This window comes from Lytechinus variegatus, chromosome 2 (assembly GCF_018143015.1).
Source record: "Lytechinus variegatus isolate NC3 chromosome 2, Lvar_3.0, whole genome shotgun sequence".
Classification (NCBI taxonomy): Eukaryota; Metazoa; Echinodermata; class Echinoidea; order Temnopleuroida; family Toxopneustidae; genus Lytechinus; species Lytechinus variegatus.
The window spans coordinates 20,752,092-20,820,322 of NC_054741.1; the positions used below are offsets into that span (position 1 = coordinate 20,752,092).

The 68,231-nt window shown below is 36.0% G+C and overlaps 2 protein-coding genes across 2 annotated transcripts; both read left to right on the top strand.

Annotated features, from left to right (window-relative positions):
• The first annotated feature begins 16,447 nt into the window (after positions 1–16,447).
• LOC121409684 (monocarboxylate transporter 12-B-like) lies at positions 16,448–19,838 on the top strand. Its single transcript, XM_041601593.1, has 3 exons — positions 16,448–16,606; positions 17,856–18,851; positions 19,768–19,838. The coding sequence occupies exons 1-3, from the start codon at positions 16,513–16,515 to the stop codon at positions 19,836–19,838; spliced, it is 1,161 nt and encodes a 386-aa protein (XP_041457527.1). The 5' UTR covers positions 16,448–16,512.
• Positions 19,839–28,178: 8,340 nt separating this feature from the next.
• Positions 28,179–60,699, top strand: LOC121407542 (E3 ubiquitin-protein ligase znrf2-like). The gene is made up of 5 exons (XM_041598674.1): positions 28,179–28,846; positions 50,648–50,743; positions 54,502–54,607; positions 56,817–56,905; positions 59,267–60,699. The coding sequence occupies exons 1-4, from the start codon at positions 28,390–28,392 to the stop codon at positions 56,872–56,874; spliced, it is 717 nt and encodes a 238-aa protein (XP_041454608.1). The 5' UTR covers positions 28,179–28,389; the 3' UTR covers positions 56,875–56,905; positions 59,267–60,699.
• Positions 60,700–68,231: the final 7,532 nt, after the last annotated feature.

A 68,231-nucleotide genomic window follows, 5' to 3' on the forward strand; every position in this document is an offset into this window, starting at 1 on the left:
GAATTAAATAAAATGATAGGAAGTAAAAAGGAAAAGTTGGTTGAAAATTTTGATGACTAAGAATTAGTATAATGTAAAGCTCTAGCAAGAGTCCGTTCCTGATGTGAAGTCCTTTACCTGTCGAAGTTGGAATATCCTCGCTCCTTATTCCTTTCTCAGAACTTTGGAAAGGACATCTTGAGATATATACGTGTTGAACCGTGAGTCATGCTTATTTTCCTTCATGGCAGCATGTAGAGTAGAATTCATTTGAAATCAATTTATTTTCGTGAAAGCTTTGGTCAGCTACCCAATAATTGTCGTCTTGTCAAAAGTTATATATTCGATAATTGATCCGTTTCTTAATCCTTTTAATTCTAATCCTTTAATTGTTCATTGTTCCTGATATACCGGAATCACATGCTTCATTAAAGGTCTATTCAGCATTTCAGAAGACGATGATGATAGCGACATCGAGGCCATCAAATCGATCTGTTTGAGCAATATGATAGCAGAAAGACAGAATGTTAGTGAAATTGTTGTGAAGACAACGATCAACAAAGAACTAAAAAAAAACACTCTGAAAATTGATGGTATCATGGTACAATATAAAAGTCTGGTAAGATGTCCAAGACTTCTTCAAATAACAATGTTAGAACAAAGAACTGACATCAAATCAATGAAATAGGGAAGCGTCATCATGGTATACAGTTAATTCAATTTCAAAGCGATTTTCTGTTATTTCTTACTTCTAGTAGTTTAAATTGTTGAAAAATGTTCGATCAGTTGTTTAAAATGTTGAGATATTGTGAAGCAAGGGTGAATGTACGTAAGTGTGTATATTTTGGTGTTAAAGTGCTGTCACAAAATTTATTGAAAAAAAATCATGATGTTTGCCAAAAGGTTTTTGGCATTGTGCGATGATAATTCTGCTCGAGATAACACTATGTTTATGTTCACTCAAAATTCCTCGTTCAGATCACATCAGATCCTGACAGCAAATCTGGTACCATCTTAAGAATTCCTCAAGATGATTACACACTTTTGACAAAATATAGCCCTTATCTACATTCCAAACTTCTTGTACGGATTAATGGTCAAACTAAACATACCATGCATGTAATAAAGTTTATAAATTTTGTAAACTTCATGACAGTTTAAACATCTTGAAACGAAGGAGAAAGCCCATCAGAGTACATGGTCTGTTGGCTATAGCTGTATAAGCAACTTGCTATAATTAACCATGCCGCTTTAATCCTCAGTACAATTTCGACCCACTTCTTCAAAAAACAAACTTAAGATTCCAAAACCCTCTGGATGATGTGGGCACATGGGAAGATGGACTTTGGTGTCGCCATGTTCTGTTGGTTTACTTACGCGCGAGTCCTCCAATGTTTATGTCTCATGTGCCACAGTCACACCCACGAAACCGAATCCCTGTCGACCGATAGCAGGTCATGGGAAATCACACAAAGAGACCTTGGTCGGTCTGGAGTCGGTCTCGGTGGTGCGACTGTTGCATTGGGATGCATGCTGGACCGACCGTTATCTGACGTAGATGTAAACATCGCGCGGAGAGGACAGGAAGTAGGACTATCTCTTGGCTATTGCATGTCTGAGATAGGAGGCCCACCTAAGAAGGTTGAAGACATTGTTTTGTACACAAGGTTTTACCCTGATGGAGGGAAGGGTATAGGTGCGCGTGTGTGGGTGTGTGTGTGCGTGTGTAAGAGAGAGAGAAGGAGAGAGGGAGTGACAGGTTGGATATATGTGTGAAAACAGGTTTTTACATGAAAATATGCATATCCTAATGTTATGGTTCGTACTGTGAGTACTAAAGTGGAAAGTACATGAGCAGATGAGGTTATTGGCAGCAAAAATACTAGAGAAGGATTAAATTACAAAGTGAAAGGTCACGTCATGTCTAAAAACGTACCCGTAGAAATTGTGTTTCCTTATATCTTCACCACAAGAACGTGGAGAAAGAAAAATATATATTTGGCTACGTTTGAGGTCAATAATCAAGCTGACCGAAATAATTTTGCTTGATTTTAAAATTAAAGAAAATAGAGCACGCATGTAAAGAGTTGAAATGCATATTGTTTGCTGATTTACCATCATTTAAAAAAAATAAGTGGCTTGCTTCATCAGCCTCGTTCGGCCCCATGAAGACTGATGGGGATATTCAAACCCGGGAGGTCGCCCCTTTCATGGTATCATGTCTCATCTGATGTTGTTTATGCCTGAGTAGTTCGTGTATCGGATTCTGTGTACTTGAGTGAAGACGGATGAGGCGACCAGACTCCTTTCAAGGTAGCTCATCCACCATGTCTACAAACTTGTAAGGTCTCTTTACATATTCATGGGATATTGTCACATTCATGGGATATTGTCACATTCACACGTAGAGGGGGAAAGGAACATTTCAGGGTGTGGCGGGATGTCTCATCCCAAGCAGACAGTCCTGGGAGGCTTAGCGGTAGGGAGGCGAGTCTCGTGATCGGACGACCCTGGTCCGAAACCAGATACGAAGGCCATGATAAACACAATGAAGGGTGTTTGGTTTAAAGCATTAACCCTCATTAGGCACATAATAGAGGGGCTCCAGTTGACATGCAGTACCCTTGATTTGAATTATTATTCATCGATATCATGCTGTCATTACGGTCAAGTAAATCAGTCATCAAGTATCAAAGTTTGACAGGTCTGAACTCCTTCTTGTCACTTACCAGGCCTCATTGATAATGTTGAATATTAAAACTTAAAATCAAAACTTTGTTTTTAATATTCAAGTCTTAATTAATTTTCAAGATTCATAGAAATAGCAAGCAATAACAAATTATTCAAACAAGTGAAAACAAATCAAATCTTCTTAAGTAACAACATGAACATCATGCTGATTTTGTAGTTCGGTTGATTCGAACTCTAAGGGCTGTCGGAATGACGCAATTATTTAATATTTGGCGTTTCGTGCACATCCTGGATCCCGTCTTACATACAGTTACGATTGATCCAATCAATCTTAATTTTGTGGAAATCCATCCTTACCATTATTTTTTCTACAAGAAATTTGCACAATCTCCTTAGTAAACAAAAAGAATCACACTTAATCTTCAAGAGAACGATGGATGTGTGAATATACATCATAGGCCTATATAGAAAACTATTTTGAACAAATTTGCATTATAGATGTTGGCTTTCCATAGTTGTGGTTGATCGGATCGATCGCAACTCTTTGTGAAACGGGGCCCCGGAAACCTTTGCCGTTAAAGGGTTCTCCGGGGGATTGTATACGTGATCCTTTCAAGAAACCGACCATTTGAACATGTTGAATTCTGTGATGCGGTTGGTAACTAAATGTGGCAAATTCGAAGTAGCCCCAATGTACCGCCCTTTTTTCTTAAAATTCGCCAAATTGATGTTGAAAAGTACCTTCTCAATTAAAAATGTCTAATGATTGTTGCAGTATCGGGCCTCAACTTGATTAAGTTCGTTGCTGTGGGTGTGATCCGTTTTGGTTTTATGAGGCATTCCTTGCTTCTGGGGCTATTGTATTACCCTTATGACAAGTTCATGTGAGATACAGTGACATGTTAAAGAAAATGAGTCAAAATCATCATCAGATCATTGAGGTCTGTCTTGTCTGTGGAGAGCTCAGAAACAACGTCTAAATTGACTTCAAAGTGTCATGACCACTTTGAGGTTAACAGTCATTTTCTTTTGAATGAATGATAATACAATCGAATTTCAGCAGCCAAACTTTGTTAATAGCGCATCCGAATTTTGTACTACCTGATAACTCGTAACCTTGTTCCGGGCTTGTAGCAATTCCTAAATCAATGCAGACAATGAAACACAAGGATATGTGATATGGAACATTATTTTAGTCTATAACAAAATTAATAGGCAATTCCTTATCGTCACAATGTCACAGAATTGCCGGCAAGCTCTAATGAATGATAAAGCTAACCAAATGAATAAGATATGTCATAGATGTTTATTTAGTTTTTGATATATATATGACAAATCAATTCAAGGTGAATGCCACAACAATGGAGACGGTCGGAAGACATGAAAATAACAAATTTCGGTAACTTTCATGATTTCATCGATAAGAGAAACCACAGATTTGAGTCATGTCTCCTGTATTAACATCTGAATTCTTTTATTTTTCACTTTACTTCCCGGGACACATAAAAGTTTAATCTCAAAAGTTGCTTCCTCTCCCGATAGGAAAATAAATCCATAACTTCCATCAGTACTTTATTTATAATTTACGTGTGTCATCTTCCTCGTTTTCATACTCATTCCATAATGTTCAAATCATTATTGTCCCAAATTAATGGTCCTCTTTGCCACTATTCTTTGATATGACAATCTCTGCTCATTTTGAAGATTTACGCAATGGCCTCCAACTCATCTTGCCTCACGCGTGAACAGAAATTGTATTTGATTCCAATGTTAACAAAAATTGAAATATAGGACAGTTAATAATATTGAACAGTGCTGTGAAATAGATGGTATGGAAAATAAAAACGAATAAATACGGGGTAAATATTGTCGCCATTTTAAATTCGTATCAGATTTTGATTCTTAGCTGTACACCGTCTTTATCTATTAAGTGATATAAATCAAATGAAGCAATATATTATATTCTGACCTGTCTGATACGATAAAAGTTTGTAAATACCCCCCCCCCTAATGTAATGATATAGACCCCCTATCAAGCTTGCAAATTTAGCTGTCGATAGAGCATTATGATAATTTTATCTGTTAATGTTGATTTGAGGAAACGTCAGTCATAGTCTGACCTTTCATATTTCAATTTGATATATCACAATGAAATTATATTTGTTATAATCCATGCTATAAATTATATTTGTGGTTAGGACGGGCGCCTAAATCGATTAATTGCAGCAATGCCTCGGTTGCACAGCCTCCAAACATGCTGGTTCTGACACCTCTGTCATACCAATTTTCAACTCCTTTGTTTTAATACTTCTGTATACATTCACATCGGATATAACTGCAGTTGTTGAATCGCGTTTGTCCATATACATGTATTAAACGTGTATTGTGTGAACAGTTCACCGTGTTCACATGTCAGTGGGAACGAAATAGGTTGGAAGTACAACCGAACACAAAACTTGTCTCAAATTTTCAGTAACAGGTGCTAATTAAACACCTCCAAACAGAGTTCTATGTTTATCTGTTCGATTTACAATTTGTTTAACCTTTATCTAAACCCTTTACGTATATCCTTTTCGCCTTTTGAAGGTCGTCTTTTTTTTCTTCCTTTTCAGTTGTGGAAATCATCAAAAGTGTGGAGATATATACGCGGTTGTTTAGTTAAAAGGAGATACGCCTAACATTTGAATTTATATTTGTCGGGATTCCCTCTTATTAGTTGTCTCTTCTGAATGAGCAATGCTTCATGCCACAGAATATATCATTAAGATTATGACGGAAAATATCAGAAGTAAATTGAAATATGGATGTAAATATTATTTTGATCATTTCGATTTCACAGCAAAACATTCACCAAAGTATCTGATATAGCAATCTGATATGCCTTTTGTGTGACCAAAAGCTCTCCATGTTCCAAGCCTGCGTTGATTATTTTACAATCGTCATTTATCGAATTGGGGACTACATTGAATATACAAACAGTTTAATGTTCTTTGTCTGAAAGGGATTTCAGAATTAGATGTCGGATATCAAACTTAAATGATTCATATTTTCTTTCTTGAAGCGTTTGGGCGGTGCGCACATAGGCGTGCAACGTTTGTTCGGATATGAAAAATAACGCCTCCAATTTATTTATCCGGCTTGGCTAAATTGGTTTCGAGACACAAGTATCCAATAAACATCACTACTTCGATAAATGCACTGATTTAAAACATATGATACATTCGGGATGCGGATAGAATTTAATTCCAGCATAATACTTCATGAACGTCCGTCTGATTCAAGTTCCTCGAACGTTTAAAATACGTTACCATGGAGATATAAGTTTCGTAGATTGAGGTGAGGTAAATAGAAGGAGGGGTCAGGGCAATATGAGTGTGCATTTTTTTTTTCACTTTAACAATTTCTTGCTTATTCCGCCTGGAGTCGTCCTATAATTTTAATTTTCGAACGCCCAAAGATGTGAAATAGATTAGGCTATGCATGCATACATGCTGGAGGCCTACACCTTTCGATTTTTTTCTCTCGCTACCCCTGAATTTCTTGTCTTATTTTGTTACCATCGTCTCCCTTTTACATTTGAGCGAATTAAACTTCGCGCCGATGTGAGTCTTAACACGCGAATTGAACATTACACAAAATTAATGTTATCATGTGCTTCATTTCACTAACGGTCAACACGAGCGCATACCCGCCAAATTTTGAGATGTACTGAAAACACATGCGCAGTGTCTTCCCTTGTTTGTCAAATTTAGATAAATTTATTCTGTCGTGTGATTGCGACACAAGGGACTAGGAGCAACACTTGAAATGATAAAAAAGGCTCCTTCCATCACATTTAACTGGACGAGATCTGAATTACAGGTGCCACTCTTTCTGTCTCAAATTTGGGCGGCAGCACAGAGTCAAACAGCTAAGTGCTCTTAAGAACCGACAAATTTTGCTGCTCAAACGGCCCCCATGTTTCCCTCCCATTTCACGTCCGCCCGCCTTTGTTCCACTTTAACAATCCAATAATATTTCCACTATCCCAGCACTTTAGTTAGGATCCACGGTATACATTTCAATAAAGGCCTCGTCTCCATTGCTCTACACGAAGAAAGTAATCAGATATATTACATGCCGGAATAGAACAACGGCGGAAAACAAAAATAGAGAGTTCATTTGCAAGCATCCCATCAGAGCCTTCTCCTCAGCTCAGCTCGGCTCATTTTCAACCTCGCTATGACCTCCATGTACTAATGAAAAGATATGTACCGAGCCTTTCCTCATCTCACGCTGAAAAATATGAGAATGAAGAATTGGCCCAAACCGCTATCATGGCTATATAGAAGCATCTATCTGCATTGTGCTGCAATAACCAATGACAAATGCGGCTTCCGCTGCCATTTCATATTTTAGATGGGGGACATTTTTGAAAATTACGGACGACCACAATATTCAAAGATGTGTTTGAGAAGCATGGATATAGGGCGGATTAGATGATTTGAGAACAAAAGTCTGAACAAAACCCCCTTCACCGTGTAAAATAATTGGATATTTAAAATTGAATTGAAAGGAGGATGAAATCGGATTTTAAAGTGATTGGTTAACATTGGTTTGACTTTTAACAAATCTGAGCTAGAAGGTCACACTTGTCACCTGTGTCTGTGATATGTTACAAAAATGAAGCCCAGAAAAAAGTGCATTCAAAAATAATTATTTAGTGCTTCAAAAATTGAAATATAAAGTGACCTGAAACACCATCTTAATTTCATCCATACACTTATGTGTACTATTTAGGCGTCTATAAGACGCCTATTTACAAAATCGGGGTTTGCCTTGCAGTTTTAGCTTTTCATTCTCAATAATGGTTGTTTTCAGGGTTTATTAGTTCTAATACATGCACTTGTACACATGTTTCATCCTGGTTTGAGAATTTTTTAAATCGGCTGCTCACAAAGTTAAACAATACCTTTAAGTATTCATACCAACCGTTTACTTCCATTTTCAATACCATTCGTATTTACTCCTTTCTAAGCCATTTCAGAGATATTAACATTAGATCAAGTTCGTTTTAAAACCACCTGGATACATTTCATTTTTTGGTCGAACTTTCATATCAACATGATCAAGGTTCAAAACAGAGTTGTTTCTGTCTTCAAGTCGTGAAAATAATTCCTTCAAAGTATAACCTTTTGATCCATTATCTTAGTTCTTCATGCCTATAAAATATCAGAACCCATCACTTTGAAAGTAGTCTTTAAAGGGAGTTTTGTATAAGTAATAAAAATCATAATCGCATTCACATTTTAAGAATTGGGGCGATTAGATTAAATTTCATCAGAAATTGGACAAGACATTCTAAGCTTTATAGTCCTTGATATTTTCCGATTTCAGACAATTTTATAAGAACTTGATACCGATTGTTTCCTTTTTATATTTCAACCTGTTGTGAACTTTAAAAAAAATCATAAATTGGAGACACTTTGTAATCCGAACCCTCTGGTCATATTATCAAACGACAATGCGTCATACGATATGACGGAATTCGGCCCATAATTCATATCATACCGTCACTTATAAAAGTCGTCACTACCCCTTCCTTATAATAGGATAATAAAACCCTTGACTTGCTTTTGAACAAAGCCGAGACGTTATACCTTGTGTATAATTATAGAACTGACATCGCCCTCTTTAAGATAAAAGTGGGGGGGACTTTTATTTTGGGATTTATTTTGCTTTGATTGGTTTCAAAAGCATATTTTGCTGTTTATACAGATGCTTGCAGAAATGAAATATGGCACATGCATTGAGGTTCTTGAAAATTTCATTTGAAAAAATAGTAACATTGTGTGTGGTATTGGTATTTCCATCGTTGGTATATATACGCTCGATTTGGGTAATTACCATTTTCTTTCATGCATCACTTCATTTTTTTGTAATTTCTAATAAATTTGTTTATTCAACGATTGAAAAATATTCATGTAATACTGATATAACAATATCATCAGAAGGGAAACGAAATAATACAACAGATAACCAAATTAACCATCACTGAAAAAAAAGTTACCTATATAAAATTCTAGGTGTATATCTTGAAATAACTATGACAACGAGAATTCTGTACTAAAAGAAATTGCACATAGTACACTATAGGAACGCTTTAAAAAGATAAGCACGTTGTTGAAGGCCGTCTCTCTCGCAAATATTGTTTAAACTTTTAAACAAGTTGTTTAAAAATCAAACAAGTTAATAATTTAAACAAATGTATAAGAATTTTAACTATTTTAATTGATTTAAAGTGAGTGACGGGTATAAACAACGTGCTTGAAATTTTAAGCATTGTTTTGTAGTACTATAGTAATACACGTTACATAATTACAAAATTGTAAAAGAAAACATACAAATAAAAAGAAGGGAAATTTGCACTTTAGAAATAATTTTTTAAACAATTGTTAAAAAATATTCTTGAATGATTGTAACGATGTTCCTTTTTTTGAAGTGTATTTTAGTTACATTGTTTTCATAAACCGGGATGGACGATATTAGATGTATTATTGTTGGTTTGTACAATTAAGCCTTGATTTGCTAGACCAAGAGCGGAATGTATTCATGAATGTATAGTTTGAAAACACCTAAAGATGATATACTTAATAGGCCTTGTTTCAGGCATTTCGTGACAAGTTAAGTCAAATTATATTACATTATTACCTTTAATCACCAGTAATGAGGAACAATCCAATGAAGGGACCTCTGACACACTGTTCTTAATTACGTCCAGGGTGTAGGCCATTCGGAAACCACCGTGTTCCACTCGGAACTCTTCGTATAATGTAATTAATATTCATCCCGAGGTGAAACGGGGGTGACACACCTAGGGGCACTTTCCCCAACTAATACTCTCGACCTTCAATGAACCTGTAAGCATGGTCAAGTCTGATTCAATCGAAGGAGAGTCAGAAAGAGAAGGGATTTGAAATGGAAATTCAATTTCAATCCCCATTTTCTGCACGTGGGTGTCGTCAGAATGAGGCTAGAACGTTGTAAATTCAACCTGGCGACGGGGCCTAATTTGTGCTGATTAGATTTACTCTCTCTCAATGACGGTGACTTGTGGGTTTTCTTGATTATATGACTTGTCAATGGCTGGCAAAAGTCAAGAATTTATCACATCAAGATGTAAAAGTGTAATAAACCGTTCTTAATGGAATTCTATTAAATTCACTTTGTTTATAAGGCTCTTTATTAGTAGTATAATCAGTGACGCATTAAATGGGACTGAACGTCTTAATTCGTGCAGACAATCCATTATTACTGGTTATTATATCATAAGAAGCTGCCTCTCAGACATAATTGTACATTAGTTGTTTAATGACAGTGTTTCTCTACATTTGCTAAAAAATGTTTTTACGTGTTATGATTTATCTTGATTACACTCTCTTTGTGTTCATTCCTAAAACATTCCTATTCCTGCTCTTCAACTCCTACCCCACGTCCTGTCCCGTTTGATTCATCATGTTCATGTAAGTTGTTGACTTGAAGTTTGTCCTCGTAGTCCTAGTTATTCAATGACACGTTCTTAATGAAAAACTTGACTACTAGTATGTGACCGAATCCCACCAGCTATCTTCTTGAGATGGGTATACACTCGACAGGTATGTGGCCCGCAAAGTGTGATGAATGTCTTTTTCGGTAGTTTCCGCAGGGGAAGTTCTAAACATGCTGAAGGGGGGCTTTTAGTTTGCTGAGGGAGATGAATTTAAGTTTACCTTCGCTGTAAAAGCTATCGCCCGGAGGATAAATGTTACTCCGAGGAATTTTGCAGAGTGTTGGCGTGGCATCGTCATCTTATACCGGTCCGCCCTGTGCGTGTGTCTGTGTGAGGGTGTGTGTGTGTCTGTGTGTGAGGGTGTGGGGGAAGATGCAAACGAGATCCATGTACGATTCAGTGACGAAAACATTCTTGTTTTTTATCATTTCTAGATTCTTTTATTGATGGGAGGGTTTTACTTGGTATGCTTGCATGCGGAAGGGATGATGTGTGTATGTGTCTACCAGAGGCCCTCTGATGGCGCCACGATGTTACATATCGATTTTGATTTGAGAACACAATATAGTCATCTTTTGCGATACCTTCTCCACGTTTTCTCCATTCGTGTTTCCACCCCTTCGCCATGTTCATGTTTTGATGGATTGAGGTAACACCTCCTTAGCACATTAAATTGATGTTGAACTAAGTCTTCTCCCTCGTTGCTTTGGCTCTCTTCAAGTTATATTTTATCTGAAAGGTCATATTCTTGCAACACTGTCGTCTAGCTCTTTTAAGGGTGCTTGAAATGTCAACGACTTCTGCCTGGCACTGAAAGGCGAGCATAATGCGTTCAACGAATATTTTTTTTATCACATCTCAGATTCATCATTTAAATGATCTAACATTTTGACTCACATCTGTAGATGCATGCAACGATTTTATGTCGTTCATTTTGTTTTACATTTGCAGAACTCTTCAAGATCATTAAAGCAATAAGTAAGAAAAAATGACGCAGCAGAACTGTCTTGTTTTTCAAGCAGAGCCTTGGTTAATTCAATAGTGAGCATTGATGGCAAACGACATTAACTGATGTGAAAATCGTGATGTTAAATACATTTTACATGCATGAAAGTTGATGCTGCCAGAATGATATCCACAGATTCCATTAACTGCTCAAATTATTAGAAAAACATGGCTGCGGCAGGTGAAGCAATGACTGATAAAGATTGTGGAGAACAGTATTTTAATCTTAACACGTTTCAGAGGCAGTAAATACAAGCTCATGAATCTTGGAACGCAATGGAATATTTTTCAAGAATTTAGATAGCATTTGAAATTCGGAGTGAAATGGAAGGGGGGGGGTTCAAATTGTGTTCTATCAAATAATTATAATGGATTTATTATTTCAAAATTGGCATCTTATTTCTGCAAGTGTCAACAACTAAAACATTAATTTTGCAATACGCAATTCGCTATAAAGTCGCACGATGATAACCGGCATAAAGACAGTGACACATCATGTCTGATAATGTTTTATGATACAAGCATGAATTCAGCCTTGATCTGGTTATAAACAAAATTTTAAAAGAATCGTCATTTGCATATATTGTTTTCCACATACAGCTAGAAATCACCACCTTTTGTTTATTTCACCTCAAACTATCTCTGCCCGACGTATCAACTCTTTTGTCTCCAGGTTATTGGCCATTTTACTGGATCATTTCTGTTGAAAGAGTTTACTCATGAATAAAGATGATCGACCAAAGTTTTACAAAAGAAAATACATCGCAAAACACCCACAAACTCGCACCCCTCATCCAACACACACACACACACACAAGAAAAAAGGAAAATCCTATAAATGAAATCAACACGTCTTAATTCAATGACCAATCTGAATAACTGATGATGGGTCCCAAGAGAACAAGATGGCCGACTTTCTCATCCATCACACTAGCCAGGCATCAAGCTGACCAAACGATGGATGCATTGGACAGAGCCCGGAGCTCTAAATTACTTCTCAACCCTGATACCCTGAGGCAGCCAGGATGCACCCTAAAGACAACACGAACTGTTTAACATTAGAGGCATATACCTTGTCGTATTCGAGATGCTGAACAAGAGGAAGGAGGGGGTCTGCTTACCGATGGGACCGTGGGAGGGGGAAGCAGAATGTTCTGGGAAGAAGAACGTGACTATTCCTTGTGTTAAATATTCCTCCTGTATATACCTCTAGATTTAAAAATAATAAGTTTATGTGTCATATTAGGAGGAACGTTATTTTCTTAATTGTAGCCAAGTTCTGGCAAAACGTGATAATTGTTCAAAAGTATAAATTCGTATTTATACATGTACATAATTTGGTCATTTTTTTTCTCAGTACTTTACTAGGCACACTCCTACAGTAAAGTTAGGCAAAGGTCGAACTATTTATTATCAACAATAATCGTTCAATACTAAGGGCTGTATATACGTTATTCTCTTGTTTTCATTCAGAATAGATTGGCCATGGGAAATATATTTATAAAGAAAATCTCTAGTAAAGTAGTAATTGATTTTGGTTGACCTCCAACATTCTGGATTTGTGCTGTGGGCTCAGGTTAATTATATTTCCTTTTGTAGGGGGAAACTTTCTCCATCATTTCCGTACACTTCGCCCGATGGCCTAAAGAAAGAAGAGAATTGATTCCAGCGGCCCAGAAGATAGAAAAGTATCTGGCGATGACACGCCAAGTGATGAAAAACCCGCGCAATTGGATATGGGTCATGTTTGGGGTCCTATTAGGCCGTGTCATTTGCACTGGAGCGAAGCTCGCCATCGGTCCCATGCATAGCCAAATGCGTAACCTTTCCGTTCCATTTTGCCATACCCCTAAGGAAACCCCTCCCAAATACCTTGTGTGGTGTATTGATAGATATACAATAGGAAACATTACTCTTATTCCTGATGAGTATCGTGTTTAGATATCATTAATTATGGGGATCTTGGGATGGAGGTGGGGCGCTTTGGACGTGGAAACACAAGAATGTCAACTGATATTGTCTATTTGCTAATTCTTATTTGACAAAGGATAATAGATTAATGAGAATTCAAGATGATTCATTTGGAAAGATTGACCTACCTTATATAGACTTGTAAGTGCCCAAGATGAAAAAGGGACATGGAAATTGATGCAAGCAAGCAAAAAAATTATTTAAAAAAAAGAGAACCACACCGTCAGGCTTAATGTGATATCCTCATCAAAACATTGCTTGTCGAATATAACACTCGAACGGGAGCTTTAGTTACATCCTGAATAACATATTCGGTTAAATTGGGAAAACATTCGGAAAGAGTTGGACGGGTTGGGTATACCAGTAAGAAATATGAGACAAGGGGATGATTCTGTTTGCAGGAAGGCCTAGTATGGATGCTCGATGAAGAAGATCTCTAACAGAAAGATATACATATATCTCCTTACATTCTTCTAAATATTTTAGCCTGGTTTCGCAATTAAACGCATTCTCGCGGTTCTAGAAATTGATGGATTGACGTTCATAATCTTCATATAATTCACTCGAGCGATGTATCGACTTTCCTGTTATTCAAATTTAAACGAAATACAAAACTATATTTTTATAGCAATTTGCTTATTATCGGTATGTAAGCATGGTAAGGGATGCTTGAAAAGAATTCACTACTACAATGGCAGCATGACTGCGAAGATAAACCTTTCATAATAATAGCCATCATCTATTATTTCTACATCGGCCTAAAAATCGCTTCCATTGCAATTACATAAGTGCAAAATATTTTCATTTATGAACTTGATGAAGATATTATATTGACACGGGAAATGTATTGCTTTTTTAGATATCAAAACCACCACCAACAACGCCAAGTTAACATCAAATTCTAAAACAATTTCCAATGTCATTATTCTTATAGGACTTGGAAATTGTAGTGATCGTTACTTTATCATTACTAGAATTATTATTTTATATGTTTTATTATGATAAAATCGTGAAATATACAAACAATTAAATAAGTAGTAAAGTCAAATAAAAATGAAGAGATAAATCACGCACTATACATATCTATTTGCATATAATATAGACATAATGGCCCGTATTCTGAACTAAGATTTAAATTAAACCCTGGTTTAAAGTTGTGGTTTAACTATGGAGGCCAATTGGAGCACAAATCCCTTACAGTATACGCATTCAATTTATGAACTCTTATGACACCCAAATTGTTCATAATTGTTTGGAAATGATAAGTGATATATTTTTCTTCATTATGAAAGCAAAAGGAAACATAGTAAACATAAAAAATATACCATATATAAACATGTTTTTTTAACTTTTGGCTCCCTATGTATGATTTTAGCACAGAGTTAGACCTTGGTCTAAATTAAACCTGACTTCAGAATACGGGCCAATACATCCACATAAAAATAAACTACTTGTAATGTGTACAGCCTGCTCACAATCAACTGCCTGCTCTGACCATGCTGACGTATAGTCATCATTACTTAGAATGCTTCGTCTGTATTTCAGAACTGAACGACCAAAATATATACGATGACCTTGCTCATTATGCAGCAATTTGTAAGACCAAAAGACAAGAATATATTAATTTAGCCTATTCTCTCTTCCTCTCTTTCTTTCTCTGTCCCGCCTTCCTTTTTGACTCTTGGTATCATTCGATTATTCGAGCAGCGGATTTGATTTTCTCGAATAGAAAAGCCATTGCCATATATCAATCGACATCTCGAATTATGATCAACACCACTGCTACCATCGGGGATGAATAACAACAGATATCATAATACCGTCACTCTAATAATAGCTATGATGAAGGATGTTTGATCCACAATGATAATGAAATATCTATATTTTACAACCCTCTCAACGTCATAGTCATTAACAAAAACCATACATGCATGACAAGTGCGAATGAATGAGGCTTTCTAACCTTCAAAAACACTCTATGAATGAAGCAACCAACAAATTAATCTCGTTGACGAATCCATTAATTTCGTCCATGAATTTTTTTTCCGTCGCTATTCTTCGTCGCTGGAAATTTCCCAAACATTCCCCATGCAGCCTCATCAAAAATAGACGTGTTTTCTCCATGAACCCCTTTTTATGATGTAATTTTCCCCCATCTTGCTTGATGGTTGCTCTTCGGTTCTCTGTTTATTGAATTGCTCCATTTAAAATCTTCATTAAGTCTGTGCGAAGAGTGAACAGATGAATTCAAGAGATGTAAATGTATCCCCGATGACACATGGAAAACACATTCATCCATCTTCGTCTGTGCATACTTCTCATCTTATATTCTGAACTTGAATTATCTCCCGCCTTCTCTTCGTTTCTTTATCCTTTTCACCCTTCCCTTTCTCGGATAACATTATCCCTCTTTCGCTCGCTGTATTGTGTTTCATCTTTTTACCCCTCTGGCCCTCTTAACGTGCTTAACCACCTTTCCTTCACCGCCCCCCCCCCCCCTCTCTCTCTGTCCTCTTCCTTCATCATCTCCCCGTCCTTCTATATCCCTTTCTTTCATTCCTTCCCCCTTCGGATCTTACCTCCCTTCCTTTTATTCCATCTTTCCACTTATTTTCTACACGGTCTCTTGTTTTTTTTTCTATCTCGTTTAGCACAGAGTGAAAAAAAATGACCTCAAATGCACCCTCCCCCCGAAAAAACAAACAAACAAACACATGGTCGAAATATATACTTATAAGATATTTTTCAACCTGGATCTTGAAATGCATGGAAGAGTCAATGACTCATCCCAGAAATCAATAACTACGTGATATGCTAGCATTTAAAAAAGAAATCCCCATCTCCTTTTGCTTATCGATTTACATTTACAATTTTTTTTCATCGCTTCCTCCTGAAGATTGTAACAAGAGATGGCGCTATACAAAAATGATTTGTAAGCCAGGAGGAGAAACATCATTCACTGATAGCAAATTCATAATACCCGAGACCAAAGTTCTTATTATGCAACAAAGAATCTAAATTTCATTCAGGATTATTTCTCTTTAAATATACAATATCTTTGTGTAATATTAATATTCCGATTTTAAATAGCCATTGTAGTACATCGAAACAACTCCTCTAAGCACTTTACAAATTATTCCTCCTAGATAACTAACTGGAAAAAATAAGTTTATGATGAAAAGAGCTCACACTTGAAAGCAATTTGTACAATTTTCTGTACTAGATTTTTCGATAATAAACGATGTTGTTATTATTATAAGATTGTTTCTCTTTTCTGTTTTACTATAGGTCCTCTTGCATCGTTCTTAGCCAAACGATATGGATCACGGGTGGTTGTGATGTCTGGAGGATTTCTGACTGGTGCAGGGGTGATGATGACTGCGTGGGCTAATGGTGTCGCGATGGTAGGAGTCGGAGTCGTCTGTTTAACAGGTAGCTATCATTTCCTTGGATTTGATAATATTCTTATGACTTATTATGCTGATGATTACAGACACAGTGTCATTGTTGTCAGGACATAATTGTGCTCTGACGATATATGCAACGGGTAACGACTTCACCGGCGTGTCGCCCCTCTTAGTTCTTGCTGCCACCATTCCACAGAACGGAGACCATTGAAAGACCGCTGAAAGACTTAAAATTGGTGAGGTCTTATAGCGGTCTTCGAGATCACTTAAATTTGTCATCTCTGTGGAATGGCTCAGAAAGACCCCTCACAGAACTCTGAATGACTGATGGACTGGTCTTAGATTATTCCTATCGAGATCTTTCAATGGTCTTTCAGAGATCTTTTATGAAACGAGTGATCTTTCAGTAGTCTTTCCATGGACTTTGCCTGGTCTTTCAATGATCTTTCAATGATCTCTCATGAATCTTACAGTGATCTCCGCAAAAATCTTGAGAGACTGCCGAAAGATCATTGAAAGACTATGAAGACCTTTGAAAGTTCATCGAAAGACCGTTGAAAGACTGCTGAAGACCACTGAAAGATCATTTTCCTGCAAGACCGTTGTAAGACTGTTTTGAACCGTTTCAAAAAGTTTTGGAGCCCATAAAGACCACGAAGACCACTGAAAGATTGATCAGGACTCATGTAAAGCCTCAAAGACCATTATAGGTTCATTGAGAGACCTCTGAAAGATCAACCAGAATTCATGATCTTTCAAAGGTCTTTCAGCGGTCTTGTTCTCTGGAATGGGGGTTAATGAAGCAATATCATTGTTCGATATTTTTCATCGATGCATAAGCTGCATTGCGAATTTTCCGTTTAGCTTAGTAGTGTTACATCAAGGAGTAACTCCTTTGTTTTTATTGAGCAAGACATTATTGTATACAGTTGGCGATTCTATTTTTACGAATTTTTACTTCCCTTCTTGATTTTTTCCTTCATTTAATCTATGTTTTGAAATGAATGTGTGTGATGTTATACACTGCTCGTGATTTGGCAGATTTGCTAAAAGAAACCATTGACAGGATAGCCATCTTAATAAACATCGTAAAGTAAGATACAAACGATGACATATCGACGACGGAATGACTTTGCCAGCTTTGTCGATGCGTTTTCGACCCAAGTTACCGTATTAACTTTCTTCAAATAGTAATCATCTGTAGTCGACCTTATTAAAAAAAAAAGTTTAAAAGAGAACTGATATTTACAAACATTTCATTTTTTCCTTTCTAGGTATCGGGTCAGCACTGGTTTACATCGCAACTTTGATCTTCATTCGGCACAACTTTCCCGATTCCCGCTCCTACGCGTTAGCCAATGGGATCACCGTATCGGGTTCTTCACTGGCCGTCTCTGTCTTTGCACCAATCACACGCGTTCTTTCAGACACTTACAACTGGCGGGGTGCCCTCCTTATATCATCCGCCATCATCCTTAACACCATGGTCTTTGGCGCACTTCTCAGAGACCGGAAGGCCATACCGAAAGGTAAACCAGAGCGCCTCAATGACAGTGCATCCGCAATCGCACTCATAGACAATCAGACCACCTCATCAAGAGTGACGTTAAACGGTGGTTCGACACCGGTCAAGCATAGTATATCCAACGGCCATGGAAGTGGACATCATCTGGAGAATGGCAATGAACAATATGCAGAGAGTACCTTGATGACCAGTTTTGACGGAAGTGAAGCTCATGAGATGACAGAGAGCTTCGAACACCATGAACACATCCAACCGGAAGTTGTTCAAAGGACAAAAGAACCCATCCTGGCGGATGTACCTACGACCATTCTCCATGGTCTTCTTCTCTTCGTTATATTTCTTTCTACCTCATCTTATTCTGCCGTCTTCGTGTATCTGGCAGCTGCAGGTACGGAGAGGGGTCTCACACCTATAGAATCAGCCGGTCTCCTCTCGGCGACGGGGATCTCACAGGCCGTTGTCCGGTTCGGTCACGGTTTCCTGGTGACGGTGGGCTGCATCAAACCCCTTCCCCTCTACATCATAGTGCAATTTATCATGACTATCGGAATTCTTGTTCTTGGAGTCTTTCAACAATACAGCGTAGGCTGTTTTGCAGCCGTTTTGTTTGGCATTGGGACTGGAAGTGTAAGGTCTCTCAATGTAGTTGTCCAGAAAGAAGTGGACAGAAGGGCTGGATCCACTGCTCTTGGTATCGTGGGACTGGTCAGCGAGGTGGCTGCAGCGGTCGGAGGACTCTTTGCAGGTAAATTACAACTTGCAGCTTTCTATTCCAATCAAGACAAGTCGATATACGCAAAATTGTTTCCTTGTCGAGTTGGTTCCAACTATTTAGAAGAAATGAAAACGCAATTAGGTTGTCACCAGAATTTCAATTCACAAGTGTTTTCACTTATTCTTGAACATCATTTTTTTGTGCTCGGACTCCCTTTATGAGGTAGATAGAAATAACAGGTACTTGAAAATACTTTGGAACATGCTGAAGGAAAAAAATGACGAGGTTTCATGTAATTTTCGTCATGTTTTAAGTTTATACTGTCGAGAAAATTGCTGAAATAAATAAGTTAAATGTCTTTTGTCATTTGCGGTATTAGAACGCGCATGAAAAGGGAGTATACCGTATTAATTAAATGCTTACGGAGAGGCGAAAATCTGGGCAAAAATAGAGAAAAATTCGTAATTTCATAAGAAATGTATCAGCAGTGTCAATCTTTCCATTGCTTTAAAAAAAATGCAATCTCATCACTTAAAATTTCACATTCAGAAAGGGTGCCTTTGGATGAATCAGCTCTCGGGAGACGAATTCCGTTACGCCACTTGGTAACTCGAGGGGATTACGCATCGAACAGTCGGTTCCGACAAGAGCTCTCGAAAGTGTTGCGTATCATGCTAACCTTATACATTCATTAATCTCTTCCTCCTTTTACGTTCTTGTCTTCGCCATCAGGTTTGCTGAGGGACCGATCTGGGGAATACTTGGCCTCGTTTATGGTCGCCTGTGGGATGACATTCGCCTCGACCCTTCTCTCTGTAGTCATCATGTTGCTGAAGCGGTTCATTCCATGTCAACCAAAGAACCATGTACTTACATGAGGACGGAGGACCGACTGAACCTCGAAGATGCATCCATGAATCACATCAACCTTCTCCATGGGGACCAGGGTATCGGGACATCGGTGAACCACGTGGTTATCTCACCGAAGCTTTGAACATTGGTCAGGAACGCAGCTGACCATTTTTTTTTATTTGGTTGACGAAATTTCGGCCATGAAAATGAAAAAAGAATAATTCACATGTTTCTGTTCATGTGGTCGTTGGGATGGGTTTCGGCTAGTTGGTATTACTGTGACTCATCCGTGAGTCACATTTTGGTCTAAATTAAGTGGTAGCGAAGGACAGTATAATCAATTAATCAATCAATTTAAACCAAAGACCCAAATTACTTGTCGCTAGTCGAGTTAAAAAGTAAAAAATATTTCAACCATGATGTCTCATTTCTAGATGATTCACTCTGTCCACTGATATTTAGAGAATGGTATTCATTTTAAAGCTATCTCTTTTGAGAAACATTAACGGGTACTTTCAAAATGCCAACCTCTTGGACAACCTTGTTCTTTTTGGATGGGGAGGATGACGCAGACAAAAACGCCGGGGCGTCGATTAACGATATTGTCAACTAATCGTTCGCCGACCGACGCCGACTTTACGTCTCCGAATTTTCGCTATTATGATATCCCATTCTATCACATGGCATTGCATCATGGATGTTGCAATGTCGGTAAAGTCACGGCTTGCAATCATTATCATGAGCCATTGCTGCTGTCATGAACAAGGTGAATAGTAGTTTACAAACGGATATTACAGATGACATGATGAGTATGGGATATCAGAAGTGCATAATTATGTTAATGGGAGGCAGCACATTCTACCTTTCAAGGTCTATTGACGGCCGTGCCGTTTTCACTAACTGGGGTACTTAAGGGCATTTCCATTGTTTTGTACATCTTCTATATTTAAAAAATGCTCACATCAAAATGTCGGATTTTTATACACATGATAAAATAAAATATTCTATATCGTTTGGTCTGGAGTTAAATCGATTCATGGCGATTGTATCATTCCATCGCAAGTTGGATTATGTGCTGTTTCTAAGATTTCCGACTGGATGGAAGCACCAAACTTAAATCGCTGCTGTCAACTTCTAAATTGACTTTGTAGTGGTCTTCGCCCCCCCCCCCCGGCTCCAACGACGGTAAATAGAAAATTATATTAAGAAATGGATGATCAGAACACACCGATCATGTACTTTTATGTACATTGTGCAATTATTATACATGTACTCAATTTTAATATTTTGCCTATGGAAAACTATCAGACTGTATTTCACTAAACCGTCATTTGTTTTTAATATGAAACATAAAACGTAACATTGGTCAAGTGAGTGTTGGTCGCGATGATAATCATAATAAAGTATCCAGGTTTACGTTTGAAGTGGGGGTGGGATGGAACAGGGGTTTGCGGGAGGCTAAATACGTCGTCCCCACTGTCATGCGATCTTTTACTGAAGCCACGATTGGCCTTCGTAACTGATCGCGAAAAGTTTTGAACCATCCAAAATTTTCTACGATCAATACGAATTCCACGACTGAATTGATATGATCTGATACGATACTGCGATTTTTTTCCAGTGTTACGCCACTTGAATTGTCACGCAAATCATTACAGTGGGGACTAGGTATAATGAAATTCACAATTTTCTAATAATGCATGTAAAGTTAGCTCGAGTTTTGTCTCTTCTGCTTATAGTGGACGGTATAATGCGCACCATTTCTGATGGCATCGTCAACACCACCATCTTTTAACATAAGATTATGTTTTTGGTCTTGAAATATCATAAGTATGAAATCATGAAGTCATATTTCATGAAATTACATGATGATAATCAAGTGTCGCTTATCATCTGGAATAAATGTAAAGTCACGAAGTGGTATCAACATCAGAAAACTGTAGTAATCAGCAATTATGTTAGTAAAATTTCAGATCACAGAATCAAGGTTATTTCAAATAAAAAATAAATGTTTAATGAAATTTCTTTAGAACTTCAAAAGTGAATGGTCATATCCATTAAAGATCTTATACCTTGAAGCTTGTGTTAAAAAAAATATGTGTCAAGTGTATTATGCTACGAGTATATTGGATGCTTTTTAGTGCAAATTTTGTTATATTTGTAGGGTAAACAATTTGATCACGACATGTCGTTCTACTTGTTTGCAATTACCAAAGTATTACAAGAATATGTCTCTTTTCTTTTCTTAAGAAATATTGAAAACTGACAGTGAAATGGTTTTTAACCTAAAAAAATATATGAATGTCGCTCATCTGAATGTGATATGTGATGTTTTAACATGATCTTGTATTCAGTAATATTCGTACTAGATATATGCTATAAAGCAACTACTGCATGTGCATTTATTTTACGTGTCTTACACGTTCGTCTTATAGCAGAATGCATTATTACAAGTGCAAGTACAATCATAATTATGTGTGATAATCATGTTGATTTAATGAAGGATGTAATGTTATCATGTAAAGAAAATTTATTACAAAAAACATTCATTTCATATCAGATGCAGGAAAACTTGTAAATATATTTATAGTGTATTGACGACTTTATAAATATCATTATGTTCGATAATGATTATCGCAGAGTACCTTGCTATTTAAGATGTAGAAATTATTTAATGCAATCATTCGCAAATCAATATTTTTTTGACAGCGTATATATTTGATTTTTAAAGAAATAAACACCTTTCTTCCTTTATAGCACAATAAAATTCTGTATTTTCGATTCATTTGTTGAATATATTGAGTGAATTAATGAACAAAGGATTGAGCGAGTATATTTCAGTAATGGTTGATTGGTTATCTGGGTTATTGATGACACTCTCAAAACAAATCGGTCAAAATGACTACCAATCGGATCAGCTGAGTGCAACTGTTACTCAAGTCATATTTGACTATATTTTCTAGGCGCATTTGACTAAATTTAAAACGGAGTTATTTCTGACTAGAAAATACGTCAGAAATGTGACAAACCATATCAGTTGCACCAAGCTGACTACTGATTTAGTCAATTTGACTGATTTGAGTGTATATGACTGAAATTTTAGCTGATTGATAAATTGGTTTGGTTGATATATCATTGATGAATCATTTTAAGTGATCGATTGGTTGACTGACCTGATTGAGTTGTTGTTCGCAAGTTGTTGGTGTTTTGTTATCAGTTGAGAACATTGATTTGATTGGATTTAGATCAAATTAGATTTAGATTGATGATGACGTGTAAATGATTTGATTTTATATTGTTTTATTGGTTGCTGATTTCCTTTGCATGACTATAGGTTTAGTGTTGATGTTGGACTGTTTGGTAAATGTGGTTGATTGTTGGTTTGATTGCTAGTTGGTTGAGTGAATGATTTGTTTTGTCAGGTGGTTGATTGGTTAGTTTATTGGTTAGGGCTAGATGGTTGATTGGTTAGTTGGGTGATTGGTTAGTTGGGTGATTGGTATGAGTGGTTGATTGGTTAGGGCTAGTGTTGGTTAATTCATCAAATGGTTTATTCGTTAGTTGGTTGATTGGTTAGGGTATTTTGATAGGCAAGTTTGTAGATTGGTAGGTTGGTTAGTTGGTTGATTGTTTGGTTGGTTAGTAAGCTAGTTATTGGTCGGATGGTTGATCGGTTAGTTGATTGTTGGTTGGCTGGTTTATTTGTTGGTTGGTAAGTTACAGTGGCGGCACCATGATTTCTAAACTAGGGGGCACGTGGGAAGCAAAAGAACATTTTGGGGGGCAAAGTTGGACATGGTATTTGTTTCATGTTTCACAAAATCGAATGCGAAGCGCAAACTGAAATTTTCAATATACTTTTGGCCTGAAAGTGACCTGTAAAAGACTGTAAGCAGAGACTCATGAAGAGGACACATATCTTATCAAATAAATAATGCGAGCGCGAAGCGCGACTGAAAATTTTTGATATTCCGAGCTAATAACTGGAAGTTTTAAGCACTTTTTGAACGATTTATTGATGAGAGCTCCCGCCAAGCGCTTTTCATATTCAGTAATTTTTATGAACAGGATGCATATCATAAAAAGCAAATAATGATTTTACTTTCAGTTTTGAAAATTTATGCGGGTCAACGGGGGTGGGGCGAGGGGCAACGCTCCTGACGGGCGGTGGCCTAGTGGTGCCGCCACTGGTAAGTAAGTTACTTGTTGGTCTGATGGTTGATCGCTTAGTTGGTCTCTGGTTGAAGGGGTTTTTTTTGTCTTCATCAAAATTATGTCATTTCTGTTTCTGTTTTATGGTAACTCCCGTAGGAGCTCAGCAGGACAGCTTTTTTTTGCTGGTAAACGCCAAGCTGGTATATAACCAGTTACCTAATAAAAATTTTACGTCTAGATTGATCAGTCATATAGTGGCTGTAGACGACAGGTATACTCTCGGGTCTTTTAATCAAAGTGGAGACAATCATGACGAAGGCAGAGTGGGGATTCGAACTCACGACTTGCGATTATGAGTCCAATACTCTAACCACTGGACCACACGACCAGTGATAATTATTCCTTTAAAATTAGTTAACAATTAAACAAATCAGTACATAGAAGAAGGCATGATTACAACGAAGCTGTATTGTATTAAATACAAATCGTAATGTCATATAAATGTTTTTGATGATCATTTTTATTCATATATCAATTTATTCGCTTATTTATTTATTTATTTATTCATTTTAAAGTGGATTGAATAAAATAAACCATGACTGATTATTCCTTTTAATCGTATATTGTGCAAAGGTCAAAGTGGTCGTTGGTTGTTAATTGGTTAGACGGTTAAATTCAATGGTTGGTTTCTTATTCTTGAGATGGTTCATTCGTTATACAGTGCGTCCCAGAATAAACGAAACCGAGATTTAGCGATCATTTATCATAACTTAATCATACATAAAATAGACAAATGACCTACCAATTTAAAGCTCAGAATCTCCTCTTTCATCTGATATTACTTAGATTATTTCTTATTCACGCATGAGTGAGCAAAAACAATTTGAAGAAAGGATACCAAAAACTCATTTGGCGGGGGGTATCTGGGTTTCAAAAAGAAAATCACATTTCTGAAAAGTTCAATATCCGCTCTTTAATTTGGTACCTAAATTACAGAAAATGGTCAAGAAATAAAAAAGTTCTGGTCATTTGAAATAAGGCTTGTATTTCCATAATTTCATGAGATAAACGTGTTTTCACCGGTTTCCCACAGAAGCTTTCGCATGGTGAACAAAAGTTAATGCATGGCTGATCGTCAACAAAACAGAGTGTCGAGTGAGTTTGAAAGCCAGCCTGGAGAACCTCTTCATTTTATGAAATTATTGAAATTCAAGCCTTATTTCAAATGACCAGAACTTTGTTATTTCATGACCGTTTTCTGTAATTTAGGTATCAAATTAAAGAAGAGATATTGAACTTTTCAAAAATGTGGTTTTCTTTTTGAAACCCAGATACCCCCCGAAAAATTAGTTTTTGATATCCTTTCTTCAAATTGTATTTGCTCACTCATGCGTGAATGAAAAATAATCTTAGTAATATCAGATGAAAGAGGAGATTTTAAGCTTTAAATTGGTAGGTCATTTGTCTATTTTATGTATGATTAAGTAATGATAAATGATCGCTAAATCTCGGTTTCGTTTTTTCTGGGACGCACTGTATCATTGGGAATTGACTGGATGATTGGTCAAATGGAGGATCGTTTGTTGATTGTGATTGTTGATTGGATACGACACTGGTTGGTCGGTTGAACAGTGGGTGTTGGTTGGACAGTCGATTGGTATAGTTGCATTGGTTTAGATTGGTTGACTCACTGATAATTCCGTGTGTGAGTGTGTGTTTATAGACGAAATGAAGCGTAAAACTAGATGGAAAGGTCAATTCGATCACTTCACCCCTTTGCTTAAAGGTCAAGTCCACCTCAGAAAAATGTTGATTTGAATCAATAGAGAAAAATCAGACAAGCATAATGCTGAAAATTTCATCAAAATCGGATGTAAAATAAGAAAGTTATGACATTTCAAAGTTTCGCTTATTTTCAACAAAATAGTTATATGAACGAGCCAGTTACATCCAATGTGAGAGTCGATGATGTCACTCACTCACTATTTCTTCTGTTTTTTATTGTTTGAATTATACAATATTTCAATTTTTACGAATTTGACGATTAGGACCTCCTTGCCTGAAGCACAAAATGTTAAAATAATGGAATTCCACGTGTTCAGGGAGGAATGAAACTTCATTTCACATGACAATGATGAGAAAATCAAAAAATTTCATATTTTATATAATAAAATACAAAAGAAAAAGTGAGTGAGTGATGTCATCAACTCTCTCATTTGGATGTAACTGGTTCGTTCATATAACTATTTTGTTGAAAATAAGCGAAACTTTAAAATGCCATAACTTTTTTTATTCTACATCCGATTTTGATGAAATTTTCAGTGTTATGCTTGTTGAATTTTTCTTTTTTTATTCAAATCAAGTTTTTTGTTGGGGTGGACTTGTCCTTAAATAAAACCCTTATAGAAAAGAATTTTTAAAAAATCACAAAAGAGGGTTACTTATAAACGTTTTCAACTCAGTATAAAACAATTAGTTGATGGGGATATTATAACAAATAACTAATCAGGGACAAAAGGTGGTGCTCATTAAGATTGAATTGCTTATTTCTAGTTTGGGGAACTTGCACTGCTAGAGTGAAAATGAGCATTGTGACGCAAACTTTGAAACAGAGGGCTTTATATCGGGTAACCCATATTAGATCTTGAAGAGACAAAAAAAAAAGAGTGATAGCCTAGAAATATTAAGAATATTGACGTTTTCTTGGAAAGGAGTACCACCACTGGCGCAATCCGGTCCGAACAGTGTGTGTGGCCTTAAATGATTATTTTTATCGATTTCTTTATTGAAATGGATCTGTTATGACCAGGTTGGTCATGACATAAAGTAATGAATTGAAGTTAAAGGTCAAGTCCACCCCAGTAAAATATTGATTTGAAATATTGATTTATGACATTTTAAAGTTTCGCTTATTTTTCACAAAATATAGTGATATGCACAATTCTGTGACATACAAATGAGTCAGTCGATGCTGTAAAAAAGTTGATTTGAATAAAAAGAGAAATATCCAACCAGCATAACACTGAAAAATTCATCAAAATCGGATGTAAAAAAAAGAAAGTTATGTCATTATAAAATTTCGCTTGATTTCACAAAACGGTTATAATATGCACATCCTGGCAGGTATGCAAATGAGGATACTATGACGTCATCCACTCACTATTTCTTTTGTATTTTATTATATGAAATATTCTAATTTTCTCCTCATTGTCAAGCGATACAACGATTAATTCCTCGCTGAACATGTGGACTTAGCATTGTTTAACACTATATGGTTCAGTCAAGTTGGTCCTTATTGTCAAATCTATAAAAAAAATGATATATTGTAGAATTCAAACAATAAAAAACAAAAGAAATAGTGAGTGATGGATATCATCGACTGACTCACCTAGTTATGCAGATCACTGTTTTGTGAAAAATAAGTGAAACTTTAAAATGTCACAGCTTTCTTGTTTTACATCCGATTTTGATGAAATTTCCAGCACTGGGTGATTTTCTCTATTTATTCAAGTCAGTATTTTCCTGGGGTGGACTTGACCTTTAAGCGAAACTTTAAAATGTCATAACTTTCTTATTTCACATCCGATTTTGATGAAATTTTCAGTGTTTGTTGGATTTTTCTCTTTTTATTCAAATCAAGTTTTTGTTGGGGTGGACTTGTCCTTTAATATCAATATGCGAGCGAGTACGTTTTCAGTAGTATACAAATGATGTTTTGCTTGGTTTATGATAAAAGTTATAACCATACATGAAAGTAATTGGTATCATACATTCATAAATGGACTTATTAACATACCGTCATAATGCAGGGGATACAAAATTTGCAATATGCATTTAGCTAAACATGAGGATTTGTCATGGCCAAAATAGTGTAAGATTAGATTGAGCGCGGGAGCGGAGCGACCGCGCAATAAATTTGTATTTTTTGTTGTTGAAAACTTGGGCAAATTTAAGCTCTTGACCAAGCATTAACGTATTAACCATTTGATTAATTAAAAAAATTGTGTCCCCTATCCCTCCTGAGATTTACGCCCGTGAGTAGCCACCTCTCCCAAGATCTCATTCCTACAGCGTGGCAGCGGCCCCTACATAATTATGGAGGGCCCCAGCAAGTTTTTTGGTATCTGATATGGATTAGGGATTATGGGATAGATTTATAGGTTTTGTGAATGCTCTTTACGCCTCCATCGATTACCCTTGGGCAACATTCAATACTTAAAAAAACTTTTACAATGGTTGTGTTTGCACTAATCCCCCAAAGCTTCCTACTCAGTCCATCTTGCCAATAAAATTATTTAGCGGGACGCCATCACATTTCCCCTTTTCTTGGTAGACGGTGCACACATCACACCGTATACCCTACCCCGTTGTTTGGATTCTACGTCATATGTATGAGACGACTAAGCAATAGCAAAACACAGTCACAACAACATGGCCGATCAGTGTTTCGTGAATATGGATACTACCATGGCATACTCGGAGGGCTAACGTCGCCAATCCTAAAGGAATATCTCTGGAATTTTACGCGAAGGTGGTGATAAATAGGAATATTTGGTTGATCATGGGGCAGAAAGTCAGTTCTAGTCCCAGGACGGTGTACGGGGCCGCGGTTGGTGGGGCAGACTCGCCGGGTGGTTCGACAGCCAGTGGCGGGTACCTTTCAATTGGTAGCTCCAATGGACATCACAATGGAGCCCGTATTTATTCTAGTGCATCCTCTTCGACAAATGGACAAAGGAACCGCGCTCGGTCTTTAGGCAGCACGAGTACTCATACAAATGGACAAGCAATGAATATACCTGGGGGGTCGGGACCAAGTAGAGGCCCCGATTCGGACCCTAGTTCATCAGAGAACAGTGCCCCCAGTTCAGGGTCAGGAGGTGGGGGCAGTGGAAGTGGCACCAGCTCTAGTGGTGCAAGTGGATCAGGGGGAGGGGGAGGAAGGAGTAGGGGGAGAAGTTTCCCCTTTCACGCTCAGTCTCTACCTACACATCTATTTGCTCCGGCTTTATTACAAGGTGAGATACTGAAGATGCAAAAAAAAAAATGTTTATGATCATGGCATCATTAATCAACATCATCGCCATCACCACCAACATCATTATCAACAATAACAGCATCATCATCATCATCACCACCACCATCATCATTCATCAGCAACATCATCATCATGTTTCATTATCATATTCATCATCATCACCGTCATCATCATCATCATCACCACCAGCATCATCATCACCATTGATTATCATCAGTATCAGCACCAATCATCACCATTGTCATCATCATCAGTACTATACTACTATCAGTACCAATCATCATCATCTCCATCACCAGTTCACCACCATCATCTTATTATTATCACCATCATTCATCACCACCATCATCATTCATCAGCAACATCATCATCATGTTTCATTATCATATTCATCATCATCACCGTCATCATCATCGTCATCACCACCAGCATCAACATCAACATTGATAATCATCAGTATCAGCACCAATCATCACCATCATCTTCATCATCTCCATCACCAGTTCACTACCATCATCTTATTATTATCACCATCATCATCATCATCAGTATCAGCTGTAATTATCATCTCAATCACCATCATGATGATGATGATCATAAATGATCTTATTATCATTATCATCACCATCATCAGTATTGCCAATTGTTATCTTAATCACCAACATCATCTTTATCATCATCATCATCATTGTTATCAATTCAATCTACTCCTTACTCAAAATAACAAGAAATATGAATGTTCAATGACTTTTATCATATTCACAATCAGTCATCATTACCATTATGGATTTTGTTTGTTACTGTTCTTAAATAATTTCATAATACCAAGTTTTAAATCGTAATATTAGTCAACAAAATGGGCCTATATTGAATTTATGATCTATATTGCTCCATTTTCCTATGGACTGTATGAGCTGAAGAGAAAACTTTGATAAAGATAGCCTGACAGGATATGAATAATTATTCTCTTAAAATTATTGAAATGAAGAACTAATTAATTACATAGCCTTGTTTTATCTGTGTGAATTCTTGCCTTTGATTTTCTCAAAAACAAAGCAGCATGAATTATAATTCAGTTGATTCATTTTAATTGCATACCTTTTTTCTATTAAATAATTATGGGTCATCCTTCTACACATTCATGATAAATATTTCCAAAGTTCCCAAATATATTATGGTTATGTTTACCTCTTTTCTCTGTAATACAAAATCGATGACAGGATGAGTGAATTAGTCTGAAGTATCCATCAGTCTCCTTATTTTGACAAATTGATTTTAAAGATAAATTAACATAAATTAGTTTAGATTTTTTTTTCAATCCAGAGTCAGATACTTGGCAAAGCTTTTTGAATAATGATGATAATCATATTTAGATAAATAATGACAGCCTATTTATGTTACATCTTAAACATGTACACTGTACTGTGCATTGTAGATTTTGGTAAGAGGGCAGACTAATCTTGCACTTGTAACATAGAAATGATCTTCAAACATATGATAGCTTATAATTGTCTAATTAAAGAGAGGGCCTATAATAAAAGAGCAGAGTCGTGTTACATGCATGCCATGACACAGCGCAAAGTTTATTATTGATATGTTGAGACCGTGGAAACCAATTTGCAGATCAATATGTCTGATGATGGCATTTGCTATTATCCAGTATCGTATACATGTATGATTATGTGCTGTGAGGCCTGTCAGGCAATGAGGAAAAGTGAAAGTGAACACTCGGGGGAACATTCTATTAATTATTATGTTCTTTTTTTCACTTGATGGATCGATTTATATCGTACTTCATGCATTATTGAAATTCATTTTAAAAAGTGACAGTTCACACTGGCATTCACGTTATCTTAAAGAGTAGAAGATGGGAGGAACAGGACAAAGAATTATTGAAATAAACCTTAAATTATTAGTTTATAGTTTTAAGATCATGCCTAGCCATTAATAAAACACTTTCATAAAACCTATTCATAAAACACTATTCATAAAACACCATTCATAAAACCTATTGGGAAAAGTGCACTTAAAGTAATAAAAAGTTAATTAAGTTTTTGGCATTTTGAATATTTTTTAAATGTGCACACTCACAGTCAAAGCATTATTTTGCAACCGAGTGAACTGTTGTGCATCGTGAAAGCTCGTTCAATTCTATTTGAAGATGAAATATTATTTGTTTGTAAAAGTAATGATGGGGCTCATTTACAATTTTTTGTGTACATTGAAAAAAAGCTAGCATAACAAAAAAATGTCATTATGATTGCCAATGTTTTTTGCTTTTTTTCTTCCTCTTTTTTTGTGGGGGGGCTATTTTCTTGGAATGTTGTTGTTTCAATTGTAGGAGGTGATTGTATATTGTCTGACAAAGCAACAAACTGGGTTTTTGATAGAACATTAAATTGGTCTATAGCTATGACAACAGTAGTAGTGTCAGAAGTGAAACATTAAAAAAAAACTGCACACCTAGTAACCAAGAATGTGTATACTAGTAGTACTAGTATTTCCATTTATTTGAATGCAGGATTAAAGAGCATTGTCAATTAAATGCCTTGCTCACAGGATAGGTGCCTCGGCCGGAGATCAAACATCCGGACTTTCCATGCATAGTCAGGCTCCTTACACGTAGACCACTCGGCCATGGCACCTCCGCAGAAGAAGTGAAACATGTATCCAGGTTGACATGGGTTGGATAATGACACTAGTCAAACAGATATTTATATTCAAAGCTGAAAGAATTACATCTAAAAGATTTGAATTTCAATCGTTCGAGATTTTAATCTAATTAAAGATTCAAGATGAATCCTGGATTCCTGGTCACTCACTGTGGATCCTTCTTGAATCACTTTGAATCCCTGTAATTTAGAGTGCATATGTATATCATCATCAGCTACATCTGTCTGTTTCTGTTTGTTTCTGTTTGTGGTAACTCCCATAGGAACTCAGCAGGACAGCATTTTTTTTGCTGGTAAACGCCAAGCTGGTATATAACCAATTACCTTGGAAACATTTTACGTCTAGGTTAATCAGTCATAGTATGGCTGATGTAATAGACGACAGATATCACTCTTGGGCCTTATTATCAAAGTGGAGACAATGTAGAGTTGGGATTCGAACTCACAACCTTGCGATTATGAGTCCAAATGTTCTAACCACTGGACCACACGGCCCGTGTTTTAAAATGTTTCACCCCATTGTTGATCATAGATACATGTAGATCACATTGCAATGGTAACACGTGCTGATTGTGATCACTGAATGTATCTCTATCGACTATATAGGTAATGAAGGCCAGTGAAAGATACGATATAAGACTGAAGTGTGATAAGAATTTTTTTTTTTGGTGGGGGAATTCCTTTGTAAATCTCCAATAATGCTAAAGGCCATACCATCTTTCATCATTCTTTTTTGTAAATAATAAGGCCTTTAGTTTAAGGTAATATTTTGTTTTCTTTAAAGTAAGCAGTGTAATCCAAAATTCCAGGTTTTGATATTATTTCCTCTTTTAGGATTCGCTGATAGCTTTGTTTCTTTTTTCCCCCTGATATTGGTCTGTTCGACCTTATAACAAAAACCCTGATAGATCATGGTTTGCAAATAGAAACGGGCCTACATGTATGTGCACCCAATTCTTCATTTTTTTAGTAAATTACTGAATTTGAAATTCTCTAGTCAATCAGTATGTTTTGCTTGTTCAAAGTTTGAGTAAGTCATGAATTCAGAAAAATAAAGTGAGAGTTGGTTGGCTGAATTCAACTTACATACTTGTATAATAAAAAATCAATTGGCAATTTTGTTAATGGAATTTTGTTTTTGAAAAAATCATCTGTATACTGGATTAGGCAGTGACAAAGATGAAATAATGACTGAAACCTTGTGTGGAGTTAATTCACTCAATTTTACCATGGTTATTCCCTTTTCAGACAAAGAAAATTAGTGAGTGCCGTTCATTGTTTGGTCATGATACAGTAATATGACCTTTCTTATTTATTCCAATCAGCAATCAAACGGTGGCCTTGGCTAGCAATGAAGGTTCGTTCAGGAAGTGACTGCTATTCCTATTTACTGCAATCCAGGGTCCCATCTTACTAAGAGTTACCATCGATCAAATCAATCTCAACAGTATGGAAATCCATCCATACCATAATTTCTTTCTACAAGAAATATAATTATACTTGCTTATATAATGCTTAATACTTACTTTGTCAGAAGTCTCTAAGGCTGTGTTTATGCTTCCACTTTTCAGGCCAGAATCAGCGTTTCCAAACGTGATTAGTCCAAAACATGGTTGCGTACATGCTTACTTTCATTTAAACGCTGTTTCAAAACGCCGATTGTAAACTCACAAAAAGGTACATTTGTAAACGTTGTTTGACCAGAATCAGGCTTTCTGGGGAAGTATAAACAGAACCATGATCGTAAACGTGTTTGAATGACGTCATTTGGTACCTGCTTCCCGTGAGATGAAAATCTGCAGGCAAATATAGTCGCTTTGCTCAATGTTATCTCCACATAATAACAACACTCGGAAAAAAAACTCGAATAAAAGGCACGCCCAATTTTACCTTGCTTTCCTGCTCAATGAAAATTATGATGCAAAGCCAGCTAGAGATCGTGATATTGCCTCTGAAAAGTTAAACATAAACAGCACTCCCAGAACCATGTTTAAGATCGGCGTTTTGAATCTACGTTTGAAAACGCTGATTCTGTCCTCGCAATGGAAGCATAAATACACCTTAAGCGCTCTATAGTATATGCAGCATAATTTTGCTCAATCTCCATAGTAAACACAGAGAATCACACTGAATCTTCAAGAGAATGATGAATGCATGAACATCATATCTACAAAATATTTTGAAGAAATTTGCATTTCAGATTGTGACGTTGCTGGCTGTCCATAGCTGTGGTTGATCAGATCGATCACATTTCTTTGTAAGACTGGCTCAGATGCTTATATATGTAACCTGATACTCAGTCTATCAGACAGAAGGGAAATATATAAAGCAGGTAAATGAAATATAGGCTTACATGTGAGCAATGGAATATGGGGACTGGGGAAGCCTTCGACTAGGGGTGTGAGAGTTCAGATTTTTATCCGATTTCAGATTTTTTTGTTTTGATTTTCAGCTGAATTTCAGCTTATATTTGGCTTTCCTCTGTACAAAAAGTAGGGGAGCTCTTTCTATTTCAGACTTTTTCAATACTCTTCAGATTTTTTTCAGATTTTTTTTATTTGTGACCACTCACACCCCTGCCTTCGACTTCAAAACTACATGTAGGGCTGGTATTCAACTCTTGGTATTGATTGACAAAGTGAATTATGGCACTTGTTAGTGTTTTACTTAGCTAACCAAAATGGTTGTATCCGTATTCAATCCACTACAAAGTTTTTTACTTTATCAAGCCAGATTTAAGTAAAAAACAACCACTGTGACATCATAAAGCTCAAGCCAAATATCTAGGCCTGCATGCCATGGTCTAGTTTGGTAATAATGATGGTATTTATAGTGGGAGTTTTATAGCAAAATTTGTCCAAAAGCTCATGATGCAAGCCCAGCAACAGATCTCTTAACAAGGAAAAGAAATCTACAAATCAACCTAGAAGATAGAGCTTTTTGTTAGGTAGAAATTATACAACTGTCTGCGAATAAAAATTGACCCCAAAATAAAAAGAAAAAGAAAGGTTATCACTACTTCCAAAATTGCCAATTTACCTCCAACAGACATGATAGTCAGTTACATTAGCAAATAGTTTAGGCCAGGTTGGGGGGGGGGCTTGGCCCTCAGTGCCCCTCCGTGCCCCTCCTGATCTACCACTTTTGCCAGTAATGGTTGGTCAGACTCCTTTGACCACATTTGAAGAGCATCATAATGAAAATTTGTACTGTCCACTTTGCTGTAGCTAAACACACTTGTGATTCTACTCAATAAGCCATAATTCTAGAATTATATTTATTAAGTTCAATTGGAAAATATTGAAAGTTGAAATTGTACAGTCAAATACCTTTTTTTTCCAAAGAAGAAAAGCTTTGTAGCCTACAGGGAAGACACCTTTTCCCATAAATTCGCTTTGTATTTTGGACATTTTTAGCAAATGAAGGAGCATAGGAATGAGATGGAAAGAAAATTTAGACCTATAACCTCTTCAACTTTTAATATTTCCTGACTGTCTGTAGGAGTGTTGCCTCAGAACCCAGGCTGCCAAAAGAAAGTTTGTACTGCCATTGACAGAGTCAAGATTCAAGATTTATTAAAAATAAAATACATGATAATGGCAGCTAGAAAGCTGTATCAAAATATATCTTGCATGAATACTTTAATGAATATAAAGTAAGAATATTTAAAGCAGGACAGTAAATGTGGCATTGAAAGAGAAAAGGAAAAATCATGTCAGTTTTCTGAACAAGGTACAGGTATGCATGCTAGGTGTCAGAAAAGTATTTGGGGAGAGGTTTTGAAGAATCACACACATGAGCAACTGTTTTGAATCATGCTCTTGCGATGTTGAATAGGTTCTGTATTTTCATTGTTTGATGTGTCATTTATTTGCATACAATATGTGATTGCTATATATATGTTAAATGATCTAATATCACCCTAACCAATTTTGCCCCACTTCATAGAGACAACATGTTAGATAATGAAGATAGGCCTATCTATTATGGTTACAAAGGAAATTAATCTGTTGACAGATTAAGACTATACACTAATAAAGAAAGCCTCTTTTCAGAGTTGACAGATTTATCTGTGATTTCAATTATCTAACGAAGGTGGGGAAGGATGGGGGGGGGGGGGGGGGGGTTCATCTGGCTTTTGCCACACTCCGTTCATCTTCATGTAGGCCTACTTCAATCAAGCTGCATTTAGAACAATCTTGATCACTCAGCCCCTTCCCCTCAAAACATATTGAGGCTCTTAAAGGTGTAAAATTGCCATTTAGTATTTGAGCTGAACGTCATTAAATGTTAGGAGATATATTGACTCATCCATCATTTTCCAGGGCCCAACACTAAGAGGCCGTTCTCATTACGCTTTCTAAAACCAGTTTACTGGAAACCGATTCAGGAAACCAGTTTGGAAGGTCGCTTTGCTAGCATTCCCAGCATCACACGAAGGTGGTTTTCAAAATCACTTAATTTTAAGCGATCTTGTTGCTATGGAAACATTCTCAGTTGGGTGACACGTTACGCGCGAAATTCGAAACCGCAGCATAGGCATTCTACACCTGTAGTTTCCAGTAAACTAGTTTTAGGAAGGTAATGAGAACAGTCGGTGTCTTTAGGGTCATGATCTAAATTGAAATATTTACAGTCTCTCTGAGTTGAAGATTATCTCCAGTTATTGTAATCATTGCAGAATGCACAGCCTATTTCGATAGCCGGGTTCGATAGAAGAGTGAACGACTGTAGAATTCATGTAATGAATTGATTATATTCACTTTTCAGTGTTGCCTGAAAACCAGGTTAGAGTCAACATTTTCACACCCCTTGAACATGCTTGATGTCTTGGGGGTCAGTACTCAATACATGTAGGTGGTTAATGTGCAGCAATTATAGTGAATTTACATGCATGACATGTTGACTCATCTTTGTAGCCCAGAGCGACGAATGTTGGGGAGTTTGATCATGGAAATGTGAGCTTACAGTATTCCTGTAAGATGATGACATTATCAAAGTTTTTCAGATTTACAACTTCCATTCCCACATCCCAAGATACCTTTTTGGTTGGCGTAAAAAAGCTAGGAGGCATTTTAAAGACTTTTGAGTTGTAGAAATAATGTATTGAATATTATCTATTATAAATTGAAATAGGTTAAAGCTAAATTACAGTAGTTGCAGTAAAACACTGATTTCGTTAGAAAGTCTGTAAAACCAAGGTTAAGTATTACTATATCATCGTCGATCTAGACCTCGTACAGTTACATAAACTGCATTTTGTGAAATCATAAAATCTAAGCTGAAAAACAATCACACTGAAGATCGCCAACACAGGTAGGCACACGTGGGACAGTGTATATTATATTGCTGGAATAAAGACCAGACGGAAGTGCCCGAATCCGTGCTTATTTTGCTTATTTCTCAGCAATTACACAATTTCTTCCAGAATCCTTCGGCACATATTTTTTATTCATATAAACAGACACTTGGGTGGTCATTATATATTGGATTCTGTAAAAAGTCATTTTGAGATCGTTACCACAACTGGAATTTATCTTTCAGTGTTCACTTTTCATCACTACAGGACCATTTAACATGAAAGTTTACAATACATTGTAGCATCACTAAATTCCATTGGCCAGTAAGGATCACTATTAACGCTCACTTGCTTCAAAACACTGACAAGGAACCAATTGGAGTGGTTCTTTTATTTTTGCGGTTCATTGTAAATCTTTATATTTACAGGTATTGCAGGACCTAGGTCACTGTCAGGACACCAGGAGGGCTGTTATGGGAAGTAAAATGTAAATTGACAGTGGTACCCTGACTACCCTTTGTAAATGAAAATACAAATAAATAAAAGTAATGAAATGGACATAAAGAAAATGAATGGAGGATTTTTTAAATTTTATTTATTTATTATTATTTTTTTTTTTTGGGAGGGGGGTCCACACTTCTAGAGTTTCTTGTCTTATCAACCCTGTTTATAAGGTAGGTTACATGGTTATATCATAGAGCTATCGACTGTGTGAAGATGCTCTCCCAAGAGTGGTTTATTAGAGATCCATATGTTACTGAGCAGAGCGTGTGCTAAATTGGTCTGCTGCTTGCTGGTGGCGGGGTTGAAGCAGATGATTAAATTTGTGAACTAAAGAGTGGCTGTGTATGGTTTGAAGATAGAAAATCTAAATGGATCCAGGCAATCTCAAGTGGCAAAACTTGCCAAAAACTTAGATTTCTTATTACGCAGCATGCATTTCAATTTTCAGACAAAGTGTACATGTAGGTGCCAGAGGTACTTCAGTGGCCTTTGCTTAAGTCAAGCCCTGCTCTTTCCAAATGTTTTTGGAGATTTATTGAAAATTACTTACATATAAGATATGGCAGGTAACCTAGAGGATGAGATGAGATCAGAATAAAACATCAAATGGGGATAATGGGCAATTTTGCCATCAGCTCATGAATTCTTCTGTAAAATCCTCAAAACTTTTTTTTTCTTTGATGTGACCAGCATCTTCAGTCCTCACATCGGCCACAAAAATCATCACAAAAGTAATGGTTTATGAATTCTATAAGCAGTAGAATAGACCTTATTCTTAATACAGTCCGAAAATTAGCTTAAAGGTCAAGTCCACCTCAGAAAAATGATGATTTGAATTTATAGAGAAAAATCAGACAAGCACGATGCTGAAAATTTCATCAAAATCGGATGTAAAATAAGAAAGTTATGACATTTTAAAGTTTCGCTTATTTTTAACAAAATAGTTATATGAACGAGCCAGTTACATCCAAATGAGAGAGTCGATGATGTCACTCACTCACTATTTCTTTTTTTTTTTTTTGAATTATTCAATTTTTACGAATTTGACGCATAGGACCTCCTTGCCTGAAGCACAAAATGTTAAAATAATGGAATTCCACGTATTCAGGGAGGAATGAAACTTCATTTCACATGACAATGACGAGAAAATGAAAATATTTCATATAATGAAATACAAAAGAAATAGTGATTGAGTGATGTCATCAGTTCCTCGTTTGCATACCGATAGAGATGTGCATATAACTGTTTTGTGAAATGAAGCGAAACTTTAAAATGTCAGAACTTTCTTATTAAACATCCGATTTTGATGAAATTTTCAATGATATGCTTGTTGATTTTTTCTCTTTTTATTCAAATCAAGTTTTTGTTTGGGTGGACTTGTCCTTTAATGTGTAATATGAAAGTTCAAAGTGGTCTTGAAAGAGATCTTCCATGTTCGTTAGCTAAGAGCGACTTTAAGATTGACTGGTGATCCATTCTTACTTGCTTAACAATCGCCAATGGTGTATACCATTTACCACAAGAAAGGATCACCAATAGTTCTTAAAGTCGCTCTTAACTTACAAACAGCTTAAATCAAACACCCACCAGTTGTGGTAAAGATTTCAAAATGAGTTCGAATAGAATCAAATGCAGTTACAATACAATCAAAGTTTTTGTATGTATAAATGAAAGTTATGTGCCTAATACATGTAGTTCTGGAAGAAAATGCGTAATTGCTGAGAAATGAGCGAAATAATAACGGAATTCTATCAAGTGTCGGGTGTTTTCGAAACAATATGCTGTCCCACATATGCTTTTTTGTGTTAGTGATCATCAGAATATAGATATTGATCTGAGATTTCACGATTTTACCAAGATAAGTTAATGTACTAGATCTAGATGTATGATAATATTTTGAAAATTAACCTTCATTTAAAAACTTTCTCATGAAATAATTGTTGGCTGCAAGTACTGTCTTTTACCTTTAACCTTGTGCTAGCAACTGCTTTGTGCATTTTCTTAATTGCCAAAATATGCGATGAAAAAGAAACCCCTGAAAAGTTAATCAAAGTGACAAGATCGCGTAATAGCCCTTTAAAATAATTAATTTCTATCCAGTAATTGCAAACATGCACAATATGCAGGGCACAGGAGGGTCATAAAGTAGGGAAATTCAAGACCCCTTTCTCATTATTAAGCGAAGCTCGGTAGGAATCGGTTCAGCATAGCTGTGCATGCTCTGAACAATCTTGGAAGCAATCTTAAGTGATGTTGGACACCGTAGTACGGGATCACCTCATGATGTGGTTTTCAAGATCACACTAGGTGGTTTCAAACCGCGTCGATCACAAGAATCCCCGTTAAATTACGAGAACTTTTTTAGGCTGAAAAATACTCATTAATTATTTCTGCATTCACACCGCCCTAAAACATACCCTTCGGGGTAAGTTTCTGAAGTTACAAGTATGCGCAGTATGGTCTGATAAGCAGGCAAGGCGCTAGATTCAAAATCACTAGCCCAGCAGCCACCCACGGTGCCGTACCCAACGACACGCTGGGCTAAAAGTTCCCGTAAAGTTCCCGTAAAGTTCCCGTAATTTGCTTTCACATCGCCAAAATAACTGCAACCTTGGAAAAATCCCCGCGAAAGTTCTCATAATTTCGCCAAGTACCTACTATTTATTGGTTATTCTCTTTCGGGGAAATTACGCGTAGTTTGCTTTCACATTACCAAAATACCTAGTATTTTCTGATCGGGGTAAATTTCCCGATCAGAGAATACCTGGAACTGACAAACTTCGAGGCGGTCTGAAACCACCTATTGCTTCATGACCTGTTCACAATTGACTGTGATTCCAACCAATAGCGCCATCCCGAGTCCTCAATTACTCATTCCTGGCCCATAATGCTAGTGAAGTCTAGCAATATAGACCTACAGTAATTGAATGATAACATGTTAATTAACTACTCAATACATTTATACTGCAATTATTATGTCACAAAGTAGCAAATAAAGTATTTTTCCTCTCAAAACATTTTAGTTTCTCTATACAAATACAATTATAGGTCAATTTATTCTCTGTAGTGTTAGTAGATCTGAAAATGTATTTTAAGATTATGTATTTATAACGTACAGTCAAGAGACCACACAAAGTTCACTCCCCCTTTAATACTGTACTTTGTAATTCCAGAAAGCAATCTTGTGCAGGAAGTCTGTATATACGTATTGAAAGGTGAAACAAATGGCTATACAGTAGATGGTTTTGAGTTAATAGGCATGAACCCATGACCCCACTCTCTGGCTCTTTAAAGGACAAGTCCACCCCAACCAAAAGTTGATATGAAAAAAAGAGAAAAATCCAACAAGCAAAACACTGAAAATTTCATCAAAATCAGATGTGAAATAAGAAAGTTATGACATTCTAAAGTTTTGCTTAATTTCACAAAACAGTTATATGCACATCCTGGTCGGAATGCATATTGGCAGACTGATGGTGTCACCCACTCACTATTTCTTTTGTATTTTATTATATGAAATCAAGTGAAACAAAGTTTTATTTCTTTCTGAACAAGTGGAATTACCATTATTTAAACAGTTTATGGTTATGTTAAGTTGGTCCTTATTGTCAAATCTGTAAAAATTGACATAATGTATTATTCAAAAGAAGAAATAGTGAGTGATGGACATCATCGACTCTCATTTGCATATCGCTGAGTTGTGCATTTAACTGTTTTGTGAAAAATAAGCGAAACTTAAAAATGTCATAACTTTCTTATTTTACATCCGATTTCGATGAAATTTGCAAAATTTGCATTTATGTTTGTTTGATTTTTCTCGATACAAATCAACAATTTTCTGGGGTGGACTTGACCTCTAAATGTTGCCACAGGAACAAAATGGATATAGCTCACCAAAGAAGCGATCAGGATTCAGAAACATGAATGTTCAAACTGGGAAGGACCACCTGCAGATGGGAAAGCATATTGGTTACAGATTACAGACCCCTCCCCCCAAAAAAAAATGAATTGAAAGATATTACATGCATGATATAGTGTGAAAATAACACAAGCAGAGAGCTAATTCAACCTGTTAAACCTTCTAATAAACTTTATTATGAAGCTGAAAGAGCTTGATTGGCTTTATAATTGTGCAATGATGTACATGTATTTTGATCTGTAATGAAGTCTATTGGCACTTCGCCTTGGTGATACCTCGTATCATAGGCCAACATTTCTCTTTGACAAAAAAGTGAATGGAATATGACAAAGGGGAGAACAAAAGGAATATATTTTCTTTACGTCATTCTGTATTTGAACGATGGTTACACCCAATCTCAAAAGACTTGCAGTGTCACCGCCCTAATCTTTCTTTATCACTCTGTAATTTTCTCTCTGTATTTCTTTCTCTCTCTCTCTTTCTCCCTCAGTCTTTCTATTTTTCTGTTATCTCATATTACTGTGTCATGCTTCTCTATCTGTCGTTTTCCACATTTCCCAGCTTCTTTATTGTAACTCCAAATATAGGCCTTATATTTCATTATTCTAGGGCAAAGCCCTGTTTCTTTAGAGAAAACTTGATATGCAACATAAAAAAGGGGGGGGGAATGAAAAACGGGGACAAGAAATCTCTAAGGACATTACGAGGGGCATTGAGGCCTATTCCATTCATTTGATATTTCCATTTCCAGTGATTACAATATAATGTGTGGTTTTGTGCATAGCATTCTTAAAATCATATCAAGATTATCATACAAATACATGTAGGTTGGGAATTGATGGGGCTGCTAAAAAAGCAGCACCATTAATAGGTTGTTTCAAACCGCCTCGATCACAAGAATCCCTGTTAAATTACGAGAACTTTTTCAGACTAAAAAGTACCCATTAATCATTCCCTATTCACACTGCCCGAAACATACCCTTCGGGATAAGTTCCTGAAGTTAGGAGCATGCGCAGTATGGTCTGATGAGCAAGCAAGGTGCAATATTCAAAATCTCTAGCTCTGCAGCCACCCATGGCGCCCACACCCAACTGGGCTAAAAGTTCCTGTAATTTGCTTTCACACTGCCAAAATACCTGTTACCTTGATAAAATCACAGCGGAAGTTCTTGTCATTTTCACAAGTACATGTACCTACTATTTAGTGGGTATTTTCTTCTGAGGAAATTACACATAATTTGCTTTCACACTACCAAAATTACCTTGTATTTTCTGATCGGGGTAAATTTGATCAGAAAATATTTGGAAGCTGGAACTGATGAACGTCGAGGTGGTATCCACCTAGGGTATTCATGACCATGTCCTTCAATGGCCTTGGATAAATATACATGTAATCCTTACAGATAGAATATAATGTTCATAATAGTTTAAATAGTGTATTTTTAGATTGATTTCAGACAAAAGTCTCTATGTGTACCAGTTACCATGTGCACACCACCAACCAAGCTTTTGTGTAAAAGTGCCCGGGAGCACATGACAGTGCAGTTTCCTTCAGCTTCGTAATTTAACCATTGAACTTCCTATATCAACAAAGCAATGAACACACCAGGCTGAATGTATGTGATGAAGAATACAATAGAATCGCATTTGTTATTGGAAAGGTTGGTGATTCGTAATTGTCAACGGACAACTGACTACAGGCTGGTAACAAATGTACATAATGAGGCTTTGTACCTGAGTGAGCTTTGTACATTATAACTGGCTGTGCAATCATCTTTGTGGTTTATAGAACTTCCCTGTTTGTATGCTATATCATGATTGATCACTAGAGAATCATAACTTTATTCACATAAAATACTATATTAGTGGTCAATTATTAATAATATGTCTTAGTTCCTTGATTTGTTTAAAGTGTAGAATTAGATGGGACTGCATGTATTTTGAAAGAAATGAGATTGATGTTTCATTTCCATTTATATGTATTACAAGAAGAGGACAAAGATTTATTGGCAGTAATGGCAAAAGTAGACTCTATGTTGAGCCCCTTAAAAGAGTTCCAAAATCAAGTACATTGAGACTATACCCCCCCCCCTGAAAAAAAATTGCAGCCCGATTTCAAGAGATGTACATTTTCAGTTGTGGCCTTTGTTCCCTCACCCCATGTTTTTATCAGTATTCTTTTGTTGTTTGGTGCATCATGCATGCTTTATACAATGAAGACCATACATGTACAAGAGCTGTAGCCTACACATACAATTCCAATAATCTGTTGTTTGAGTTTATTCCTAGACGAATCCTATGCTATTTGTTCTCAGATTAAAAAGCATGGCCAATTGACCATTGTTGCATGTCCTCATACCCTTTCACCAGATAGAAGATGTTTTCTGGATGTGTTAAAATTCCTATTGTGTTTTCCATGGCCAAATGATTCATGCACCCAAAAAACTCTGAAATTTCATAATTCAGCAGTTGATATTAAAAAAGAAGAGTATAATTGGTTCAAACTTCAAGCATTTGTGATTTAAATGTCAGGCCTCCATTCCAATCAGTAAAAAGAAGAACGTAGTGTAATGCTGATTTAATTTTAGTCTACGTACACAAGGGAAGAAGTTATTGCAATCAAGAACACCTATCCTTATACCCTTTTCATAAACCTATCCTCCAATTAGCCGCCTAAGAGTAATGCGGATAATTCAATAAAAATTGCGTTCACAAACTCCGAAAATAAACCGCATTATTTTACAAGCGCCTGAAAAAGGCGGATAATCGTCATGACAACTGGACACGCCACCTCCAATGCGGTTGTGTTGGAAAAGGGTGACCTTGTGACCGCACCATGGCAATTATCCGCATTATTTGGAAATGCGTTCATAAACTCAAAATCTTGCCCCGATGCTGCTATTATGCGGATAATAGCAGCATCAAAATAATGCGGATTACTCTTGTCCTCCTCCAATTTTACGACCAAATTATGCTGCTATTAGCCGCATAATTGGGTTTATGAAAGGGGTATTATACCCCTCTTTCCTCTGTTTGAATGTTTCTCTGCCTGTCTACATGGGGTGGTTCTGAACACACACAATTTTTGTTTTTGTGGATTAGTTTTCTTCACCCCTCTGTCCATCCCTTTTAATCAGATGGCAAAATAAACCTAATTTAGCGGATGATATACGTCTTTCCAGGTAATCAACGTCAGACTTTGAACGGACATTGTTTGATTTTGTGACACAATTATTATCAAAGACTATTAAGGTATCCACTTTTCATTTGCAGACAATAGCAGACCACTTGTGTTATTTATATGGTACTTGCATGTGTCAGTCTGCAGTCTTTGTCCCGGTTGGATCACTGTTGATTTTTTTGTTGGTTATAGGCCTATACTGTATTCAAAATTACACAAAGTTTCTTGAAATTACATGTGGGTTTGAATGATTTTATACTCTTATATATTTTACATAATTGAACATTTACTTAAACTAAAGGTTTTTACAGGCTTTAATTATGAAAGTCCTCTTGTATATGACAGAGCTATGAAGCCTAATACATAATATTAAAAGACCCCCCCCTCCCCCTCCCTTGTAGTGTAGGCCTGTAAACTGTCTCAACTCTTTCTGCTAATCCCATTTAATACTGTGTGCAAAATGGTATTAAATAGGATCTGAATAGAGAGTACATAGGACATGTACTGTCCCAGCATTTATACTGCATGGTATGGCTTTATGGTGGAAGAGGAGGGGGGGGGGTATTTATAACTAATTAATATACCAAAATTAAGTTAACCTTAATCTCTATTTGATATTCATATGTTTACATGTGGTAGAATGGAATTAGAGCGAGAGTAAAATAGTGTTTGGTACTTATTGTAATTTCAAACTAGAAAATACAATATCTCATCTGGGTTGTAGTGCTATCGTGGACCTGAAATACACGTGGATCATAAGGTTAATGGCTTATTCCTGAGAAACATAAAGTAAAACAGAGAAATCGAAGGAAAAATCAGCATTTAATCCTAGTACAATACATGTAGATACATAGTTGGATTTGCCTTGCTTTTGACTCTGCACTGTGAGTACTTCTTGTAGTAGAGTCCTTTGGTCTGTCACCATCTAACCCCCTACCAACCAGTGGTGTTATTTTTAGAGGTGTAGATTACCTCTCCTTGGAATAGTTTAACCCAGATCTTGCTGGAGGGCAGACTGTGACCTCACTGAGGACAAGGGAGTCAGGGGGAATCCCCATTGTGAATTAAGGTCAGGTTGAGGTCAAATGGTTATCCAGCCTTTTTTTCTAGTAGTCTTATTTTTCTGACACACTTCTTTTTATTTATTTTTTGATAGACCTATCGGAATAATGAGGCTGTTTTTAAAGTTTTGGGATTTGGGATGGTGAATATTGATGACGATGATATTCATGACAATGCCAGTGATGCCTGATGGTGATGAAGATGATGATTAAGATGATGATGGTGATGATAATGAGATGATGATGAAGAAGAAGATGGTGATGGTGAAGATAATATGATGATATTGTTTGCTTTGGAGATTAATTGTTTTACTGATAATAATGATGGTGATGATCATGAAATTGTGGTTGTTTCTATCACTGGTTCTGCTGTGTGGGGTTTAATTTAATCATATACAATTTGTTCATTCCCATTGCATTACAGTTATCAGCAAATTTTTAGTACATGTATATACCTGTACACTGTAACCACCCAATACATTGATGTTGTGGCACATTGGGCATCGACCCTTGCATAGAACATCCAGACCAATAAAAGAATGAGTTCTTTTCGGTTATGACAAAGGATTTATGACCATTATTTCTATATACAATGGGCCAGCAACAAAATGGAATACAAAAAGAAAATTGCAGATATAGTATCATGTGAAGATACAGACCATCATGCTTACAACAAGCCTATGAGATTCTCTGTGATCTCATCCAATTTTCCATGCCAGTGAACTCAATAAAGCATTCACTGCTTTTTTTATAATTTAATCCCATTGCTTATTGAGTGTCTACATAAGAGAGAGAGAGAGAGAAAAAAATGTATCCTAGTGGTTCCAATGATGGACCCTACCTATATCTCTATGGATATAAGTACTGGTACATGATTGAATAACGTTATGTAAATAGATATTTTTTGTAATGTAAAGTGCTTAGCAGCAAGCCAGCAACCTCTTTAGTTCATATAAGAGTGAATAGCTGGATAGACTTTGAAACGCACTATTATACCTTGCCAAAATTATTCAACATTGAATGTGCTTGGTATTGGTAATGGTATAAACGCAAATATGAGTATTCTGACTGTTGAATAATAATGATGGATTGATTCATATGTATCCAGGTGTATATTGAATTTGGATACACAATGACACTGATCTTATATATTTTGTATTTAAGACAGATAGTGTGCAGGGATAATACAGGCCTTTACAGGGAGATTCTCTTCTCCCTGAGCTTTTACATGTATATCCGTGTAAAGATGAATAGGCCCAGCCCACCAGCATCATTGAGCTTTTTTGCCCTTCAGGAGCTATCAAAACCAGGATGATGTATATGAGGAAGAAGTAATCTAATTATCAGCCACAACCCTCAAGTCATATCAGTTTATAATTATGTATTTCATTAGTTTCAATGCTACCATTCTTTGTGAAAAAAAGTATACATCAGCCAGAACTCAACAGGAAATCGTAGAATTAATAATTGGAATATTAAACAAATTAAAGACAATTCTGTAGCAAAAATGTGCAAATGTCTATTTACCAACAGTGAGCAATATGCAATGTAGACCCACCTTTAAAGAAGGCCTAGGTATTGGATAAAGGGGATAGGGGTTTAAAGAGGAAGGGGGAGAGGGGTGAGGGAAATGCGGGAGGAAGATGTTACCAATAAAGAAAGGAAGTTGAGAGATAAGTAGGACGTCGAAGAAAGGTCATATCCCAGGTACCTGTTTCGGGAGGGTATAAAGACCGATGATGGATAAATTCATAACAAAGTTTTCAGTGTACTTATCTGTTGACTTATTTCATTTGTCTCATTGTCTGTGTATCTTTAAAGGGGTTTACTTCCAAATTTCATCGGTGAATTATGTTGGAAAAAAAATATCAGATCAAGTGAAACAAGTTTAAGTTGAGACAAATACACCAAAGTGTCAATTAAGCTCTTATAAATGCCTACAGTAATTATGATTACATTTACAGTGTACTTCTGTGTGGGATCAAAAGACATGATGACCCATATCTGAAGTCTGTGTTAAAGATAAATTCCAGTATTGGTAACGATCTCAAAATGACTTTTTACAGAATCTTATAGAATGACCACCCAAGTGTCTGTTTGTATGAATAAAAAATATGTGCCGAAGGATTCTTGAAGAAATTGTGTAATTGCTGAGAAATAAGCAAAATAAGCGCGGATTCGGTCACTTCCGTCGGGTCTTTATTCCAACAATAATAATACACTGTCCCACGTGTTCCTATCTGTGTTGGTGATCTTCAGTGTGCACATTTTTCAGCGTAGATTTCAAGATTTCACAAAGTTCAGTTTATGTAACTGTACCAGATATAGATCCTCGATGATATACTGACAATTAAGCCTGGTTTTACAGACTTTCTCATGAAATCAGTGTTTACTGCAACTACTGGCATTTCTCTTTAACCTAGACTGTGGTCTAATTCCTTACCAAACTTATGGGAAGTCAAAAATGTCAAAACTTTTCTTTACATTTTTTTACTAATTTTAATTTGCTCTTTCCTCATGCTTTAATGGTTAATGAATCAGTTTGACATTTATAAATTATTTGAGTGTTGAATGAGCTTATTGAACTTGAATGTCACAGCTGGCTATCCGTACATGAAATAATAATATAGGATTTGTATAGTGCACATATCCAGTCCACCTTGCTAGGTGCTCAAGGCGCTCCTATATTACCCCGGCTAAGCTAGCCTAGATACTGATTCTGGTGCGCACAGCTTTTTGAGGAATTATTTCCTGCCGGTACCCATTTACCTCACCTGGGTCAAGTGCAGCACAGTATGGATAAATTTCTTGCTGAAGGAAAATACACCATGGCTAGGATTCGAACTCACGACCCTCTGTCTGAAAGGCGAGAGTCAGAACCACTAGACCACGATGCCCCCACATGTAGTTCAACCACAAAGGTTTTTGGACAATTTCACAAATCTTTTTTTTGCAGTGATTTCCACTAAATTTCTTTTTTCAGCCAATCGGATGCACGGATTTTGAAAGCTTATATGCTAAGAGCGACTTCATGAAATGCCCCATTATTATTGGTTTGGATGTGAGAGAAGAATTTCAGTATTTTTTCTTTGAATGATATATTCATTGAAGAAACATATTACTTAAGAGAAACAGTCAGTTGTAAAATTATATTGGGCTATCCTTTTGCTCAAACTCATTAGGAGTGTTTATGGTGGATGAACTCGTGAAGATTACGATTTACCTATAGAATCCAAATAAAATACGATCAACTACTGTGTTTATCAGTATCTTTTTTTTAAATTCATTGTTCATTTGTGGATGATACACATTTGGATGTACCTTGCATGAATACATATTTATGACCCTGTTACTGTTATTTCAAGCTCACTTTGTGTGCTTATTATTTTGCTTACAACTTTAAAGAAAATGATCCACTTTCATCTTTGTAATCAGTAGGAAGTTATAACCAGTGAAACTTTTTAATGTAGGCCTACTGCTGCCATTGTGTTAGGTGGAGCTTGGGTAATATTGGTGAACTTTAAAAAAAAAACACTGACAGGAAGATAATTACACAGCATACACTGCATAATACATTGTAATGTTAATTTAAAGGACAAGTCCACCCCAACAAAAATTGAATTTGAATAAAAAGAGAAAAATCCAATAAGCATAACACTGAAAATTTCATCAGAATCGGATGTAAAATAAGAATGTTATGGCATTTTAAAGTTTCGCTTCATTTCACAAAACAGTTATATGCACATCTCGTTCGATATGCAAATGAGGAACTGATGACATCACTCACTCACTATTTCTTTTGTATTTTATTATATGAAATATGAAATATTTTAATTTTCTCGTCATTGTCATGTGAAATGAAGTTTCATTCCTCCCTGAACAAGTGGAATACCATTATTTTAACATTTTGTGCTTTAGGCAAGGAGGTCCTAATCATCAAATTTGTAAAACTTTAAATATTGTATAATTCAAACAATAAAAAAACAAAAGAAATAGTGAGTGAGTGACATCATCGACTCTCTCATTTGGATGTAACTGGCTCGTTCATATACTAAGTAACTATTTTGTTAAAAATAAGCGAAACTTTGAAATGTCATAACTTTCTTATTTTACATCCGATTTTGATTAAATTTTCAGCATTGTGCTGGTCTGATTTTTCTTAATTGATTAAAATCAACATTTTTCTGAGGTGGACTTGACCTTTAAAGCTTGTCCCATGTTGCAGGTCTAGAAAGTAGGTTGTGAAAAATAACCCCCCGAATAGAAAAAAATTGCCACCAGATATATGCTTGTATGTTGTTATTCATGAGTAATCATGAAATATAAAAATTTATTTCATGTAATAATTATAGGCTCTGATAATTTTGGTCCATTTTCCATACCAGCATGAAAAGATAATTCTTCTTGGTCATCTTTGATGTATAATCTAATACCGGCAAACACAACGTAAATAAAAGAGGATTAATCCTAGAAGCTACTGACAAAGAGTTTGCTGGTATGCTGTAATAGTACATATGTAGTCCATCATTAGTTCTTATTAATGTGAAACATATCTTACCTGACCCCCAAGATCATACAGTACATTGATCAGAAGGTCATTTTCAAATATAATGTTGCATTGTCCTATACCTGTCAGACAAACTGTGTTTGGTAGATATCAAGTTCAGCTAAACTCATTCTTTTACTTATTGTAATTATTTGGGTTTTTGTCCAATCTTACCTTACCAAGCTGAAGTCCAGCAAAACATTTTTATTGTGAAGGATTTATCATGTTTATGTATAAAATCTGTTTGATGTACACATATTAGGTTCAATAATGGGCATTTTTATTATTACTTACCCTTCCATTCTTTTATTTGTATATCCACATTTATGTAGTAGTAGTAGTACTTATTACTACAGGCAATGATACAAAATATACACGTTCTACAGTATTTCAACAAAAAACAATATTTTTCTTGTACTATATTATTGTAATTTTTCCTCTTATATATTTCAACAGTATAAACCCCAGGTATTTCAGTTGATTTGATTGCTATTATTCCCATTACCGGTATCTAATTTATGTATCAGCTATGACTAATGCATTCATGTAGTAAAGAAGCATCTTGATTGAGCAGATTGTTATACTTTTTATTTTTCCAGGTATCAAATGTCCAGTATGTTCCAAGTTTGTCGGTGCCGATAATATTGAGCTTCATTTGCTTGCCTGCCTCACCAAACCCAGGATTGTATATAATGGTAAGAGTGGTGTCATTTCTTTTGGTCAATATTCATGTTCTCCGTGTATCGTGCCTTTAATGAAATATGAGCACATTCTTGCACAGGATATATGTTACCTTAAATAACATCCATTGTCACTTCACATTATTTTCTGTATATCCCTTACATGTACAAGAAGATACTCCACCACATTACACAACAAGCATATGGACATCCCAGTGCATTGCAGTTTGCAATCAGGGTAGACTGTTCAAGAAACAAGGCTAGGAGTTCATTTTTCTTTGAATTGATGAAGAATTAAAGTTTGCACAAGTACACCTTCGTTTGCTGGAAAATTTGTTGTTGAATAAATACACTTTTTCATTTCATCTTTTGGTTTCTGCAACACTTTTCATAAACACATAAACAAAGAAAATACAATAATGATACATATATAACTGACAAGCAAAACATTGAACAAAATGGCATTTTCTATTAAAACATATCGATTTTTAGAAAGTTGCAGGGGTTGCCACTATAAGCTAAGCTTGACTGCGTGGCAACCCCAGAAAACAATGAGAATTATTATTCATCCTACACATATTTTAAAGTGATTGGTTAACATTGGTTTGACTTTTTAAAATCTGAGCTAGAAGGTCACACTTGTCATCTGTGTCTGTGATATGTTACAAAAATGAAGCCCAGAGAAAATTGCATTCGAAAATCATTATTAAGTGCTTCAAAAATTGAAATATAAAGTGACCGGAAACACCATCTTGATTTCATCCCATACACTTATGTGTACTATTTCGGCGTCTATAAGACGCCTATTTACATAATCGGGGTTTGCCTTGTAGTTTTAGCTTTTCATTCTCAATAATGGTTGTTTTCGGGGTTTATTAGTTCTAATATATGCACTTGTACACATGTTTCATCTTGGTTTGAGAATTTATTAAATCGGCTGCTCACAAAGTTAAACAATACCTTTAACATAAGGGTGCAGTTGCACTATCAGGAAAGCACTTGCAACCCAAAAAGTCCCTGCAAAATGGTTCTTAGTGCTGTTTAACATGGAGTTTTACAAATCACAATATTTTCATGGAGTTTTAGATAAGAAATTCGATATCTTCTGTCATATCTTTTGTTTGTCTGCCCGAATTGTACAAATGACCTTTGTTTTATAAGCCTAATTTCTAGAAATACTCATTAGGGTTCTCCCTTTGCCCTGATTTTGTAAAGTTTTGTTTACATATTGATGTGTAAACTACACTCTAGTAACCGCGTCAGCAAGATAATATTATCAGACAACATTACTCTGTTTTACCTTTGTACATGGTATCAAAATGTTAAATATGTGTGTGTACATGTATATACTCTATATGCAGGGGACTCCATCCTGAGTGAATAATTTCAGTCTTAACTTTAAAACCGTAGTTGATATTTTTTTCCTCGTCTCGGTTTTAGTAGGTGTGGAAGCTAAAAAAAGGCTTCATATTATCTCTGATTTTTACTATTCAAAGATATCAATCATGAAGTTTTTCTCTGTCCATTTCCAATTTCGATGTAAAAATTAGAAAGCATATTAAATATGATGCATAAATTGATGTTGATGATGATTATGATGATGATGATAAATCTTGAGTATTATATTATTTGCATCAGTAAGTGCAGTTTTACAGGCCTGGTTAGTGGTTACCATGTCATGAAGGGCAATATAATAAAATTAACATGCATTTTATGCTCGTTTTACAAACAATTTTTGTGCAAATATAGTTTAGGTTAGCATGATTTTTTTGTTGTTGAAATTTTGAATATTCCAACTGCCAAAAACGTCACTTTGCCTCCTCATAAAGATGCATGCATGCATTTTACAACACATATTATGGCAACGAGATTCAGAAATATTCATACACGTGGGAATGTTCCCTTTTCTTATTTCCTTGTCAAGCCCATACACACTCACTGAATTTGATTACTCTTTGTTCATTTGATTACATTGATATATTGAGAGCAATAAGGGCTTTAGTAGTCTTAAGTCTATGCTAAGATGTCAGTGTTAATGCCATTTCTGATCCAGATTATATGCTTTCTGTAGAGGTGTGATACCAGAACCGAAATTTCCTGTATTCTGAAATAAAACCTCGGCTTCCTCTTCCTTCCTCCTTATGTACTCTGCACATAAAAAAGATAAATTGAAATTTCACTTTTGTGGAGCTTATGAAACTGTTACTGTAATCTATTATATTTCATTTCATTTTTCATTTCATTTATTCGATATGAAAGTAAATATTGCCATCTAAATCATTTGATGAAGAGAGTGAAAGGACAATGATAGAGGCATTTTTTAGTCCTCGAGTGCGTTGCTTCTTTTTTAAATGCTTAATGATTTCCCACCGGGGTTTGTCCATACTTCTTTTTTCTTTTTTTCCAAGCAAGTTCATTCTGTGTACATAGCTGAATTTGACAAGCTGCTATCTAGACCTTGGAGAAGAGGTTGAGTTGTGTGTTGTGGTTTCTATCAAACTGGAAACACATAGTTATAAAGGACATCATTGAAACACATTTAGATTTAATGTTGCGTTTATGCTTCTGCAGAAACCGTGTTTCTTGAGGAATGCTGGTGATAATAGCATTTGTGTAAATTTACAATTGCTGATTTACATGAAAGTAAATTCATTCATTCAATGGTTTACTCAACAGACATTGTATCGCAGTAAAAAACTGAATTACAGGGTATCGATTGCAATATACATAGTAATAAAAATGCAGAGGCAATTGGAGTTATTCACATACATGTAGAATTTGCTTAGTAAAGTGTTGACAAAAATGAATAAATAACAGAAGAATACACATAAATTGATAAAACTCTGAAAACATTATTAAGTTAATGGTTAAGTAAATGGATTAGATTGATGTTCAAGAATTTTCAAATCATTTTAGTTAAGATTTGTAGTATTTGTTAAGCACATACAAGATTAGGGAGGGCACTGTTTCTAAATCTGTTAACAAAAAATTATGCAACTGTGATTTGAATTAAACATGTAACAAAATCCTTATTTTGACCTTAAAATTGAGAACTGAGAAGCATAAACACACCCTCTATTTTGTATGATGTAAGGAATATTGCCTGGGTAAAGTCCAGGCATGGTCCAGGGTTCATTCAGCTAATTACATCTGTCGGGATGGAGGTCAGGTTTTATGAAACCACTATGTATTTCACAAATTAGTTGACAACTGAAATGACAATTATACTCTGTATGTCCATGATAGGTCCATGGTATGTCCAAACCAGTGCATATTATCGTGGATCCTGGTATGATGAATGCCTGGTTGGGATTATACAGTATCATGAAATAGTGCTATGGAGAAAACTACAAAGTCCTAAAGTATGTCAAATGAAAAGTTGTCTTTATCACTTGTTGTATTAATCTATTCATTGAATTTCCATTGTGCTATTATGTGTACAATAATCTTTGTGATCTTATGTTTAAAACTAAAGAGTCATAGCTTTCTTACATGTATTTCTAATGAACTTTTCTTGTTCTGATGTTCTCCACATTTTCTTTTTCACAGATCAATTTAAATAATATACATACATCTACATGCACTATAAAATAATGTTGGAAACCTCTCTTTCTAAGATCAAAAATGGCTTCGAAGACTATTATGCAAGACATGCTATTAAGCAATACATGCGCATTCTAATTATTGAGATTACTGTCTGAAGGCTGGTTTAACTAAAAATAGAATTCATGGTATTTTCAGTCAACTATTTCTTTTTTCTTGAAACCTTGCAGAAGATGTACTAACGTTAGACTCAGGGGAATGTGTAATATGCCTAGAAGATATGCTACAAGGGGATACCATAGCAAGACTGCCATGCCTTTGTATTTATCACAAAAGGTAAGAGCAATGAAAGAATGATTGCTAGGTTGATTGATAGTTTGATGAATAAAAGATTAATATATCTATTGATAGAATAGGCTGATCGATATCTTGATGGATTTGTTGATCAATTGATTTATAGATAGGTTGATTGATAGATTTAGTGGGTATATTAGAAAGTGAATGTTTGAGATTCAGAATGATGAGTGAGAGTTCATAAGTTATCGAGTAACTTATGCTGTGTTTGTACACTGCATCAGCTTTTTTGTTGCGTGTAAACGCGATTAACTTGCATCGGCTCTCAGTGCAGAATCGGCAATTTTGCACCACCAAAGTAGTAGGTTCAGAACCACGAGCCGGTGCAGAATCTGCTTTTTTCTACGTGTAAACATAAAGCCGATTCTGCATTGGCAATTGGCGTGCATTTTCATTTATTGGCAGTGTGAAAGCATATTACAGGAACTTTTAGCCCAGCGTGTAGTTGGGCATGGGCGCTGTGGTTGGCTGCTGAGCTAGCGATTTTGAATCTTGCGTCTTGCTTGCTTATCAGACCGTACTGCGCATGCTTGTAACTTCAAGAACTTATCCCTAATAGTATGTTTTGGGCAGTGTGAATGAAGGAATAATTATCAACAGGTATTTTTTAGCCTGAAAAAGTTCTCATAATGTAACTGGGATTCTTGTGATCGAGGCAGTTTGAAACCACCAAGTAAGTGAGTGGTAATGAGTCCATTGAGCTGATAAGTGTGCTAAGAAGAAATGTCTGAGTATTGGGGTTATGAAAAAGGGCATATATAGGGTAGTTGTTATTGAACAGATAACAAATGACTTGAGTTTATAATGGATGGGCATACAGTGTTTGTGAGTTGGTACATTTAACCCTATCTAGGCTGGGGGGGCTCCCCCCCCCATGATTTGCGCAATATTTTTTTTTTTTTTACCTCACTTACTGACTTTTTACTTTCAAGCCTTGTGCATCTTTTGAGACCAAATTTACAATGCCCGGGTACGCGGTTCCGAAATTACGCAACATTTTGTGCGTGCATGTCAGACCAAAAATTGCTCAAAAACGCGATTTCATGCTCAAAAACGCGATTTCATGTACAAAGTCAATGCAAATTGTGTTTTCAACCAAAGATCATAAATGTATGATTATTTTTAGTTTTTGCTGGTCTAAATGGAGTTATTTCATGCTCATTTGAATTTATGAGTGATAAAATGGTGTGTGAGCAGTGAACTTGAGATGATAACAGCATGATCAGAGTGGGATATTATAGACTAAGTAGGTGGTTTTGTTAAGGCCACTGCACACCTTACGACCCGACTGGTCGCCGACTGGCTTGCGACTGAGTGAGGGGAGATGTGACGTCACAGCCCTTGTCAGCTTGCGCGTCGCAGAACGGTCAGAGACAAGTCGCAAGGAAAATCGGAAGGATTTGACAGGTCGAATCCTGATGACTGGATCGCAAGCTCAATCCAACCTCCAGCCAATCAGACAGCAGAGTTGCATAACGCGTATTATGATAAACAACGCGCATACGCAGTAGTAAGCGCAATTTCTCAGATGCTATGCCAAAAAGCAAAAAGCGCATGCGTGAGTCGCAGACCGGATCGCAAGGTGTGCGGTGTCGAGGCTTATGACTGCCTTGCGACTCATCTCCCCTCACCCAGTCGCAAGCCAGTCGGCGACCAGTCGGGTCGTAAGGTGTGCGGTGGCCTTAAGAGAGGTGGATAAGAGTGATTGTGTATGATTAGTGAATGAGTGAGTGGTATTTCCAATTGTCGAACTGAGTTTCTATTTGACAAATTATTTTAAGGAAAGATTATAATATATTTGTAAAAAAAAAAGATGTACCTATTTTTACCGAAGATGTCCAATTCCATTTTAATCAACTTAAATCTCACCTTTTGATTATTGAGCAATATTCATTTAATGTTTGTGCTCCTGTGGCAGGGGGGGGGGGGGGGGGGGGGGGGCGGTTAAAGAAAGTATGAACTTTGATTAAAAAGGTATAAATATGTATATAGAATAAATGCAAATGAAATTGGTGCAGACTTTTATGCATAAAAGCAATGGAAATATGCTCAGCAGATATATAACTGAAAGTATTTTGATTCATGAAAAAGAGGGTGGGGGAGGGTGATTGATCAAGCTGAGTGAAATATCATCCCATGCTGCCTTTCATACCCTGCAGCTCCTGTTACTTGACTTCTGTTTCTATTTCAGTTGTATCGACAATTGGTTTGAGAGGAATCGATCGTGTCCGGAGCACCCGAACGACTAGGAGCAGAGTGTGTGTGTGAATCTAAAGTAAAGTGAGTATAAAGATGAGACGACTCACAAGAGCATATGTAAACCAGGGTTTACTTGTCATAAATGAGCAATATTGTATGCCTGGGCTAATATATTTATTACTTTCATTTTGCCACCATGTATATCCATGAATATCTATACATAGTTACAGATATACATTCTGAACATGAATATCTATACATAGTTCAGAATTAGAATTTCCTGTTGCCTGCCACCCCACCAACCTACATAATATGCAATATCATATTTTTTTATGATAAACAGAATACATTTAAGCTCTTTGGATTTATTTATTTGTTTATTTATTTATTTATTTATGTATTTATTTATTTATTTACTTATTTCATATTTTTTGGTTTGTTTTTTATTTATTTATTTATTCATTTATTTTATTTATTCATTTATTTATATATTTGTTTATTTATTCATCTATCCATCCATCCATCTATCTAGTTATCTATCTATCTATTCTGTCTGTCTGTCTATTTATTTTGATTTAAGTATTTAAGTATTTATTCATTTTATTGAGGGTATCATTTAAGTGATTTGCCAAGTATCATTTCTCATGCTCTGTTATTGTGATGTGTTGAATTTCAAGAGATTCCTCTGTTATGTTATTAAAAGTCACCTTGTGCATTACTATTACCATTTGATCTCCACACTTTCTATATAAACCAAGTCAACCTTGTCTGACAAGGCTTTTCTGTTATGACTGATCAATTCATCATTTTGAAATGGCAGAATGGCCTTCTATGTAACTGTAATCTATCTAGGTCATGTGATTTAGGTAATGAATTAACCCAGCAATCTAAAAACATGTGATCTACTTTTGTGACATTATACTATGTGATGTCATAATAGTGATACCATCAAAACACGAAAAAGGGGAAAAAATTTCAAGGAGGACAAATTTGAATGGGGAGCACACAATACTATCATACACTCCCCCCCCCACAAAACCCGCAATAAAATGACAGAAAGTCACAGTAAACAAATACAATCTTACATTGGCTAATGTACATAATTCAAATTACTCATGGAAATGAGTTCTTCAATAAATTGCACATTTTCATGTTACTAATTCACGAGTGGAATCTACACAAATAAAGTCGCCTCTATCAGCATATTGCAAGCTATCACTAATTCCATTTGTTCTCCCTTCTGGCAGAATCAATATCATATTTTCACAACATACGACCTCTCCATTTCTTGAACAAAGCTTTTTAATGCTCTAAACCCTGCCATAGGCTAACATATTCCTACTGCCATGCTTTAAAGAGAAATGCCAGTAGTTGCAGTAAACACTGATTTCATGAGAAAGTCTGTAAAACCAGGCTTAAAGGTAAATGCTAGTTTTAATGAAATGACCACCAAAGTGTCTGTTTGTGTAAATAAAACGCATGTGCCAAAGGATTCTGGAAGAAATTGTGTAATTGCTGAGAAATCAGCAAATAAGCACAGGATTCGGGTAGGGCGTCGGGCCCGACGCTCTAAGCAATAATTATACATTGTCCCACATGCGCTTATCTGTGTTGGGGATCTTCGGTGTGAACATTTTTCAGCGTAGATTTCAAGATTTCACAAAGTTCAGTTAATGTAACTGTACCAGACCTAGATCCTCGATGATATACTGACAATTAAGCCCTGTTTTACAGACTTTCTCATGAAATCAGTGTTTACTGCAACTACTGGAATTTCTCTTTAATTGCCAGTATATCATCGAGGATCTAGAACTGGTACAGTTACATAAACTGAACTTTGTGAAATCTTGAAATCTACACTGAAAAATGTTCACACTGAAGATCACCAACACAGATAAGCGCACATGGGACAGTGTATCATTATTGCTTCGATTGTCGTGCCCGACGCTTGACCCGAATCAGCAATTACACAATTTCTTCCAGAATCATTTGGCACACATTTTTTATTTATACAAACAGACACTTCGGTGGTCATTTTATTGGATTCTGTACGAACTCATTTTGATATCGTTACCAAAACTGGCATTTACCTTTAAGCATGTTGAAAAGTACAATGGTACATGATGCTAGCACAGACTTCCTAAATTGCTATTGATTTGCTAGCCAGTTAGCAGTAGCAAAGCATTGGTACTTATCAGTCATATGTTACTCAAAACATGAAATAGTAATTTGTGTTACACAAAATTGATGTATGATAAATGTATAGATAACAAGGGAAAAAAGAATCTTCAAACCCATGAACCTCTAAATCATCTCCTTTAACTATATACAGTATATAGACATATATATATAGCTGCAAATATGATATTTACTCAAGTATTCAACCATATGCATGGCGTATCCCCAAACCAATTATTTTGTGTTTGTTTTCAATCTTTGCAGACTATACTCATCAACTCATCTCGAGTCCAATTGAGGCCTTTCGGAATCAACCTTTGTCATCTTCCAACTCCTTTTAATAGAAGCAAACTATGAGGGCGCTCTACATCTAGTCTTTTACCTGAAACATAGTACATGTTGCAGATTGCAAAGTGTATTTATATAGATGCTTACTCGAATCAGCAAAGCCATGAAGTTATGACATAATTGTGGCAGGATATGTGCAAATATGAAGATGTTTATGCATCTGATTGTTTCAATACGAAATAGTTCGTGGAACTTTTCTGTGGCTAAGCAAACGAGACCAAGTGGATGATATCGTCATCATGTTTAGTCCATCATCCTCTCGTTGCCATGGTCACATGCTTGGAGATCTGGAGGAGCAGTAGTGATAAATGGGTGCTTTTAAGTGCATAGATGAGAGCCAAAATGATAAGAACAACCTGTATATAATTCTGATCCATCAGAATGATGCACTAAATGGAGATATACCTACCCGAGTGGTCAAAACATCCTTCACAAATCATTTTCAGTAAATATGGAATGCTTTTGTGTAGCCAAAAATGCCATATGAAAGTCAAGCAGTTGATATTGTATATTTTTTTCCAAGATGTGATAGTACAGTGGAATAGGAGTGTGAGTATTGTGGATAAGAGGTTGTTTTCAGAGGAAGGGATGAGGATAACATCATTGCCATGGAAACACCCCTGTGTCTGGATTTAAATGGATCTAATCTGGATCAAACATGGACCATATCTGGATCTAACCTGGATCAAATGTGGATAATGTGTCGTGGTGAAAGTTGATTCTTGCATGCGTGCCGTTGTGTGTTTCGTACTGGTTCTGGAATCAAGGACGTACCCATTTTATCTTCAAGGAATATTTTACCAAGGATACGATATATGGCTTCTATGGAGCTGATATCTCCAGAACCAACACCGTTATATCAAGTGTTACCAAGTGTATTGGAATAAGGTTCATTCTGTAATGACCTATACCACTTTGTGCAGCTCACTTCAAGACTTGTACATCACACGTGTCAAGATATCTGCCGAAACTTAGTACCATCATGATTTTTCATTGTCTTTGTAAATGGAATCATTGTCGTCAATTTTTATAATGCTGTGTAATGCTTTGTTAAAAAGCAATTATTTTTCACCTTTAAGATTTGTTTCTGAATCATGTGGACTGAGTATTGTGTCCTATTTGAGAATATGTATCCCGGTAATTGTTATCTGAAGAAGATGATTAACAATTAACAGGCATCATTGTCATCTTGAAAATACCAATATTGATTGTTAATAAAAAAAATTGCACAGAATTTCGGGGGGGGGGTGTGATTTTTTAGACAATTACTCATTTTATTTGTTCCTTTGTGCCTTTGTTAGCTGCATCTTCTTCCTCATTTTGATTAATTACAAAATCTGCACTGCATGGAAAATAACTTTCACTCTCAATCCCAACTAAGTTTTGATGTGGTGATTATGATCGTCTTTATAACAAGCCAACAGGAAATTTAAAAAAATGATATGTCTAGACTCATACCAGCTCCCGGTTTATCTTTTTGTATTTTTCTAAATTTGGAGGGTGGTTTTGTTCAGACAAAACCACCATGTTGAATAATATCTTTATTTGTTTGAACAGATCCACCTCAGAAACCATCTTTCTGTTCCCACAGTGAGGGGTAACCAACCATCCAAAAGACACTGGTTAAGCTTCAGATTATATCTACAAACTGTATCCATCCATATAGTGATGTACTTCCTCTCCATTGTGGTGTAAATTCAATTGTAACAAACCTTGTTACGAGATGAGGGATGCGTTCGAAACATATTGTAAGCATGCTTGCTTTCATTCCTATTTGTCATTATGATGATGTCACAATGCCCTGCAGCACTATAGACAGGCTTCCACTGGAACATATGCCTCAAAGTGAACTCATGGTTTTCCCAATTCTCAAGGTTGAACAGCACTGTCTGAAATCAAAACAAGAATCGGAGATGAGCACTTTAAAAATGTAGTATGAACATATTTTTAAGGGGTACATGTACTCCAGGGGGAAAATAATACGATTTGAAAATGCTGAAAATTTGATCAAAATAATGAATTTATGACATTGAAATATTTCCATTATTATGGTGTAACAGTTCTATGCATTTTTTTCCCGAATGTTCAATTAGCAAATTGATGATGTCACATCCCCACTTGTGCTTTTGTATATTATGATATGAAAGCATGTTCACTCAAATTTTGTCCTTCAAAATTGAATCAAAATTGGATTCACAGCTGATTGCATTAGATATTCATTGCTGCAGCTTATTTCATGATAAGGGAGACATATAAACACTTAATGCATGAAGAAATTAAATAGATATGATTTCATGTAATAGCATGAGAAAAGTGAGGGCACATGACACCATCAGTTCACCTTTAATATTCATGACAATGGGCATATAACTATTAAAAAAAAAATAATGCTAAACTTTAAAATGCAATAATGTTATTTGTAATCGGATTTTGATGAAATATTCTCTGTTTGCTCATTGAATTTTAGTCTTATTTATTGAGATATAAGGATTTAAAGCCTGGAGTACCCGTTTGAATGAGAGACATTACAAAATGCATGCATGGTGTTTTGAGTTCAAAATTTGTGGGAATGCTGCTTGTCAAGAAGCTCTATTTCAATTTTCTATAAATGAATAATTCCAAGAAAGAAAATACACATTTATACAAAGTAAAGTTTGGAAATCCCAATGCCTTATTTTGTTATAGATCTTCTCCATTTATCTATCCTTGCTGTGGACTTCTTTCCAAATGAGTATAGGCAAAATAAATTGGCAATTATGAAAAGAAAATTGAATTGAAGCAAAAAGTGGTTGGATACATCTAGTCAATATTCCCGCCCACGGTCTGTTCTACCTCTAAGAGTGTCTAGGATTTATCGGAATTGTTCTGACCCAGATCAAAATAAGCTCTGGCATAATTTTTTTCTGGTCTGGAAATAGCCAGTTGAGAGTGTTAAATTGCATTTTCATTCAAAAGTCAAAGTTGGTATTCAGGATTAACTAGATCAGATCGAAATTGGCGCTATCTCACTCACTTGGTTGGTAGCCGCTGACCTTAATCCCCCCGAGAATACATGATGATGATTCTCGTTAGAATTACTACAAGTGAGAAATGGGTAGCATCTGATGATTGCGAGGTGATCGTCTACGCACTGATGCATGAAGGGAAAAAATAATCACCTACCACTGACAACACGCCCACTCACGCACTAGTTGCCTGGCAACCGGGCGAAAACAATAAGTATGCAAACGTGGTGTATTAATGTCATGAGCACACATCTGCTTCAAAGCACATTAGCATCTGGATGAATATTTGATGAGTTTTGTAAAGGTGATACCAAAGAGTCTCTTCGGCTCTCTGCTATCGGCTCATAATACCCATACAGGTTTTAATTTGCTTTTGATAATTTGATAAGGAGAAATGTGGATGAAACGCTCACGGGTCATAAGAGAAAGGAAGAAGAAAGACTACGGTACAAAAATTTACGTATAAAATATCCTGTCTAGTTGTTCGAAGCAGGCCGATGGTGGATTAGTGAAATTAGGTTTTGGAATATTCTAGTTTAAATGATTCAATCGCATTATTTATTTTTTTCAAAGTCAAATATTAAGCTACAGGGAGAAGTGTTAATTATCATAATAGCAGCAACTGACTCCACTGTCACCTATCAGCTAAAGATTTTCACAAAGCTCTGGGAAGTAAAGACTGGTTTATTACCGGTATTTGCTATTTCACTACTATATGAAATTGAGAACTCGTTATGGGCCTTATTTCACAAAACTTATTATTGATATAATTACAAAGTTCGATGTTCACAGTGACCAGCTTGTCAAGGTTACACAAATCCAAACAAACAATGACCTGGTAATCACACAAGCAACAATAACATTTTTTTTTTGTTTCCTTGTGTTCTTACTCCATTTTTTCTAAACCTGAATTGTATTTGGATGCTAGGTGAATATGATGTTCACACAATGTTATTCTCCAACAAATGTTTTTTTTTTTCAGTCAAATTTGCCATCATTAGCCAATCAAAATCAACAAGTCCAGTATTAGTGATTGAATGTTTCATGGAAAAAGGCCCTTCTCATTGTAGCAGAATATTGTGATGTTGTATGTGAGAATATATACTAAGATATGGGAACAACAGGTGCATGTATTCCACTTTTGAATCCACCATGTCCCCTTTTACCCATACACTGTTGCCAACTAGATACCGGAATACCAAGGAGATCTCCTTGGGTATGCATAGCGATGTGGTACCACTTGAGTATCCTGTATGGTGCCGGTGTTTCTCCAGACCACCTCTAGAGCTTACCTATGGTGGCTCTGCAGTATAGTCGGTCACGCACATGACACACGACTTTAGCCACAAAGTTCGCGATAACCGTAGAATATTTTGCAATTTCAGTTGTGAAGTTCGTGACTTTCGTTGCAAACTTTGCGATTTTGAATTGTGAATTTCACGATTGAAGTAGTTTGTGATCGACCTTACTTCAGAGCCACCATATTTATCCCTATATGGGCAAATGGCAAGGTTCAATGCCCCTGATGTCATAGAATGAGAAGAATGTGACAAGTAATATGGTATGATTGTGCTTCGCTATTGTAAAAAGAATTTGCATGTTCATGACAAAATTTGTCATGTTTTACACTCAGTACTCCTGATTTATCCTTCCTGTTTTTGTATCGATGTAAAAAAGAGCATATTTCTTTGAAATCTACAAATATACATGTGTCATTATAGTCCATAGAGTATTTTTAGAAACTGCAAGATGCAATGTTCTCTATTTTGTGCAAAGTGTCACATATGTTTTGTACATGTTGAATTCATCCATGTGTGTTGCGTTGTTTGAGGAAAAGCTTTGCAGTCAACCATACATGGCTGGCTGGTCATACAAATTAACAAGCTGCAAAGTAATCCTTATCGTCTGTCTAGCCAATTGATTATGTGAATTTACATTCTGATAAAGGAATTTATTTTTAAGGTGTTACTGTTAGAAATGATATAACATAGAGAATGTTATGATCTAGGTGTTCTAGATTATTGTATGATACAAATATGTTGGCATGGGTGAGCTATAATGTTTCAATTATTTTTTGTGCATTTTATCACATGTACCTTCACAACTCAACAGTCAATACTTCATTTTTTTCTTTTGATATTTAATTTCATCCACTTAACATGCTCCTTTCCAATCAATCTGGGGATGGAAACATTTCAAAGTATGATGCAATCATTTCATCATCTGAGGTCGACTTTTTGCCACTGTACCGCTGGACATGATGATGTCCAGTGATTTTCATAGTTGCCTCTCATGAAGGCAAAAGGCGATTCGCCCCAGGCTTTTCAGTTGCAAAAAGAATTTTAAAAAAATATCTCTGTACTGTATTACAGCATGGATAGAGTTAAGAGATAAAGGTCTTCATAGTCATACAGGTTATAAAATTTCTCTCTTTGCTTGGATTTTATGAACATACCAATTAATTGTTATAAGTGAGAATTATATAGGGCTTTTATGCAGAAGAAAAAGAGGCAGCACCAACAGAAATCCATTTCATGCAGTGGACCAGTCTTAATTGACACAGGTCTTTGGAAAAATATCTATTTGCAATAATATAAATGCCATAAATATTCAATAAATGCAGCCCATCAATAGAACATTTAAGATGGATAAGTGTTTGGCAGGGAGAATGGCTGTATTCGCCTACTCTATCAATCATCATTTGCCTCTGTATACTACTCCTTTTACCATTCAATTATTCAAAGAATATTAACGGGACTTGGAACATAGTGCCACCATTTTAATTCTACCATACCTATATGAATAGCAGTATACATTTTCTTTCTCGATTAAGCATGGTGTCTGTAAAAAAATGAATCAAAATTAAAACTGAGGTATTAAAAAGATTTGGGTGTACATGTTCAATTCAATTCAATTTTATTCGGCAAATCAAAACAAGAAGTTACAAAGTAAACAAATACATAACTGATAAGAATGAGCCAGGACCTCTGAAAAGCATCCTGAGCTTATATTTGAGGCCCTAAATGACAATTAAGAAATACAATAAAACACAAAAAATAATATTCAATTAACTTTGTTTAAAAACCCAAGTATTAGCTAAATGTTATACGTGAAGTTTTGTGAAATCAATATTGTGGAGATGAAAATAAAAACAAATGTATCACAATCATAAGTGCCATGAATTATGCATTGATGAATCACTTATGCCTGATGCTTGAAAAGTAAATGGAGTGTGATTTGATAAACAAATTGATGAACAGTTGTCAATCTGTGTGTTTGTGCAATATTTGAATCGGTACGCAAACAAAGTGAGGTTGACATAGGAAATATGTGTATGCACAGATGCACCCAATTTGACTGGAGGAATATTTACTCTAAAATTTTAAATCATATTCAGCGAGCCATTATGGATGTAAACATACCTTTTAACTGGAAAGTAAGCAGAATTTTAAAAGTAAATGAAAAATAAAGATAACTCATTTATATATGTTATTCAATTTAAAAACAGCAGTCAGGCAGCAAAAACAAACCCTTAAAAAGGTTTGGTGTTATAAAAAATGATTGAAATTCTTTAGAACAATGGTTATATGTACTTTCATACACTATATACAGGTATAAAATAAGTGGATTTATATTTTGTTTACCACATTTTTCATTCCACAGTATTGTTAGACTTAGAATATGCATTTTAAACATTGTTTTGGAAGTCAAGCCCATTTGCCCATGAAATGTATTGGTTTAATATACTTGGATAGCCAGGCTAGGAGATTAAAATGTAGGTTTTCCATTTTTCAAATTCCAAGAGAGGGTTCATAAGTGCAAGGCAGGTCTATAAATATGTGGTTAGTGTATTGTATGGTTTCCTTCAAAATATGGCCTTAGTTCTCTATATGAAGTAGTTTACTAAACCTAAGTGCATCATATTTTGACAGTTCTAATCCCTTCACAACAACTCCACTTGTTCAAAAACTTCATGAATGGATTTGCCAAATTTAGATATTAATAAAATATAATTGAGTTTCATGTTCCCTTTCCAAGTTCTTAATCAAAAGATAGATAAAGATAGGAAAGAGTGTATAATCAAAATAAGAGTGCAGAGGGTTAAATGAATCGACACATTTACGATCATGTAAATGATGCATGTAGATGGAGTTATTGGACAGTAGTGTATCTGCCCACCAATTACTGGCCTATTTTAGGTCCCTAACCCTTTCTAGATATATTAGTTTTAATGTGGGTTTGCCGGAGGGCAACCCCCTTCCTGTCTCCCCCTTCCCGATCCTCCTCCCCATCCTCCATCTGAACATACCCCAGAGCATCGGATGTCATTACTCACCACCTTGGCTATTTCTCTGTAACCAACCATGATGATGAGGATGATGAGGATGTTCTCTTCACTCCCTGCTGTACATACACATCTCTCCAGCTGACCTAGTTCGAAGCTGCATGTCACATGGCATTATAGAGAAGAACGCTTGACCCGATCCCATTCCCTCTAAAAGAAACAAACGGTCCTCCTTGATCTATTTTTAACCCTCTGCACTATACTCAACATCCAATGAAAGATGCTATCTCCACCATCTTCCCAAGATCTATACATCTTCCTCAGAATGTTAATGTTTTGTATTAAGGTATGTGTTCATGGGAAATTGAAATTGAGATACTGCTTGAATTTGTTCAGTAACCCCTTTAGAAACAGATATAACATGACCGGAGGTTGTATAACATTTCTTGTTCCTGATGGAATTATATTTTCCCCAAATTATATTTTTCCCATGGGAATACATTCATATCTAGATATTTTTTTAAACAAACAAGCATATTTTATATGTTGATGTTGCTGGCCGTCCATAGTTGCGATTGATGGGATCAATCGCAGCTCTTTGTAAGACTGGGGCCCAGGAATAACTGTTATATTGTATAGACTGTAGAATCTGCATTTAGTCTGAAGGCACAGACCCTCTATTGATTGCAATTTACATAGTGCATTATACAGAGTCTGAAGTATTGAGACTAAATTCACTATGTATTGAGGCTGGCTGACACAGACACAGAGAGAGCCTTTGGCATTTAGTCTTTACTCTAGACCTGTCACTAGTTAAAGTGTCAAATATGAGTCTGCGCTTGTAGACAAGTCTGCATTGACGGTATGCTTGCTTCAGCTCTGATAACGTTTACGTCAAAATAGAAAAAACACAGCTAGCGCGTGCATCCCGCAAACTTTGCATACACACGAGCGCTTGCATCACACAAACTACTGGATTGCGCAGCTTATCAGCAGTGAGTGACATCGCTTCTGTGAATATAACAATGTTATTTTGACTGGGGTGACGTTCAAAACCTAGAATATAACAAATGTGATCCCTGCAGGTCAGTCATGTGATGTCACTTTAACCTAATATCACTGATTCAAATTTACATAACCTATATGTAATATTCCATCATAAACTCTTCTAGAAAGACCCATTGTATAACAATACTAATATGGCCTTTCTTTGTACCCATTCAGTCTAGAAACTTTGGAAGTTAAATGATTTAATGAACATGAATTTTTGACATGAGACTCGTGTTGCCGGTTACCTGAGTGCATAATATAAAAGGATATCAAATTATTATATATCCACTCTAGTCCAAGGATACTTGACATGATCCAATTTATAGTTGCTTTTCTTCATTCAATCATGAACTTATCGGTTACAGCTCATTAAATTTAATGTTGTATATTTTACCATAAGATTGTGTGTGTTCTAGACTTTATGTGTGAAATATGTAAGCTGAACATGCTTAGAGAAGATATGAAAGGGGTACCTTTCTCAAGCCATCCTCCAAAAAAAAAGTTGCTCATTTTTTTGTACATAGCTTATCTGCAGATATAT

Coding starts and splice junctions, on each gene's coding strand:
- LOC121409684 (XM_041601593.1), top strand. CDS start 16,513: ATGTCTGGAGGATTTCTGACTGGTGCAGGGGTGATGATGACTGCGTGG. Junction 16,607..17,855: donor CGGAGTCGTCTGTTTAACAG/GTAGCTATCATT, acceptor TTTCCTTTCTAG/GTATCGGGTCAGCACTGGTT. Junction 18,852..19,767: donor GGTCGGAGGACTCTTTGCAG/GTAAATTACAAC, acceptor CATGGGGACCAG/GGTATCGGGACATCGGTGAA.
- LOC121407542 (XM_041598674.1), top strand. CDS start 28,390: ATGGGGCAGAAAGTCAGTTCTAGTCCCAGGACGGTGTACGGGGCCGCG. Junction 28,847..50,647: donor TGCTCCGGCTTTATTACAAG/GTGAGATACTGA, acceptor TTATTTTTCCAG/GTATCAAATGTCCAGTATGT. Junction 54,608..56,816: donor CTTTGTATTTATCACAAAAG/GTAAGAGCAATG, acceptor TTTCTATTTCAG/TTGTATCGACAATTGGTTTG.